Below are 65,599 nucleotides of genomic sequence, written 5' to 3' on the forward strand. Positions count from 1 at the left end.
AGTCTGAGAAACGGGCCTGGGATTGCCAATGGCAGTGGGAATGTGTTAGGTGTGGGCAGAGTCCCTGCCATAGAAGGCATGGTTTCCATTGGCTGAGCGCGTCCCAAGAGCCAGGAGTGCTTGGCTCCTCCTAATCCTGATGGAAGCCTGTGTTCTCGGTCACCCTGGAAGGGGGCTGTGGGTTCCTCCTTTACAGGTGAGAAACTGCACTGAGGTCCCTGGGGTCCTGCGGCCAGGGAGCAGGAAAGCCCGGATCTGCCTCGTGAGCTCCGCACCTCTCTGTGCCGCTGCCACCCAGCCCAGGGAGGGCTCTGGGAAGCTGGCAGCAAAAACCTTGGGCATTTGGGTTGTTGCCCTGCCACTTAGCTGTTGGCCTCAACTGATATTTTGGGCCTCAGTTTCCCTGTCAGTGAAAATGGGAGGATACGTGCAAGGAGGGCAGTGACAGAGCAGCGGCCTCGGCAAACCTCTGGAAACCAGGAGGGGCTGTGGAAGTGCCAGGGGCCCAGGGAGCCTGAGCTGGGAGTGGGAATGGGAGGGCGGAGGTGGGCTGGGGGTGAAGCCTGCCCGGGAGTAGTGTGGGAGTGGTGGGTTTGTCCACCCTTCCTGTCTCCCGCAGGTGGTCCCCTCAGCCTCCTCTCCTGCCCTGTCCTCTGGGCTTTCCTCTGGGCTGGCTGTTCACGCACCTCTCAAGAGTGTGAGGAATGAAATTGACCTGAGCCCGCCCTCTCCTGGCCTCCCAGGAAAGTGTGCATTTGAATGGAAGGGATTTGTCACCTGGATCCTGGGAGGTGCAGAGGAAGGAGTCCTGCTCTCAGCCTCAGGGAACCCAGGTGTGGGTGTTGAGCGGGCGCTGCCCGGGGACTCTGGCTCCAACCTGGCCTGGCTCTGCCAGGGAGGACACATGGGCAGCCTGGCTTCCGAGAGTTGGGCCAGGGTCCGGGCCGGGCCTCAGGCAGAACCCCATGGTTGCATCTCCACTCTCCCGGCCTCCTACGCAGGGTGGGGTTCCCTTCCTTCTGTGGATCCTGGATCCTCTCCAGCCCTGGCCTGGGAACTGGGCCACTCCCCTCCTGCCAGCTTGTGTCCCTACACTGCCTGACCCTGGCCCGGCGGTGAAGGATAGGAGAGCCGCGGGAGCAGCCGGCTGCATCCGGGAGGTGGAAACCAAGAGCTGGCCCAGCCCGTGCCGGGAGGAGCAAGCCACACAGCGGCCAGCCGCCTGCTGGGGGAATTTCTGAATTGCCTACTGGCTGAGACTGTCAAAAGCGTGTAAAGCAGAGCAACTCCATCTTAAACAGGAGCTGGGTAAGCTGAGGCTGAGACCTACTGGGCTGCATTCCCAGAGGTTAAGGCATTCTAAGTCACAGGAGAGACAGGAGATCAGCACAAAACACAGGTCATGAAGACCTGGCTGATAAAACAGGTCACAGTAAAGGAGCCGGCCAAAACCCACCAAAACCAAAATGGCGATGAGAGTGACCTCTGGTCGTCCTCCCTGCTACACTCCCACCAGCGCCACGACAGTGTACAAATGCCATGAATGTAAGGAAGTTACCCTATGTGGTCTAAACAGGAGAGGCATGAATAATTCACCCCTTGTTTAGAATGTCATCAAGAAATAACCATTAAAATGGGCAATCAGTAGCCCTCTATTTTTTTTTTTTTTTGAGATGGAGTCTCTGTCACCCAGGCTGGAGTGCAGTGGTGGGACCTCGGCTCACCGCAACCCCCACCTCCCAGCTTCAAGCTTTTTTTAAATATTTTTAAGGTTAAAAAGTGTTTAAAATTTGTAATTCTTAGATTCTTAGTAGGAAAATGTTATCTGAGTGAATACCCTAATGGCAAACCACTGTAAAATGCTTCAGCTGCACCTGGGGGAGAGGATTATGGATTATCTTCAAAGCACCCCAGCTGTTTTGATGAGAAGGTCAGAGGTACACTGGTTTGTATTATTGTGACATCCATAAGGTGATCCAGGTTGCTTTTCCTCCAGCAAGGGCTTTATTTATCAGAAGGGCATTACGCTTGATCTCCAAATTTGGCTGACAATTTGCTGATAAGATTAATAACTTTTGGGTTGCTCTGGAATTTTGACGTATTTGCTGGGTTCTGAGCCACATCCTGGAAGGCTACCATAACTTCTGGATCCTGCATGGCTGCAAGAACCTCTGGATCATTAAGAATTTCGGAGTCCAGGCATTCTGGCCATTCCAGGCATGCCCCCTCCCATTCCAGGCATTCCTCTGGCAATTCTCCTGCCTCAGCCTCCCAAGTAGCTGGGACTAACAGGCTCGCGCCACCATGCCCGGCTAATTTTTGTATTTTTTGGTAGAAACAGGTTTTCACTGTATTGGACAGATTGGTCTCGAACTCCTGACCTCGTGATCCACCCGCATCGGCCTCCCAAAGTGCTGGGATTACAAGCGTGAGCCACCACACCCCGCCTCCTTTACTTTCTTAATAATATTAACTTGCTTTCGCTTTGCACTGCGGACTTGACCTGAATTCTTTCTTGCGTGAGATCCAAAAAGCTGCTCTTGGGGTCTGGATCAGGACCCCCTCCCTCTAACAAGACCAGAGGCTAGAGTCGGGGGCTGGCCTTGCTGGCGGAGGCCCTGAAGAGCTTTCTCCTAGCTCCAGGCCTCACCACCACCGCCCTCCACACCACCCCAGACCTGCGGCCTCCTCCAATGGCGAGTTCCAGCTGAAGGGGCTCATCTGTCTGCCCACTACCCCTGGAGGGCCCTGGTAGGGAGGGGCCTGTCCTCCCCTGGCCCCTGCCCTTCTTTCTTCTCAACCCCACCTGCAGCCTGTGGAGGTCAGGGCTGTTTCCTCTCCTCTCTTCCGGACACCCACGTGCCACCTGGCCATCGTGGAAAGGAGGCCCTGCCGTGTTCTTCATCTTCCTCCTCATAGCTGTGGGGAGGTGTGGGGTTGGGACAGGGGAGAAGGATAGGTTGTCTCTTCCAACACCCTGCAATTCTGTATCCCAGACTGAAAGGCCCTTTGTGTATGAATGTCCTAGACGGGGCCTTCTAGTTACTGTGTGGGCCATTTGTTAAAAAACTGTTAAGAATTTCAAGATGGGCGGGGCATGGTGGCTCATGCCTGTAATCCCAGCACTTTGGGAGGCCTAGGTGGGTGGATCATGAGGTCAGGAGATCGAGACCATCCTGGCTAACAGGGTGAAACCCTGTCTCTACTAAAAATACAAAAAATTAGCTGAGCATGGTGGCGTGCACCTGCAGTCCCACATACTCTGGTGGCTGAGGCAGGAGGATCACTTGAACCCAGGAGGCGGAGGTTGCAGTGAGCTGAGATCACGCCACTGCACTCCAGGAGTGACAGAGTGAGACTCCGTCTCAAAAAATATTTCAAGACGGAGACCACAGAGCATGAAGCCCAAGCAGCTGATCCTTCCACGTGCAGAGCCTCGTGTGACGGCGCAGGTTGAACACCCACAAAACTGGCTCTGGTCCCAGAAAGCCCTAGGCCCTCCCTGGCCTCGCCATCTTTCTCCTGGACCAGAGGTACCATGGCAACCTTGACTGGAAGGCAAGTCTGTCTGAGTGGACATCTACCCCACCCCGCTCCTTTGCTTCCCACACTGTCCTCAGTGAAAATGTCTAATGCTCCATCTCGACCTTCCTCCCAGGGAAACTGAGGCAACGGGGAGGCCTGGGGCCTCCTGATCCCATGCAGTCCCACCATCCCAGTTGGCCAGGGCAGGGCTGGTGGTGGCAGCAGAGTCCAGGGGCTCCCCTGCACTGCCCATGGCATGCCAGTCTCAGTGTTCTTGGTGGTGGGGGCCAAGGAGAAGCCCCTGCCTTGGCCTTCTGTTACCCATTAGTACCAGGGTTCCTGAGGGGAAGGAGCCAGTGGATTCTGGGGGCACTTTGCCAGCTCCAGACCAGGCCTCCTCGCAGCCACAGCTGGGCACTTTGTTCTTTGCAGCCCATGCATAGCAGCCGGCTCCGTCGGCAACCAGGCAGGATGGCCGCCCTTGGGCTGTTCGGTCCCCTGAACCAGGGAGAGGACAGGGCCTTGGATTGGGGTCCAGGAGTGTTCTGATTTGCTTGACTCTGGCAGCCACAGCTGGACTGAAGTCAGGAAGAGCAGGCAGTCTGCCCACAGGGTCTGGAAATTATCTCTCCAATAGCAGAGAAAGGCCAGGCCCTGGGGAAGGTGGAATGACCGCTCTGCCCTGGCAGGCCCCGCAGGAGGCAGCCAATGCCGCAGGCTTCCAGGCCTGCCGCTGGCTTCAGGGACCATAGACACACAACCCCTCCCACACGGGAGCACTCGGTCAGGGCCTGGCAAGGGGGAAGGGGTCTCGGGGCGCCTCCTCTACCTATTCTCACAAAAGCCAAGGAGGGGGTCCTGTGATTACAGTAACAAGGTTCAGATTAATCGAGCAACTGCTTCCAGCCCGCACAGCTGCTGCGTCCTCCTGTGTGCTGTACCCTTCCTTTGTGGAGCTCATCACAATGGAAATGCCTGGGGGCTCCTGGTGTCACGTGCACCTCCCTGATTAAGGCTCTAAGCTCCATGTTGCTGAGCAGAGCTGCTGTGTGCTTTCATGTCTTGCTGATGCGATGCTCAAGGCTGTGACCCTGGTGCCACACACAGTGCTGGCACATAATACGACCTCCATAAGTAATATGAGAAGAAAGGAGACCATTGGGTCAGAATGGCAACATAGGTCAGCTTGATCGTGAGCCTGTGCCCTTAACCACTGCACACACTACCTCACTGTCTGTCACCCGAGGGCTCTCTTGACAAACTTCTGGGAGGCTGGTGAAGGTCCTGGGAACAGACCCAGATGGAGCCCTGCACCCAGTCTAGGCTGAAAAGCAGATAGCACTGGCCTTGACTTCATGGAAGGAGATTAGGGAAAGGGGGAAGGAGGCCCTGTCACCCCCTCTCTGTCCCCCTATCAGGAGTCTCCACTCCTGAGGCTTTGGGTAGGTCCCTCCTCCATGGGACATCTCACTGGGCCAGCTGGTTCCTGGGCGGCTTCTTACTTCCCCAGCCCCGTAAAGCAGGGGTCATGGGCAGCTGGAGGAGTTTGGCCCTGCATGGGCTGTAAGCAGGGAGGGCTTCAACAGGGAGGCCTTTTCTGGAAGAAATATCTACATTTGTAGTGTGCTTCCAATCTTACTCCATGGAGCAATTCAGTCCTCGGCTCTCATGGTGCAGTTGGATCCTCCGCTTTCACAGTTTTGCTGAAACCTCAGCCTCTGGGCCAACACTTCTGTTGTCTCAAGCATCTGAGGGCGTTCACCCCAGACGTGTTTACACCAGGCACTGCCAGCCTACTGGGGTGGTGTGTCTGCCAGAGAGGCACTCAGGAAACCCCACATCTGGGCTGCTGAGAGTGGACTCACTGTCCTTTAAATGCATTCATAGAATCTTCTCTGAGCTGCTCCTCTGTCCCAGACGAAGCAGGCAGGTCCACCAGGGGAAGCACAGCCCTGGACTCGAGGGGCTGCCAGGCTGGTAGGGGAGGAGGAAAGCATGCCTCCAGACAACAGGACACGCGAAGAGGGCCCATGTGTCCTAGGGTGCTTTTGGCTACAAGTAACAGAAATCAACTCACCCTAGACATAGGATGTGGTGGTGGGTTTGTTTGTTTGTTTGTTTGAGACTGGGTCTCACTCTGTGGCCCAGGCTGGAGTGCAGTGGCATGATCTCGGCTCACTGCAGCCTTGATCTCCTGGGCTCAAGCGATCCTCCCACCTCCGCCTCCCAAGCAGCTGGGACTACAGGTGCTCACCACCATGCCCAGCTAATTTGTGTACTTGGTGTAAAGATGGAGTTTTGTCCTGTTTCCCAGGCTGGTCTCGAACTCCTGGGCTCAAGCAATCCTCCTGCTTCAGCCTCCCAAAATGCTGGGATTACAGGCATGAGCCACCATGCCTGGTGACATAGGATGAGTGTTGGTTCACTCAACAGGGCAGGGACTGGGACAGTGTTGCTTAGTGAGACTGCCTCATCCCATCTTTCTGCTCAGCCCATCCTCAGTGCATTTGGCAATGCCACAATGCCAAGCATTATATCCTCTTACTGAAAATCAGAGTGGAAGGGCAGGTTCTCCTGTACCTGTTCCTTTTATGAAGAAGGAAAATCTTTCCCAGAAGCCCCCATCAGACCTCCCGTTACATCTAATTGGCTCAGCTAGGTCACATGGGCATAGCTAGCTGCAAGGGAGGCTGGGAAATAGAGTAGCTGGTATTCTCGGTTCTGTCTCAGCAGAAAACAGGACAGGGGCACTGGCATGGAGCTGGAAAGAGGTTATCTGCCTCTGCTTTGTCTAGAACAGGTGCTTTCAACCACAGAAGGATCAACATTCTTGCCTGGAAAATTCCTGTCAGAGCAGGAAGCTTTACAGCATCCTTGGCCTCTAGCCCCTGGATGTACCCCTACACCTCACCTCCAAGCTATGACAACTCAAAACACTTCCAGGCATTGCCAAACGTCCTGCCAGGGAGGGAAGTGAAATCACCCCCCCATCAGGTTGGTCTTGAACTCCTGGCCTCAAGCAATCCTCCCACCTTGACCTCCCAAAGTGCTAGGATTACAGGTGTGAGTCACCATGCCCAGCCCACCCACCACTGGGAAGCACTGATCTAAGAGTCTTCCCTAAGCCATACTGAGGAGTTACGGAAGGCTTCCCTGGAAGAGGTACTGACTGAGCTCAGATTGGAAGGATGCAGAGTTGTACAACTGGGGAAGGTGGAACGTGGGCTGGAACCAGGTCTTTAAGCCCAGTGTTTCTTCCACTATACCTGAGAACACAGTGGTTCACACCTGTAATCCTAGCACTTTGGGAGGCCAAGGTGGAAGGCAGCACTGATAATAGAATTGGTACTTGATGATGACAACTGCTATGGCTAGGGCCATTTTCCTGATGACATGGGGATACCAGTGGGTGGGAGGGGTTGCAGAAGAAATTGCCATAGTTTGGAGACCATGAGACTTATGATTTCTGCCCAGTGTCTCCTACCTCTGATTTCCTCCCAGCTAGACAGAGTCCTTGACAGTGACAGCCAGAGTGGCGTCCTGTTGGGACAGTCGGAGTTTAGTGCCTGCCCCACTCGTTTGCTGTCCATCAGATACTCAGGTCTCACCTGTGCTGTCCTCGAGCTGCCCCCACCCCCACTGTTTTTGGAAAAGGCTTTGGGGGGCGTCCTGTTTACTTGGTTACTTTCCAGAACCCCACACTCTGCTGTCTACTCACTGGGTTCTCCTTGTAGTCCCTCTGGTTCTTCCCCCCAGCAGGCGTCATCATGCTGGTGTTCTTCAGACCTTGGTCCCCTCTCTTCTCTGTTCACACTCAGACCCTTCAGGACCTCATCAGGCCTCATGGCATTAAATACCATCTACGTACGCAGCACTCCCAAATACACGCCCTAGTTCAGGCCCACAGCCAAAGCCTACTTTTGGAATTTTTTTTTTTTTTTTTTTTAGATGAAGTCTCACTCTGTCCCCCATGCTGTAGTGCAGTGGCACGATCTTGGCTCACTGCAACCTCCACCTTCTGGGTTCAAACGATTCTCCTGCCTCAGCCTCCTGAGTAGCTGAGACTACAGGCATGTGCCACCATACCCAGCCAATTTTGGGATTTTTAGTAGAGATAGGGTTTCACCATGTTGGCCAGGATGGTCTCGATCTCTTGACCTTGTGATTCGCCCACCTCAGCCTCCCAGAGTGCTGAGGCTACAGGCATGTGCCACCACCCCCGGCCTTTAAAAAAAAAAAAAATTTGAGACAGGGTCTTGTCCTGTCACCCAGGCTGGAGTGCAGTGGCACGATCTCAGCTCACTGCAGCCTTGATCTCCTGGGCTTAAGCGATCCTCCCACCTCAGCCTCCTGAGTAGCTGAGAACACAGGCACACAGCACCATGCCCAGCTAATTTTTTGTAGATACGGGATCTCATTTGTTGCCCAGGCTGGTCTTGAACTCCTGGGCTCAAGTGCTTATCCTCCCTCAGTCTCCCAAAGTGCTGGTATCATAGGCATGAGCCACCATACCTGGCCATGTTTGGATTTCTAATGCCCACGTGACTCCTCTCCATAATATCTAGTAGATTTCCCCAAAGTAATTCCTGATTTTCTTTCTCTCCACCTCCCAACACCCAAATCTGCTCCACCAGGGTCTCCTCCACCTCAGATGATGAAGACTTCATCCTCCCCATTGCTCAGGCCCCAAGCCTTGGGGGCATCCTTGACTCATCTTTCTCCAATAGTCCCTTTCCTGTGTGTGAGGAAATCTTGTCTTCACCTTTAAAATATATCCAGGGTCTGCCCACATTTTATCACCTCCACTGCCTCCACCTTTTCTTCTCTTGCCTGCATTATTGCAATTGCCTCTCAGCTGATTCTCCCTTGGATCCCTAATGTCAGTTGTCAACACATCAGCCGCAGTATTCTCTTAAACATACACACACACACACACACACACACACACACACACACACACAGAGAGAGAGAGACAGAGAGACAGAGAGAGACATGGCGTCTTGCTATGTGGCCAGGTTGGTCTTGGTCTTGGCCCATGCAATCCTCCCACCTTGGCCTCCCAAAGTGCTAGGATTACAGGCATGAGCCACTGTGTCCAGCCCACAGTAGCTTTTTCGTTTTTTTAAGGACAGAGTTTTGCTCTGTTGCCCAGTCTGGAGTGCAGTGGCATGATCTCAGCTCACTGCAACCTCTGCCTCCCGGGTTCAAACAATTCTCCTGCCTCAGCCTCCCGAGTTGCTGAGATTACATGTGCCTGCCACCACACCCAACTAATTTTTGTATTTTTTAGAGACGGGGTGTCACCATGTTGGCCAGGCTAGCCTCAAACTCCTGACCTCAAGTGACCCACGCACCTCGGCCTCCCAAAGAGCTGGGATTACAGGTATGAGCCACGGTGCCTGACCCACAGTATCCTTTTAAAAGGCCTTGGGGTATGCTATGACTGTGCCCTGACCCTGCAGAGCCATTTCCTTTAGACATCCAAGTTCCCCGATGGCCCTCAACACCCACCTGACCTGGCCTCTGAACTCGCTTTTGTTCCACGCTTACTCTCCTTCCCTCCATCTGCTCTCACCACAAAGGACACTCGGCTGGAGAGCTCCTGCCTGTGGCCTTTGCTTCAGCTGTGCCCTCTACCTGGAAAGCGCTTCCCCCAGATGCCACGTGGCTTCCCACACGGCCTGCAAGGCTGCCAGCTTCTGGCTTTATTTTTCCCACAGCACTTCTAACATACTGTATGATTCACTTATGTCTTACATTATTTGTCAGTCTTTTCTTGCTAGAATGCAAACTTCAAGCGATTCTCCTGCCCCAGCCTCCTGAGTAGCTGGGATTACAGGTGCCTGTCAGTATGCTGGCTAATTTTTGTATTTTTAGTAGAGACAGGGTTTCACCATGTTAGTCAGGCTGGTCTTGAACTCCTGACCTTGTGATCCACCTTGGCCTCCCAAAGTGCTGAGATTATAGGCGTGAGCCACCACGCCCAGACCCAACCCTTTTTCTTGGCAGGGTGGGCTTAAGAAGAAAATCAGTCTCAGGCCGGGCACGGTGGCTCACGCCTGTAATCCCAGCACTTTGGGAGGCCGAGGCGGGTGGATCACGAGGTCAAGAGATCAAGACCTTCCTGGTCAACATGGTGAAACCCCGTCTCTACTAAAAATACAAAAATTCAGCTGGGCATGGTGGCGTGTGCCTGTAATCCCAGCTACTCAGGAGGCTGAGGCAGGAGAATTGCCTGAACCCAGGAGGCGGAGGTTGCGGTGAGCCAAGATCACGCCATTGCACTCCAGCCTGGGTAACAAGAGCAAAACTCCGTCTCAAAAAAAAAATAAAATAAAATCAGTCTCTGCATCAGGAAGGTGCCTGGTTGCTTCCTGGACTTCCCTTCCCGCAGCTTCTGGATGCAGCAGGTGGGGCAGAGTTGCTGAGAAGCTGAGAAAATGCAAGCTGCAGGGACCCACACTGCAATGAGGGCCCTTCCAAGGCCCTGGTGGGATTGGATGCTTATGGTCTTGTCAGCTTTAAGAAAACGTGCCATTTGTTGTCATTCTTCCCTCTCATTCTAAATATCCACTTTCTATACTTAACGTTGTATTTGTGAATTTGTATTTTATTTTATTTTGAGACGGAGTCTCACTCTGTCACTGGAGTGCAGTGGCGAGATCTCGGCTCACTGTAAGCTCCACCTCCCGGGTTCAAGCACTTCTCTGCCTCAGCCTCCTGAGTAGCTGGGATTACAAGAGCCCGCGACCACGCCCACTAATTTTTGTATTTTTAGTAGAGATGGGGATTTCACTACCTTGGCCAGGCTGGTCTTGAACTCCTAACCTTGTGATCCAGCCGCCTCTGCCTCCCAAAGTGCTTGGATTCAGGCATGAGCCACCAGGCCAGGCTGTATTTTTTTTTCTTTTTTCTTTTTTTCTTTAGGGGATAAAAATATTCTGGGGGTTGTATGTATTTTTTTTTTCAAAGAGGGCCCCTAAGTTGTTTGAAATCTCCCACAGAATCTGGATATCGCAGGGAGGTTGAAGCCTCTGGCCCAGGCTCCCCTGGTGCAATCTGTCACTGAAGCCGGCTGCATTACTGCGTTTCTGAGGGCACCTAATGAGAATTTGATTTTCCTGAGCCGGGGCGGGGGTGGGTGGTGTTGGGGGGGGTCCTCTTTTCTTATGTGCATCTCACACTGATCCTTCCAGAGCTGGAAAAGGGTACAGAGATGGGGGACTTGTGAGGTTGGAGCACCCTCTGCTGGGAAAGTAGAGGTACAGCTGGGAGTGGCTGCACTGAACCTGGGTTATTAGACGTAGGTCAGAAAGCAGAAGGGACTTGGACTTAGCTCACAGGCAAGCCCCTGTTTGGGGACATGGCTACACTGGAGCACACACACCCCATCTCTGAAATTCACATGTGAACATGCTGCTGCATACGCTTGTTCCATTTCCATCCCACTGGGAGGAACACCAACGGGAGTAACGGTAATTCAGTTCTGACACCAATCCCCCCAGGGTTGGCAGCAGACTTTGGTTTCAGGGCTCAGTCCTCCACAGAACTGCCCCTATCTTAGTACCAGGGACACGTAGGGTCCCTAACCACCTGCAAATTTAAGCATCCCCACTGCTTCTCCAGTTTTGATAAATTGCTGGAATGATTCAAAGCTCACTGAAAGCACAATACTGTGCTTACAAAATCACAGCTTTATTATAAAGATACAGCTTGGGAACAGGCACATGAAGAGCAACAGAGAGCAAGGACTGGGAGGGAGCACATGGCTTCCATGTCCTCTCTCCATGGAATCAGGGATTGCCAGCCTGTGGCATCTCAGTGTGTTTACCAACCGGGAAGTTCCGCAGAGCCTCGGCGTGCAGAGTGTTTATTGGGGCTCCATTGCCTACACTTGACTACTGAACACTGGCCGCATGATAAACTCAATCTCCAGTCCCCTCCCTCATTCCTGGGAGTTAGTTGGCTGAAAGTCCCAACCTTTAATCCTGTGGGTGGTCTATCTGGTGACCAGCCCCTGCCTAAAGTGATGTAGGGGTCCACCCTGAGCCACCTCATTAGCATAACGAAGATTTTCATCTCTCAGGAAATTCCAAGGGTTTTTGAAGCTCTGTGCCAAGAACCGGGAAGAAGACCAATGACATTCTTTGTCATTAGAGAACACATCCACACAGGCACAAGAGTCGTGTCTCCAGTAGCTTGGACGCCACAGCATTTAGCCAGTCACTTTGTTTCATCCACAGACTCCCCAGGGTGCTGGCAGAACAAGCCGAAGCCCTCTGAGGGTTCCCCCACTGACCTTCCTTAAAAGGAGCCCCTGGCCCAGGGCAGCCTCAACCCAGCTGCCCTTGGGTTCCCTTCCCTCCATGATGCCTGCTTCCTGAAGAAAAGTTCAAGGCCACTGGGCAGGAACCCATGTTTAGGGCACAGGCTGGCCTTGACAATCATTGTGTTCCTTTGTTTAAAACAAAACAAAACAAATCCCAAGCCCCCACTTGACAAGGCAGGCCTGGTCCCCTGAGGACACCGCAGCTGTCACCACAGTCAGACACCAGAGGCTGCCGTTTGTATCATGAACCTGCAGGCTTGAGACCATAATGACCCCCTGCACCGTGACCACCGCTGCCCCGGTCACTCCACTGAGCTTCAGCGCTGCAGCGACCACAGGGAATTCTCTGTGGCCCTTGGTTCTTTGGCGCCAGCTCCTGTGTTTGGAGTGGATGTCTGGGTAGGCATGATCCAATGTCCCAGCTTGTCCCTGCGACTTGTAAGGTGGGGCATTTTCAGCTCAGGAGCGCAGCCAAAAAATAAGCGGGATGTCTCTATGTCTCCTGTTCTTTCAGGCCTGTGATTATGCACTGCCCACACCACCCCCCACAGTGCTGCTGGCCCCTGGCCTTCCCACCCCGCCCTCCAAGACCCTGAACAGATTCTTCTGTTTTTATTCGAGCCTGAAGCCATGGTCTGAGATTAGAACACCTCCTGTGGAATTGCCAACACCTATTAGTTGGGTGTTTCAAAGATGGCTGCTCAGTTTGGCCCCTCCTGGGCTCTGCTGCTCCCCCAGCCCCCCATAACTCTCTCTCTTAGGAGTGGAACACCGCTGTGAGGAGGGCATGCTTATATTAGGCACTTCTGGTATGCCAGGCCTTGGGTTTGGTGTTTCATGTGTGTGATTTCATTAAATCTTCACAGTCACGTTCTCCGATGGCCATCAAGGCCCCACCTGACCTGGCCACGTTCCTTCTGAACTCACTCCCACGCTCTTCCTCGCCATCTGTTCCAGCCACAGAGAACACACCCTATAGAGGAGGTGGTACCGCTATCATTCCCTTTTACAGATGAGCAAACTGAGATTCAGAGAGGACAAATGAATTGCTCAGTCACAGAGATGGTCATTGGTGAAGCCAAACAGAATTCAAACCCAGAAGTGTCAAATGCCAGAATTCACAGGCTTAACCCATTCACAGTTCTAGCGCATAGGTATCCACACTCCTCCCACTGGACCACACCCAGCACAGCTTCCAAGCCATGCAGAAGTGGGGAGAATGCATCAGCTTGCCCTTAGAATTTGGCACAACAGAGCATCATCTCAGCCTTTGTCCCCTTCCATTAGCCCGTCCAGCTTGGCAGAGAGGCAGGGAGGCAACGTGGCTAAGCCCTCAGGGAGCCATAGCCATATTGCCAGGGCCTGGATCTTGGCATTGCTACTTACTGGCTGGGCAAGATGCTTAACTTCTCCATGCCCCCCCCTTTCCCTGGCTACGAAATGGGTTTTATTTTTTTTTGAGACAAAGTCTTGCTCTGTGGCCAGGCTGGAGTGCAGTGGCGTGATCTTGGCTCACTGCAACCTCTGCCTCCTAGGTTCAAGCGATTCTCCTGCCTCAGCCTCCCGAGTAGCTGGGACTACAGACATGAGCCACCACACCCAGATAATTCTTGCATTTTTAGTAGAGACAGGCTTTCACCATGATGGCCAGGGTGGTCTCAATCTCTTGACCTCATGATCTACTCACCTCGGCCTTCCAAAGTGCTAGGATTACAGGCGTAAACCACCACACCTGGCCTCCAAAATGGGGATTATACAGTGCTCACTATGCAGAATCACCATGAGGATGTGTGGGAAATAGAAAAGTTCCTTTTTAAAGTTTCCTTTCTTGTTAAAGAATAAATCATAAGTGTGCTAATAACTCTTTGTTAAGCCCTATCCTATGTAGCTGTTAGACATGCCATGCTTACAGGCACGTAGTACATTCAATGTACTTTAACCAAGATATCTGTGCTGGACGTGCTCACAGGCATGTCCCAGCTCTCCATGGCTTTTACCTGATTAGAAAAGTTTTAAGTTGTTAGCCAATGGGGTTTTAGTTTAGATTGTGAGGTCTGGCTCCAGCCAACAGAGATCAGATACAGCAGTAAGGATGACCCCAAATGCCTAAGAGATAAATTTGTGTTTTCCTTTGTTCTTGTACTCTTGTGGCATGATGGCTAGTGAAGATACCCTTCCTGCAGTCCAGGAAGTAAAAATTGCATTGCTGAAAGATGCTTTGTGTCAGTGCTGATTTTTCTTTGCAGCACTGAGCATCTATTTCCAACAGGATGTAAGGCGTGAGTGATGAAGCCGCACTGAGTTGGGTGCCCTCTCCCTGGGCTGCAGGCTGACCGCCTTTGGAGGTTGGGCCAGTGCCTCTGAGCTGTCTTTGACCTTGACGCCCCTCTTGCTCCCGCAAGGCCACTCTACCCCCACGTCATCCTCCATGGGAGCGCTGCAGCCGCTGCGGGGGTCCTCCTGCCTGCCAGCCTCCTGACCTGCCAACCTGACAAGTGCTTGTGCAGTCTTGGCCTAGTGGAGCAGGACTCCTCTGAGCTCTGCCCAGCTCCATGGCGGGCTGCCTGGAGGAGGAGAATGAATATTCATGGAGCTTTTCCCAGGTGCCTGGTTTTCTTCCTCACAAGGGTGGAAGGTGGTCACAATGACACGGAGGCTTGGAGTGGTCGGCCCAGGGGTTGGGCTGCTGGGCCTTTCGAAAAGCAGATTCCAAGCTGGCGTTCCTCTGGAGCAGAAGTTTGGGAGGTCAGAGAAAGTGCATTGCAAAGACGTCCCAGGTTTAGAAGGCAAAGCACAATTCTCCCGAGGACTTTTGGAGCTGACCTGACACCTAGCGGCCATAAGTGGGAATTACTCTACCTCTGGAGGCTCCCAGGGCCGCAGAGGCAGCTGGGCTTATTTGAAAGTCAAGGGTGGCCTGGAGGGTTTGGGTGGCAGGTGGGGGAGATTTTAACTTCCCTGTAATCTCCATCATTTCCGCAAAGCCACCCAAACAAAAATAAGATTTGATAAGAACAATTACTGCCTTTTCCATTTTATTCAAAAGATGAGAACAAAATCATCTTGAAAAAATGTGTTTTTATTGATCCATAAACATTACACATTTGTAACTTGTTCATTACACATTTTGATATTTCATAGCCTCTCCTTGCCCACACATAACCCTCAGGGTTCCACCTGGGCACCAACATTGATGGGACACTCAGTTACAGGCAGGGAACTGGAGAATTATATGGATTATAACAGGTTTAAAAGACAGGATCCCATCCCATTACAGGTGGCTTACACCTGTAATCCCAGAACTTTGAGAGGCTGAGGCAGGCAGGTCACTTGAGGCAGGAGTTCAAGACCAACCTGGCCAACATAGGGAAATCCCATCTCCACTAAAAATATAAAAAATTAGCTGCGTATGGTGGCGCAAGCCTGTAATCCCAGTTTCTTGGGAGGATGAGGCACGAGAATCGCTTGAATCTGGAGGTTGCAATTAGGTGTGTTCGTGCCACTGCCCTCCAGCCTGGGTGACAGAGCGAGACTCTGTGTCAAAAAAAGGAGACATGATCCCAGACGTCAAGGACTTCACTTTATGTGGGGAGATAGAGCAGATATCTACAAGAGTACCCTTTATTTATTTACAGAGTTTCACTCTTCTCGCCCAGGCTGGAGTGCAATGGTGCAATCTCAGCTCACTGCAACCTCTGCCTCCCGGGTTCAAGTGAAAGTGATTCTCCTGCTTCAGCCTCTTGAGTAGATGGGATTACAGGTGCCTGCCACCATGCCCAGCTAATTTTTGCATTTTTAGTAGAGACAGGGTTTCACCATCTTGGCCAGGCTGGTCTCGAACTCCTGACCTCAGATAATCTGCCTGCCTCGGCTTCCCAAAGTGCTGAGATTACAGGCTTGAGCCACTGCACCCAGCCTTTGCGTTTCTTTATATTCCCTTCATCATCCTCATTTTGACTTTGAGCCCCTAATCCACCAAGTTGATGGAAATTCCATTTCAGGAACTTGCTCAGGGTGGTACCAGTGAGCCTCCGTGGTGTCCACTTGTCAGGAGAGGCCCTCTGCCTGTTGGCCACTAGTCCACACTGATTATTGCTGGGGGTCTTTTGTTCCAGCCCAGGGGGTCCCTGCAAGCTGCTGCTCTGCTACCCTCATGCTATGTTTGGGGCAAGGGAGCTCTGCCAGGCTGGGAGCCCAGACCAACAGTCAGCCTCCAGGGCACAGCTCAGCTACTTGCTCTGAGGCTCTGCCAGACTTGAAGGCCTCCCTCTCCTCCCAGCAGTGCTGGGGAAGCTCCTCTGAGGGATGCTGTGATCCACCCTTCTCACCCTTCTCTGTTCTGTTCTCCCCAGTAAGCTTAGGCTGGGGGACATGGGCATTAGGGAGGGATGAGTCTTGCTAGAAACTTCTACCCTGCACCTAAACCTCACAAAGGCTAAGATTTTTTTTTTTTTTCTTTGAGACAAAATCTTGCTCTGTCACCCAGCCTGGAGTGCAGTGGCGAAATCTTGGCTCACTGCAACCTCTGCCTCCTGGGGTCAAGCAGTTCTCTGCCTCAGCCTCCTGAGTAGCTGGGATTACAGACACCCGCCACCATTCCTGGTTAATTTTTGTATTTTACTAGAGACGGGGGGCTCATCATCTTGGTCAGGCTGGTCTTGAACTCCTGACCTCGTGATCCACCTGCCTCAGCCAACCAAACTGCTGGGATTATAGGCGTGAACCACCACTACCGGCAAGGCTAAGATTTTAATAAGGAAGCGAATGGGGGGAAATGTAGCACATGAATGGGGACATAAATTATTTCCAATATTCTGCTGCATGTGCAGAGGGGTCTTGGTGTTTACCTCCACCCTTGGTGAAGCCAAGTGAAACCCAGGGATGGTGACTTAGTTCTTAGACCCTTCTCTGGTACGCCAAAGCCCCTGCGAGTGCCTGTTCCACCCACCTAATCAGCAACTGCTGTTCTTGGCTGTTCCTTTTCTTCCTTCGCTAAGCTCTTTCTGTCTCCCCAGTTTCCCAAGGATTTTAAAGGTGAAATGCAGAATGATAGACTCCTAGAATGGACTGGGAAGGCTTTATTTCAGCTGCTCCATTTTCAAGGGAAGCCACCCAGGCTCCACGGTTATGTGGCCACGATGAGATGCCCGTTCTCTTGGTCTCCCGTCCTGGCTCCCTCCTTGTCACCCCACAGCATCTGTTTGCTTCCTAAAGGCCCTTGTGGCTGGGTGCGGTGGCTCATGCCTGTAATCCTGGCACTTTGGGAGGCTGATTAGAGTGGATCACCTGAGGTCAGGAGTTTGAGACCAGGCTGGCCAACCTGATGAAACCCCGTCTCTACCAAAAATACAAAATTTAGCTGGGTGTGATGGTGGGTGCCTGTAATCTCAGCTACTCAGGAGGCTGAGGTAGGAGAATTGCTTGAACCCCGGAGGCAGAGGTTGCAATGAGCTGAGATCGCACCATTGGACTCCAGCCTGGGCGACAGAGCGAGACTCGATTACACCTGTAATCCTAGCACTTTGGGAGGCCAAGATATGTGGATCACCTGAGGTCAGGAGTTCGAGACCAGCCTGATGAACATGGAGAAACCCCATCTGTACTAAAAAAAAAAAAAAGCCCCTGCCCTCGTTCCCTCGGCCACTGCCTCCCACCGAGGAGGTCTCCCCGGACTCTGTTTCTAATCGCTATGACGACTGCCCTCGGGCCCCGACCTGCTACCTGAGGCTCTTTCCCTGCTGCCTAGCAACCCCATCACACTCCCAATTGTCTGTGCAGCTCTTAGCCAGGCTGCACCAACATGTCCCCTGGTCATCACTAAAAGCAAAAGGTGGTCCCCCTGGTGAAGGGCACACCACCAGCAGCCCAGGATGCCCAGAACCAAGCCAGACTTTATTTGCTTGTGCCCAGCCCTGGCCACGGCATCTGTCCATCGAGATTTCGGCCACCTCTTGGTCTCCTCCCTGCCACCATCCGACTTGCCAGGACTTCTCTCGCCAAGACTTCTTTCCAGACCAGGCTTGTTGCTACAGCTTCACTGTGTTCAAGAAACTGGTATGAAAGGTAAGGAAAAGATGCTGAGCGCCCGTACAGCCTCGTGGCTGATGGGAGAGAATGTTAAGACAGACTCAAATTCAAAGGAGACCATTTGTAAAGCTATCTCTGGCCCTAGAGGTCATGTTGTTAACCATTATATCTCCCCCATTACATACGTGAGTGCACACACACACACACACACACACACACACGCTTATTAGAAGTATGTGGAAAAGGCATGCAAATGTGCACCTAAAATTGTTTGCAAGAGCCTTTGGGGAGGCAGAGTGAACTATGGAGGGAGATAAAAATAAACCTTCATTTTTTTTCCTTGCTATGGGTTTAGAATTTTTATGAGATATTATTTGTAACATTAAAAATGAAAATGATTCATGCAACAATAAAAATTAAAACTCTGGGCCAGGCATGGTGGCTTACATCTGTAATCCCAGCACTTTGAGAGGCTGAGGTGGGCAGATCACCTGAGGTCGGGAGTTCGAGATTTGCCTGACCAACATGGTGAAACCCCGTCTCTACTAAAAATACAAAAATTAGCCAGGAGTGGTGATGGGTGCCTGTAATCCCAGCTACCTGGGAGGCTGAAGCGGGAGAATCACTTGAACCGGGAGGCAGAGGTTGCAGTGAGCCAATATCTCGCCATTGCACTCCAGCCTGGGCGACAGAGTGAGGCTCCATCTCAAAAAAAAAAAAAAAATATTAAAACTCTGTTCTCTGCTCTTCAATCAGAGCTGATGAAGTGGCAGTGTGAATCAGGTGCGGTGGCTAACACCTGTAATCCTAGCACTTTGGGAGGCCAAGGTATGTGGATCACCTGAGGTCAGGAGTTCGAGACCAGCCTGATGAACATGGAGAAATCCCGTCTGTACTAAAAATACAAAATTAGCCGGGCGTGGTGACGCACGCCTGTGATCCCAGCTACTCAGGAGGCTGAGGCAGGAGACTCATTTGAACCCAGGAGGCGGCGGTTGCAGTGAGCCAAGATCGAGCCATTGCACTCCAGCCTGGGCAGCAAGAGCGAGACTGTCTCAAAAAAACAGATAATAAAATAAAAATAAAATTTAAAAAACAGTGGCAGTGTACGATCCGAGGGGCAATTTGCGGTGTCCCCAAGGGCCCCCTGCACAGATGCTGAGACTCAGGGACCTAGACCCCAGTTCTGTCTCTCAATGGTCACGTGACCTTGCCTGCAAACCTGGAGACTGCTGGGCATGGGACCTGATCTGGAGCCTCTGAAATGGGCACTTGGCATTAGCTTCCCCAGGAACAAGAGGTGCCACTTTAGGTAGAGGGGCAGGTGAGGAGGCATGGGACAGGCCACTGAGCAGCACAAGAGTGGGAGGCGCGATGGTAGCGGGCAGGCCTGAGCCACCCTTGGGGCGCCCTTGCTGGATGCCAGTGTCACCACTGAGTGACACCTCCATGCCAGCCCCTGTGTGCATTTCCCCCACTCACTCCTTACAACCTCCTCCCAGGGGCCACAGTTCAGGGGCCGCAGTTATTTCCCCATTTTAAAGGGAGAGGAGCCCTATGCACAGCTGCAGCCTTGTTCAGCAGAGTGGGGCTTGCAGCTGGGTCGGGCTGCCTTTCCTGTCTGCATCGTGGTTTCTTCACGTGGAGGGCGCTGAGTGAGGCAAAGAGGTCCTGGGAGAAGGCTTGTGGGGCAGGGCCAGAGGGGGCGGGGCCACGTCACGCAGAAGCTCCTAAGAACATAGGCCAGCCACAGAGCCACCGAGACGGAGGGGAGCCCAGCTGCAGACTCATGCTTGGCAGGGGCCTCTGTGCCCTGCGCCTGGGCTAAGAGGTCTAGCACAGTGAGAGACAGAACAGCTGTGGACTCCTCAGGCCTGGAGTCATGGCCAGAGCTGTGAGAACTTGGCTGCTTTCCCTCCTTCCCTCCCACTCTCCCTCCCTTCCTTCCTTCTCTCCCTCCCTCCCTCCTTCTTTCTTTTCTTTTCTTTCTTTCTTCTTTCTTTCGAGACAGGGTCTCACTTTGTCACCCAGGCTGGAGTGCAGTGGTGCAGTCTCGACTCAGTGCAGCCTCTACCTCCTGGGCCCAAGCGATCCCCCTACTTCAGCCTCCCAAGGAGCTGGGACTTCAGGCATGGACCGCCATGCTCGGCCAATGTGGTTTTGGTTTTTAGTAGAGACAGGGATCTCGCCATCTTGCCCAGGCTTGTCTCGAACTCCTGGGCTCAAGGGATCCTCCCGTTTTAGCCTTCCCAAGTGCAGAGATGATAGGCATGAACTACAGCTCTGGGGAACCTGGTTTCTTTGCTGCACTTACTAGAGCTCTGTTTCATCACTCGCTAAGTGGGTGATGGCAGCACTGCCGTGGGGCACCATGAGGCTGCAGAACGTGCTTGTCTGGCAAGTGGGAGAGGGTGGGCGTGTGGTGGGCTTGGTGTGGGATGCCTACTAGCATCACCACCATGACGGACCTTCCCTCTCTCTTCAAGGAGTTTGGCCTAAGATACAACATCCCTCACTTGCCAACTGATGGCAGAGCGGAGGGACCTGTAGTCCCTGACGCACCGTGTGCCTCCGCCCTCTGTCTAGGTCTCTGTCTTGCCAGGCTGGGCTGCAACATTGCTGCCTCCTCTTTGGGCTGCAGGGGCGCCTGGCACACACACCTATGGCTCCTCTCACCCCACTGGGGCCTAAAGATCCCTTGCGGACCCTCTTCCTGGGCTGCGAGTGTGGGCTCCGGCTCCTCCCGCCAGCTTCCCCCAGCCTCCAGCCCAGCAGCGCCAACTGGGCTCAAGTTTCGCTAAAGAAGTGAACTGGGAATGAGAAGGAGGGTAGGCAGCGTGGCCTGGCCTTGGCATGCAGGGAACAGGCGGGCAGGTGAGGCTCCAAGTAAGAAAGTATAGACAGGGCGGCCAAAGGAGCTCCCATCAACCCAGCCAGGGCTGTGCAGGGAACAGGGAGTGTCATGGGGCCTGGGCTGACCTGAAGTTCACCATGCCTGTCTTCTCATCCAGCCTCTTTATCACCTCCCTGACCTGGTACTGGTTCAGAGGGACCTTGTTTTGCTGAGGAGGAGGATAGAACATGTGCAGTTAATAAAACTCTGTTCACCCCCACCCTAGGTACCTCCCCACTGCCTCTCACACATGCACACACACTCCCCAAACAATGCCTCACTCCTCCTGGGACCGCGGATGGTGACTGATCGAGAGCTCAGGGGAAACTGATTCCGCAGCATGGAGGGGCTGGAGAAAGCTCCTCGTCCATGCGCCATTGTTCAGACTCCAAAGGGCCTCCCTTTTCTGGGGGCAATACGGGAGGAGGAGATCAGAGTCAGGTGGAGTGAGTGGCCGGGGGAGGGGACAGGACTCTCCTTTGCAGCCTGTGAAGTTCATTCTCACTCCCTGCCATTGGGTCCGGGCCAGCCTCTTCACCTCTGGCCTGGGCACCGGGCACCGACTGTCTTATCCATCCCTGCCCGGGCCCCCGGGAACTTCTCCTCTGGAGTCCTATTCCTACAGGGTACAGTTCTCTCCTGGGATGCTCCCTTCAGGTATGCATTACAGGGGGCTTTTGGCACCTTTATGACATGTGGAGTGAGAGGAATGTGGGATTTCAGGCAAAATGACAGGCCCAAGGTGGAACCTGGGATTTTGGGATGTGGTCTCCTCCCACTTCCTTTATTATCTGCCCAGTAGTGAAATGCAATGGGGAGAAAGACCTCCAGATAGAAGGTGCATCTCTGGGTGGTATCTCGGGTTATCGGTGGCATCAAGCCACAGCACAGGAATGACTTCAGCAGGGGTTGGGGGAGGTCTTGGGCTCCCTCTGGGCCTGGAGAAATGAGGGGAGTGTCCCACAGCCAGTCCCAGGAAGCTCTGGGAAGTGCTCACAAGCTCTTTGGCTCCTCCCCCCCCCCCCCACACACTCTCTCTCTCTCTCTCTCTCTCTCTCTCACACACACACACACACACACACGCTCACACGCAGCCTGAGGCCATAGGACCCAGCGCACCTCTATCATCACTTTCTGGAAGTCGCCTACTGACATCCTCATCGTCCCAGTAGGGTTCAGGCTCTTGAAGAAGTCCTCCACCGTGATTTTGTGCTGGTCTGCATAGCTCTGAGAGAAGCAGGAGAGACCAGGAGCAAACACTTGGCTTGCTTTCTTTATTTTTTATGATTGCACTTTAGGTTCTGGGGCACATGTGCAGATCATGCAGGACTGTTGCATAGGTACATACATGGCAAGGTGGTTTGCTGCCTCCATCCCTGTCACCTATGCCTGGCATTTCTCCCCATGTTATCCCTCCCCAACCTCCTCACCCCCTGCTGTCCCTCCCCTAGCCCCCCTCAACAGACCCCACTGTGTGATGCTCCCCTCCCTGTGCTTGTGTTCTCATTGTTCAACACCTGCCTATGAGCCAGAATATGCGGTGTTTGGTTTCTGTTCTTGAAACACTTGGCTTTCTAAAGTCGATCACAGATCCCCCTTCCCTCCCCCAAAGGCTGGCCCACGCTTCCAGGTGGCTGAGAAGGGCAGAAGGCCAAGGTGAGGAGCCTGTGTCTCCCAGGTGTTGGCCGTCCCCTAAGACCAAGAGCCGAGTGCAGGCCCACCAGGCCTGGCAAGGGTGCATGCTGGGATGGTTCTTGTGTGCTCGCTAGGCTTCTAGGAGCCCCTTGGCACCGCACAGATGCTCCCTCCATTCCAAAGGTGGAAGGATGGAGATCAAGGGTGTTCAGGCGCCGCAGTGTCAAGGGAATGGGGGCAGTGATCCTATCTACATACATGATCTGTTAACACTGGTATAGACGGTGTGCTGTGGATAGTAGGTGGATGGTCGGAGATCAGGAGGTTAAACCACAGCTGCATAATGTGATCATCGCTCTACGAATTCCTAGGATTCTCACAGTTTCACATCAATGCTCATATGGAAACGTACTTTGTCAGACTATTTTTAAAACAGTATTTTTTTTTTTTTTTTGAGACGGAGTCTCGCTCTATGGCAGGCTGGAGTGCAGTGGTGTGATCTCGGCTCACTGCAACCTCTGCCCCAGGTTCAAGTGATTCTCCTGTCTCAGCTTCCCGAGTAGCTGGGATTACAGGCATCTGCTACCACGCCTGGCTAATTTTTGTATTTTTAGTAGAGACAGGGTTTCACCATGTTGGCCAGGCTGGTCTTGAACTCCTGACTTCAAGTGATCTGCCCACCCAGCCTCCCAAAGTCCTGGGATTCTAGGTCTGAGCTACTGCACCCGGCCTTATAAATATTCTTTTGGATCCTTTTTAATTATCCTTTTGTTTCTCTTCCCCCTGCCACCCCCCAGCCCCCACTCTCAGAAGCCCCAGACGAGGTCCTGTTGTATCGATAGCTATTCCTGGCAACGTCCTGCTCACTGAGCGTTTCCTCAGGGCTCAGCCCTGGGACCTTTGCTCTTCGCTGCCCACACTTCTCCTTCTGGAGCACATGGCCTCTCACCCTTCCAGAGTGACCTCCGGAGCTACATTTCCAGTCCCTTATCCTCTACAGCTGCTGGACACCCCACGGGCACCTCAATCAACACAGGCAAAGTACATCTTGTCCCCCAATCCTGCACACTGCTGTTGAGTCCTACGGCAGATGCCGTGGGTGAGCCCTCGGCACCCGCTGCTGTTTCTTCAGAGCAGGCTTCTCTTCCATGCAGAGGCTGCAAAGCTGAAAGTGACATTCCCCAAGCCCCCTTGCAGCTGGGGGTCAGAATGGGATAGCCTTTGCCAAGCACCTGCCTGAGATGTTAAGTGTGAGGCTTGTGTCTGATTTGAGAGAGGCAGGTGGCGGGCAGCGGCGGTGGCTGCTTCCTGACTGAGCGGGGATCCCGCAATCATGCAGCTTCTTGTTTACAGCAGAAGCAGCACTCTCTTGGCAACCCAGTTGGGGTGTTTTGAGAGTCCTTTCTGGAATCTAACAAGAGTCTGTTTATTCAGCTGTCCTGACGTTTCTGTGGTCTCTCTCCTGTAATAAACCCCTGTGTGCTTAATGTAGCTGGAGTAAATTCTGTGGCCAGCAGCTAAGAACCTTGCCCAGCTACTTCAGTGGGTGCTGCGCTAAGACCCCACACAGCCCTGCCCTGGTGGAGTTCACAGGGTTGCGATCAAAGGGTGAAGGTGAAGCCGGGCCAGGTGCAGTGGCTCAAGCATATAATCTGCTTTGGGAGCACTTTGGGAGGCTGAGATGGACGGATCGCCTGAGGTCAAGAGGTCGAGACCATCCTGGTCAACATGGTGAAACCCCGTCTCTACTAAAAATACAAAAAATTAGCTGGGCATGGTGGTGCGTGCCTGTAATCCCAGCTACTCAGGAGGCTGAGGCAGGAGAATTGCCTGAACCCAGGAGGCGGAGGTTTCGGTGAGCCGAGATCGCGCCATTGCACTCCAGCCTGGGTAACATGAGTGAAACTCCGTCTCAAAAAAAAACAACAAACCAACAAAAAAAAAAAGAGTTCGAGACCAGCCTGTCCAACATGGCAAAACTCCGTCTCTACTGAAAATACAAAAGTTAGCCAGGCATGGTGGCACATGCCTATAGTCCCAGCTACTCGGGAGGCTGAGGCAGGAGAATCGCTTGAACCCAGGAGGTGGGGGTTGCAGTGAGCCGAGATCTCGCTATTGCACACTCCAGCCTGGGCAATACAGGGAGACTCTGTTCCAAAAAAATAAAAAAGAAACAGTGAAGCCAAGGGCTGCGGGAACGCACAGCAAGGGTGTTCACTCTTGACCACGGAATCCAAGAAGAGTTTCCCTAGGAAGTGACATTTGAGTAGAGACCTGAGAAGAATGGGTAGGAATGAGCGAGACAAAGAGGCAAGAGAAAACGTGTTCTAGGTGGAAGGGCCTGTCCTGCAGGCACACAGGCCTGCAGTGAAGAGAGAGCTGAGGCAAAGGGGGTCGGGGAGCAATCCAGCGGGGCTGAAGCGTGGAGAGGCAGGAAGGGCCAGGGGGCAGGCACCTTCCCTCTCTGCACTTCCCTGCCTCTGGCAATCTTTCTTTTAGTTCCTTGGGCTGGAAATCTTGGGTTATCTTTGGGTTTTTCTCATCATCACAGGCCTTTCTATCCCAACACACACACACACCCACATGCATGCGACACACACCCACATGTACTCAACCATTCGCCAAGTCCTGGAGATGTTTCCATAATGACACTCTTACATGTGCCCTTCAATTCCATTACTGTTCTCAGCCAAGCCATCATTCCACATCTAGAGTGCTGCAATTGTGTGCCTGTTGGCTTTCCTACTTTTTTTTTTTTTTTTTTTTTGAGACGGGGTTTCGCTCTTGTTACCAAGGCTGGAGTGCAATGGCGCGATCTCGGCTCACCGCAACCTCCGCCTCCTGGGTTCAGGCAATTCTCCTGCCTCAGCCTCCTGAGTAGCTGGGATTACAGGCACGCGCCACCATGCCCAGCTAATTTTTTTTTTGTAGTTTTAGTAGAGACGGGGTTTCATCATGTTGACCAGAATGGTCTCGATCTCTTGACCTCGTGATCCACCCGCCTCGGCCTCCCAAAGTGCTGGGATTACAGGTGTGAGCCACCGCGCCTGGCCTTTTTTTTTTTTAACTTCTTCAGTTCACTCCCCACTCCTGGAACCCCTCAATCCTGCTGGATTCACATCGCATCCACTGCCCAACAGTTGTCTCCGGCTCCCTGTTCCTGATAGAATCAAACCCAAACTCAAACCTAAAATCTGACGGCTGCACCTTGCAGCCCAGCCTCTGTTGCCATCTTTGCCTCTTGGGCCCCTCTGTGAACCTGGAGTCATGTGTTTGTGTCCCCTGAACATGATGCATGTGTTTCTAGCTCGGCACCTTTGCTGGCGGGAGTCTCTCCCCGGAACACACTCCCACCCTCGTGGCTCACCTGAATCTCTGATGTTCTTTTTTTTTTTTTTTGTAAGACGGGGTTTCACCATGTTGGTCAGGCTGGTCTTGAACTCCCGACCTCAGGTGATCCGCCCGCCTTGGCCTCCAAAGTGCTTGGATTACAGGTGTGAGCCACCACGCCTGGCCAAATCTCCGACATTCTTCAAGGCCCTTACCCAATCCCATCTCCGCCAGGAAGTCATCCTTTTCTGGTTGCCAAATCCTACATTGATCTCTTATTTGGATTCTGACTACAATTTCTGCCTCCGTCACTTATTTATTATTTATCATACGACACTTTTTTTTTTTTTTTTTTTGAGACAGAGTCTCACTCTGTTGCCCAGGCTGGAGTGCAGTGGCACAGTTTCAGCTCACTGCAGCCTCCGTCTCCAGGCTTCAAGTGATTCTTGCACTTCAGCCTCCCAAGTAGCTGGGATGATAGGCACCCACCACCACACCCAGCTAATTTTTGTACTTTCAGTAGAGATGGGATTTCATCATGTTGGCCAGGCTGGTCTTGAACTCCTGACCTCAAGTGATCTGCCCACCTCAGGTTCCCAAAGTGCTGGGATTACAGGTGTGAGCCACTGCGCCTGGCCACATGAAACTTTCTATGGTCTGTGGGTCATCCCTGTATGCATCTCATCTTTCCAGCCAGATTGTTGGTCCCCTGAGGGGAGGACTATGCTTGACTCTGAATGTCTTGTTTGGTCTCCAAGATTCATTTTCTGTGCATCTTTAAAACAAGAGGTGGGATCCCCACTTTGCCTCAGATAGCTCCGTTCCTGCTCCCTAGAGCACCCTCTCCCCTTGCAGAACAGGTGTGCTCTTGGTTCCATCTGAAGTCACCTTACTCATACAAATACTTTGCCTTTAGAATTTTTTACATAACGATTTTCATGTGGGAGCTCTTTTATTTAGTTCTGGAAACTGAGGCACAGAGCAGACCATCGAGGGCAGAAAGCAGCCAGGGACACCCTGCAAAACATGCACTGGCAGAATGCCATCCCATGCCCGGCCTCCAGATAGCAACCCCTCTTCGGCCAGCAGCAGGCTCCCGGCCCCCACCACAGGGTGAGAGGCCTGCAGTAGAAACACCAGAGCAGGGTCTGGGCACTGGTCTGTGAGGCAGTGGGACTAGAAGAGCAGTCGCATCCCTTTCAGCTCTAATAGTCTGTGATTTTGTATTTCCGCCGTTACATATGCCTCCTGTAATTGCCAGAGCTAAGCTAAGAAAAGATGAGTCAGAGGCAAGTTACCATTAGAAACAAAGGACTCGAATGTCTCTCTTTGGCTGAAGCTGCCAAATAGCTGTCCTGACCACAGAGATGTCTTGACATTCTCACCAGCTGTTGGAAAGAACAGCTTTACATCTGCCTCCTGTGACTGCCAGAGCTAATCTAAGAAAAGATGAGTTGGGGGCAAGTTACCATCAGAAACAAAGGACTGAAGTGCTGAAGCTGCCAAACAGCTGATCTGACCACAGGGATGTCTTGACATCCTTACCAGCTGTTGGAAAGAAACTGTGTCTATAATAAGCAGGTGCTTCTTCTTATTATTATCATTTTTGAGACAGAGTTTCAGTCTTGTTGCCCAGGCTGGAGTGCAATGGCATGATCTCGGCTCAGCGCAACCTTCGCCTCCTGGGTTCAAGCAATTCCCCTGCCTCAGCCTCCCAAGTAGCTGGGATTATAGGCATGCACCATCACACCCAGCTAATTTTGTGTTTTTAGTAGAGATGGGTTTCTCCATGTCGGTTAGGCTGTTCTTGAACTCCCGACCTCAGGTGATCTGCCCGCCTCAGCCTCCCAAAGTGCTGGGATTACAGGTGTGAGTCACCGCACCTGGCCAAGCGGGTGCTTATTCTAGACCAGGCATTCTTCTAAGCACTTCATGCATTTTACATAATTTGATCTTCCAAGCAACCCTACTGAGGTGGCTACTGTTGTGCCCATTCTGTAGGTGAAAAGAAGTGACCCAGAGAGCTTCAGTGACTTGCCCTTGGTTATACGTTAGCAGGTGGAGGAACCTGGGTGGGAGAATCCATCCTGTCCACCCACCCCCTTCAGCTGGATCTCAGCTCTTCCCTTTCTCTGGGGATCAGGAAGCACTGCTGAGGGATCCAGTAGCCACAGAGAATTCTGCAGTCCAAGGCACGGAGACATTCCTTATCAGAGAGGGTTGTACAGACACTTGGGGAGGGAAAGTCTGGAAGCTGATTTGGAGTCAAAGGCCAGCTTTCTCCAGGGCTCCCCAGAGGCCCTGAGAGGAAGCAGGAGCTCACCTGGATCAGTTTCATGGGGTTTGTCAACAAGGAGATGGTGTTCTTGGCAGAGGGGCCTTGTACTCCCTTGAACACCACGTCCAGCTGCGGGTGAACAGCGTACACTCCGTCCAACGTTTTCATGAACTGCTCCGACACCAGCACGTTCTGTGGCAGGGAGAGAGGGGATCCATGATGACGAAGACACTGCTATTGTGCCTGCCCAGCCAGTGCGCCCTCCCTCTTCCACCCAAGCTGAAGTCAGGAAGTTTTGTCTTTTCCAGTTTGTTCTCAGTGCTGCTTCTGGACTGGGATAGTTTGGGTGTTTTAGAGCTTGTGAATTGACTTGTAAGTTTCCTGTGTAATTTTGATGGGATGTTTTTGTCGAGTACTGGTGGCTTGTCACCTGCTGCCAGCTCAGCTCTGCTCTCAGATGGCATCTGCATATGACAGATGAGATACAGCTATGGAGTGGCAAGATGGTCCTTAAACAAAAGCCCTGAAGTGTCCATGTCTGCATGAGTGTTGGTCTTCAGAGAAAGTGCCTGGAAGAGGATCTCTGATTTCATTAAGTGACCCGGAACGAACAGGAAACTTGCCCTTCTGGAAGTGCACTCAGAGCTGGTTCGTAGGACATGGGAGAAAATGTGTCCTGTGAAATAGGGTTTCATGAAACCTGGGCTCCCCCAGTTTGGTCAACCTGCTTTATTCCTCAGACGTGGAGTACATTTTTTGCCCTTCCAAGGAATTAAACACCTGCTTAAGGGAAGAAGGCTTTGTAGCTATTCTAGAGAAAGTTCTAGGTGCATTTACAAAAGAGGAATTTCTATACTGTTCAGAGTTATGGTGGTATTGTTGACAAAAGGGAAGGAGAAGGCTAATTAAGGCCAAGCAAAATGGCTCACACCTGCAATCCAGCATTTTGGGAGGCTGAGCGGGGGCGATCACTTGAGGTCAGGAATTCAAGACTAGCCTGGCCAACATGGTGAAACCCCGTCTCTACTAAAAATACAAAATAAGTAGCCAGGTTTGGTGGGCACCTGCAATCCCAGCTACTCGGAAGACCGAGGCAGGAGAATCATTTGAACCCGGGAGGCAGAGGTTGCAGTGAGCCGAGATTATGCCACTGCACTCCAGCCTGGGTGACAGAGTGAGTCTACGTCTCAAAAAAACAAACAAACAAACAAACAAAAAAGGCTAATTCAGACCTATTTGTTCTGGTAGGTTTGTTAAGTGCCAATGTAGTCACAGCTTACAGATTCATGGGCCATCCCATAAACCTACATAGCATCATTTCTTATGTTCTCAAACACACCAAGGCAGTGCCTGGTTCCATGCTTTCCAACCTGTATTGCCAGGGAGAGGAAAATACAAATGCCAACAAAATCTGAATCTGCAGTAGAGACTCAGGGCGGTGAAGGCAGCATCCTGGCGTGCAGATTCAGAACTGGAGCATGAGGATGGGGAAAGGGTGGAAGGCCCAGGAGTATCAGGGGGGACGGGTGAAAGAACAAAATGAAAGGAAAAGCAGCTATGTGTGACAATGTCTCCAAATGTGTAGCAAGTAGAAACCCACATTGTATTAATTATTCAGTTCTAAGGAATTTGGGTTTAAATATTCAAAATGCCATCATTGGAGGCTGAATGTGGTGGCTCACACCTGTCATCCCAGCACTTTGGGAGGCTGAGGCGGCTGGATCACTTGAGGTCGGGATTTCGAGACCAGTCTGGCCAACATGGTGAAATACTGTCTCTACTAAAAATATAAAAAATTAGCCCGGCATGGCATATGCCTATAGTCCCAGCTACTTGGGAGGCTGAAGCACAAGAATTGCTTGAATCCAGGAGGCAGAGGTGAGCCGAGATTGTGCCACTGTACTCCAGCCTGGGCAACAGAGTGAGACTCTCTGTTTTAGTTTCCTTATATGTAAAATGGGAAAATGAGGACAAGTACTTGTTATGGGTTGATTCTGGCCCCCTTCCAAAAACAGATGTTGAAGTTCTAACCCCCAGGACCCATGAATGTGAATGTTTGGAAATAGGGTCTTTGCAGATGGTCAAGTTCAAGTGAGGTAATTAGGGTGGGTGCTAATCTAATATGACTGTGTTCTTATATAAAGGGGACAGGGAGAATGCCTTGGGAGGCAGAAGGCAGAGATGGGAGTGATGCTTCTACAAGCTAAGGAACACCAAATCATGCCAGCCCCATCCATACTTATGGGATTTAGGAAAAGCTATAGGGGGAGAATCAAGACAAGAGAAGGCTGAGATGGGAGGAGAGGCTGGCCCAGAGCACAGCTTCTCCAGTTCATCGAATCACAGAAGCCAGGGGAGAGGTCGGCAACAGATTCTCCCTCACAGCCCTAAGAAGGAATCAGTCCTGCTGACACTTTACACTTGGACTTCCAGCCTCCAGAACTCTGAGACAGTACATGTCTGTTGTCTAAGCCTTCCAGTTTGTGGTACTTCACAGCAGCCCTAGGAAATTAATATAGTACTCTACCTACCTTCTAGAGTAGAATAAAAATGAGCTGGCGGCTGGGCGCGGTGGCTCACGCCAGTAATCCCAGCACTTTGGGAGGCTGAGGTGGGAGGATCATGAGGTTAAGAGATCGAGACCATCCTGGCCAACATGGTGAAACTCTGTCTCTTCTGAAAATACAAAAATTAGCTGGACGTCGTGGCATGCGCCTGTAGTCCCAGCTACTTGGGAGGCTGAGGCAGAAGAATCACTTGAATCTGAGAGGTGGAGGTTGAAGTGAACTGAGATTGTGCCACCGCACTCCAACCTGGGTGACAGAGTGAGACTCCATCTCAAAAAAAAAAAAAAAAAAAAGAGCTGGCATATATAAAATCACTTTGGGAAAAAAACGAGTATAAAATGGTAGATAAGTATAGGCTATTATCGGATGCCACCTGTCTACTGATTCAGGCAAGAGTTTCCGGCAGGATCTGAAGTCACCTCCTGGGGCTTTCCTCCTTTATCAAGAAATTTGCACCTGCAAATAACTGCTCTGAGTATAACAGGCCAACTCATGAAATGAAAATAAATTTAGTATGTATTTTAATATCCAGATTCTACAAATTTTGTGATTCTGGAACCATTCTGGGACCCAGGGCCATTCATTCGCAAAGCTGATGTTAAAGAATTCTGGAGTCCTCCGGCTTTTCCTTTTGGCATTTTCTTCTCTCTACTCTCAGGTGTTCATGGCCTGGGTTTCCAGCATCTGGTAAATTATTTCTCACTATGATGTTACTGACTAAATAGTTACTCTTCCTAAAAGGATCCCTGGAGAGAGCAGAGTTATAACAAAAGAAGTGACTCTTTCATGGAGCACTTGTGTGAGGGCCTGTGAGGGATAAGGCTGTTGGCTCCGGCCAACAGAGAGTATAAAGTGCACAGGGTCACTGGCATGCACGCAGATGTAAGCAACTACCATTTGATCACTTACAGAAATATCAAGCACTTCCATCCTGGATTTGGGGTTCCTCTTGATAGACAGGATAAGTGAAAGAGCCCCATCCACACTTATGGGATTCAGGAAAAGCTATAGAGGGAGAATCAAGACAAGAGGAGGCTGAGATGGGAGGAGAGGCTGGCCCAGAGCACAGCTTCTCCAGCTCATCAAATCACAACCTCCGTCTCACACTTAAGACTTCTCTGTATTTATCTCCTTGTCCATCTGTTTGTTTATCCATCTGTCTGCCTATCTCACTGCTCATCCATCCATTCATCCATCCATTCACCCATCTATCTATCCATCCGATCCACTTGTCCATCTGCTGATCCATCCACCTGTCATCCATCCATCCATTCATCCATCCATCTACCCACCATTTATCCATCCCACTGCTTTCCCATCCATCTATCCATCCATCTGCCATCTGTTCATCTCACTGCTCATCCATCCAACCATCTATCCATCTATTCACCCACCTGTCTATTCATCCATCTCACTGCTTATCCATCCATCTATCCATCTGTCCATCCATCCATCCACCAACTTATCCATCTCACTGCTCTCCCCTCCATGAATACATCCACCCACCCACCCACCCATCTGTCCATGTCATTGCTCATCCACCCAACATCTGTCTATTCATCCACCTGTCCATCTACTCATCCATCCACCTCTCATCCATCCACCCACACATCTGTCCATCTAACTGCTCATTCAACCATCTATCTATCCATCCGTTCATCTACCTGTCCATCTACTCATCCATTCACCTGTCATCCATCCAGCCAGCACATATTAATTAGAAGCTTGCATATGCCAGCCTCTGGACTAAGCACTGAGGGATGCACAGGCAGACATGGCAAGGTTTCTGTCCTCAGGTAGCTTAACACTCTAACCGGGGGAGACAGGCAAACAAGCCAATAGCATCAGAAGTGTGTTGACAACAGAGACAGAGGTACACATGGGTACTGCAGGAGCAAGGAAAGGAGCATGCAGCATAGAGGAGGGGACCATGGAGCTAAGCCTTGCAGGACTAATGAGGATTAGTGAGGTCTGAGGAAGGGGAGCAAAACCAGAGGAGGAAATAAGATTCAAAGAAGAAAAGAGTAGGCAAGTGCAAAGGCATAGGAGTGTGAAACAGCATGAGATGTTGGCCAGCAGAAGCAGAGAGAATGAGGCCACAGAGCTGGGATGGGCCACATCATGGAGAACCTTATAGGCATGGAGAAGGAACAAGGACTTTATCCCAGGAGTGCTAGGAGCTGCTGAAGCATGGGTAGAAGTTAACAGAAGGGCCTCTGGGGCCTGGTGGCTCTGCTTACCAGCTGCTTGGCCTTGCATTAATTCCCTGAGCACTGTGTACTTAACACCTGTGGCTGCTCCGAGGACTTACCATATTAACTCAGGCAAAGCATTGAAATGAGTGCCCGGTAGGCAGTATGCAGTCAATGAACAATAGTTCTTATTATTGAAGGCTTTCAGCTAAGTGTCTTCAACATGAGACAGTCAAAACTCTTACTGAACAACTAGAATGTGTTAGCTGTTTCCCAGGCTCTGATGTAGTCTTTTGAGAAAATGCAGACTGGAGCCCTGACCTCATGGAGCTCAGCATCTAGAATCCTTTGCTGGACTCACTTCCCAATGGGAATTCCTCATTTTTCCAAGCTTAGGGGAAGGGGCACCAGGGCTGGATGTGGAGACCCGTAGACAATTCCTGTAACAGGCCTGTCTTGGTGGCTCACGCCTGTAATCCAAGCACTTTGGAGGCCAAGGTGGGAGGATCACCTGAGGTCGGGAGTTTGAGACCAGCCTGACCAACATGGTGAAACCCTGTCTTTATTAAATAAATAAATAAATATATAAAATAAAAGATAATTCCTTTAACAAAGTTGATGCGGTCTACATGGTGGCCAAACTAAGAGTTTTGTCTTAAATTCTTTCCTTTTACTTCTAAAACATTTTAGAAAACTGAAATGTATTCATTATATATGGTCATCGTGGAAAAATGAGAAAAGTGGTAAAAAAGGGTTTGAACCATGTTTAACCACAAAACAGTGAAGACCTCATTGCCATTTTGCTGAGGTGACTGCTTAGTCTTTTAAAATTCAGGTTCTCAGACTGTCCCTGGCTTCCTCAGCCACCGGGGCTGAGCCACCCACGGCCTGGGTCAGTCTCTGTCTGGGTAGGTCCCGCTCCACCCCAGCTGGGACTCCCAGATCTCCTGGTCCCTGGACGGCCAGTCTGTTTGGTCTGTTGTCACTGTGCTCCTTCTGCCTGTCGGGATCTGGCTTCCTCCTGTCTCTTTAGCAGCTGCTCATGTTGTCCTCTCAGAGGGCAGCCCCTTCCTCACTGGCTCCTCACTGCTTTCCTTCTTCAAGGGTCTTGCCTCACATCTGTGGTCCCTCCAACCACCCTTACCTCCTGTGGGAGTCTGAGTTGCCATGGAAAACCAGGTAGAGTGGGCTTCCCTCTGCCTCTTGCTACTTGTGTGGCTCAAGCAAGTCACACAGCCTCAGTTTTCTCATCTGACAAGTGGGGCTAACAGAGCCTGCACTACCAGGTTAGGCTGTGAGTAATGAGAGCGGGCTCTTGGCAGGAGCCCCAGAAAGGGGGGCGATTCATATAAGTCCTCATCTTTCATCTGTTTTCCAGCTGCTCAATAGCATCTATATTATAAATTAGCATTTATAAGTAAATTAATTTAAAATGAAATATGTATTCATTAATTCATTCATTTAATGAATATTCACTGGGCTACTACATGCTCAACACTATGCTAGGTATGAGGGACTACATATGAGGGGTTTAATGATGGGCAAAACCAAACACAGTATTTTTTATTTTTTATGAGATAGAGTCTTGCTCTGTTGCCCAGGCTGGAGTGCAATGGTGCGGTCTCGGCTCACTGCAACCTCTGCCTTCCGGGTTCAAGTGAGTCTCCTGCCTCAGCCTCCCAAGTAGCTGGGATTATAAGCATGTACCACCATGCCTGGCTAATTTTGTATTTTTAGTAGAGATGGGGTTTCACCATGTTGGCCAGGCTGGTCTTGAACTCCTGACCTCAAGCGATCCACCCACCTTGGCCTCCCAAAGTGCTGGGATTACAGGTGTTAGACACTGCACCCGGCCTAAACACAGTCTTCGTTCTGATGAAGCTTTCACATTCAAGGGGGTGATAGGCAAGCAAAGAGCCCTCAAATACATGGAATGAGAAAGGGCAGCAAATTCCATGGGAAGTAGGGAGCAGGGCTCTGAGAGCAGTTCCCCTAGATGGAGGATTCCAGAAGCAAGCAAGTGGAGGGGGAGTGGCCAAGCCCTGTGGTAGGAGGAAAGGAGCGGAGAGAAGACCTGGGGGCCTTGGGTGCAGAGCAAGGGAGAGCACGGGGTGGACTGAGGCTGGGGGGCACTTGGAGCTCAGCAAACGGGGTCTGAGCAACACAAACCCATGGGTGGGTCTAAGCCAAAAGAGAGAAGACTGAAGGGCTGGGGAAGGGAAATGCACATCAGATTTGTGTTCAAAAATATGCTCTGAGGGCTAGGCACAGTGGTTCATGCCTGTAATCCCAGCACTCTGGGAGGCTGATGTGGGAGGATGGTTTGAACCTGGGAGGAGGAGTTTGCAGTGAGCCGAGATTGCACCACTGCATTCCAGCCTGGGTGACAGAGCCAGACCCTGTTTCAAAAATAAAAAAAGCACACTCTGGTGGCAATGTTGTGAAGATTCTGAAGGAGACCCAGATGGGAGGAAGGAAGACCAGTTAGGAAGACCTGCAGGGCACCAGGGGGCACTGAGGGTGACACTGGCTTTAGAGCAGAGAATGGTCGCTGAGCTTACAGCCGAGAGATGGTAAAAAATACATACATATATGAAGTACAGATGTTCCAAATGATTCTCTCCAGTACTATGCAGCTCCCACCTCACCCCAACACACACACACACACACACACACACACACACACACACACACACACAAAATAGCCCCTTTCCAGCGGAAGACTACCTTCAGAACTTTGAGGCTTTCATTGGACTCCAGTCCTTTGCTGATTTTGGAGGCCCCTTCGTTGCTGATGTCATTGCTGCTGACATCCAGGTAGACCAGGCAGCTGTTGAGTCGGAGGACCTCCCCTAGGGCCAGGGCCCCCTCATTCCCGAGGCCATTCATGGAGAGGTCCAGTTTTGTCAGGGTCACATTACCCTCCAGGGAGAGGGGAGAAGCACCAGCATCAAGGTTGCATGTAACTCATCCAACCAAAAGGGCCCCGATTTCTACCCACTGCTGGCATCCTGACTGGGTGCTCAGTGGTCCCCAGGAGTGACAGATCTGCCAGATTGTTCCAGAGCTCACAGCAGGGCTCAGTTTCGAGTATTCATGAGACTCCTTCCCTTTGGCTTCTTGTCATTCACTACCCATTAATTAAACTGCCCTCTTGAAGTGTCACCAAAGATGCCACCCTAGCCTCAGCAGATATGATTATACTAAAGAATAACGTGCAGGCCGGGCACGATGTCTCACACCTGGAATCTCAGCACTTTGGGAGGCCAAGGCAGGCGGATCACAAGGTCAGGGGTTCAAGACCAGCCTGGCCAATATGGTGAAATCCCGTCTCTACTAAAAATGCAAAAATTAGCCAAGCGTGGTGGCGGGCACCTGTAGTCCCAGCTACTTGGGAGGCTGAGGCAGGAGAATCCCTTGAACCCAGGAGGCAGAGGTTATAGTGAGCTGAGATTGTGCCACTGCACTCTAGCCTGGGCCACAGAGTGAGACTCTTGTCTCGGAAAAAAAGAATAACGTGCATCCAGGGATTGTGGGAGGGAGACCAATAACTTGAAAAGCATTTGATGAGATCTCAGTATGCCCTCATTGTTGGTGATCATGAGGAAGAGGCTGAGGATGGCAGGAGGGAGGTCCTGGCTAGCCTCAGTCGGGCTCCACACACCATTCCTGGAGAGTGCCTTACCCGGAGACCATTGCACAAGGCTACAGCTCCTCGTGTGTGAAAGTGATTCCAGCTCAGATCCAGTGACGTGAGCCCCACATTGTTGGCTGAAACAGGGAGGGAATTGGCTTAGTGTCTCCCACAGCCCAAAAAGCCGATTCTCAGAGTTAACAGATGTCCATGACATTGGGGATAAAGACCACTCAGTGGTCATGCAAGGTAAAATTCTCAGATAATACTTTTTTTAGTTATTCATTTAAACACAAAATTGTAAGACAATTCCCAAAGCTGGCAAAGATGTGGTGAAATAATCCTCCTTGCATAGTTTAGGTGGGAAGGAAATTGCTATAGTCTATTTGGCAGATATTAGCTGATCACAGATATTTTCCCATTAAAAGGTGGTCACCCTGTCATCACCTCTGACACTCTCTCTACCTAAGATGACAGCACAGAATATGGGAAAAGCAATGTGCTTGTAGAGGTTTACCATGGCATCATTTATAAAAGTAAGAATTATTTGGCCGGGCATGGTGGCTCACACCTGTAATCCCAGCACTTTGGGAAGCTGAGGCAGGTGGATCACCTGAGGTCAGGAGTTTGAGACCAGCCTGGTCAATATGGTGGAACCCCGTCTTTACTAAAAATACAAAAATTAGCTGAGCGTGGTGGCACATGCCTGGAGTCCCAGCTACTCGGGAAGCTGAGGCAGGAGAATTGTTTGAACCCAGGAGGTGTAGGTTGCAGTGAGCCAAGATGGCACCACCAAACTCTAGCCTGGGTGACAGAGCTAGGCTCCATCTCAAAATTAAATAAATAGGCCGGGCATGGTAACTCACGCCTGTAATCCCAGCACTCTGGGAGGCCAAGGGGGGTGGATCACAAGGTCAAGAAATTGAGACCATCCTGCCCAACATGGTGAAACCCCGTCTCTACTAAAAATATAGAAATTAGCCAGCTGTGGTGGCAGGTGCCTGTAATCCCAGCTATTTGTGAGGCAGAGGCAGGAGAATCACTTGAACCCAGGAGGTGGAGGTTGCAGTGAGCCGAGATCGTGCCACTGCACTTCAGCCTAGCGACAGAGTGAGACACTGTCTCAAATAAATAAATAAACGAATGAATGAATGTAAGAATTATTTATCTGGTGGAATATTTTGCATTAAAATAGACAGAAGTAGCTGGAAAACATCTTCAGGGGCTGTATTTACACAGGAACACTGTGATGGATGTGGCATATTATGACACACTATATCTTTATCATGGCAGGCCATGGCTGCAGTGGTGACTCCAGAATTTCTCTTCAGCAAAGCCTTAGGAGCACAACCAGTTGGAAGTAGGGAGGCATCAGGTTTGTGGCGAAGCTGGGTCTGCACAGAAATCATACTTTGGTTTTGCCCCAAAGATGATTTTGCTTACATGTTCCACAGGGTTGGGACATTCTATTTCAACACATTATTATTGTTGCTTTTATTTGGGGAGGGCAGTTATGCCAAGGATGCCATCAATGGTAAGGCTAAAGTCCTCTTGAACCATGACTGAATGGGAGGAATTGCCTTTAGGCCTCTGGCCCAGGAATAATGTCTTATTTCTTATTTTATTTTATTATTTTTTTGAGACGGAGTTTCGCTCTTGTTGACCAGGCTGGAATGCAATGGCACGATCTTGGCTTACCGCAACCTCCACCTCCTGGGTTCAAGCGATTCTCCTGCCTCAGCCTCCTGAGTAGCTGGGATGACAGACACATGCCACCACGCCCAGCTAATTTTTGTATTTTTATTAGTAGAGGCGGGGTTTCACCATGTTGGCCAGGCTGGTCTTGAACTCCTGACCTCAGATGATCCGCCTGTCTCAGCCTCCCAAAGTGCTGGGATTACAGGTATGAACCACCGCGCCTGGCCTATTTTTTATTTTTTGTGGATAGTGCACTATGTTCAGATCCTGCTTCTATTTGTGTCAACCCTGGGTGTGTGTTTTTAGCAAAGCGCATAACACCTTATATAATTTTGGGAGCAAACTTTCTCTTGCCTTTGTTTTTTTTTTTTTGTTGAGACAGAGTCTCACTCTGTCACTAGGTGCCACGCTGGAGTGCAGTGGCATGATCTTGGCTCACTGCAACCTCCGCCTCCTGGGTTCAAGCAATTCTCCTGCCTCAGCCTCCCGAGTAGCTGGGACTACAGGCGCACACCACCACACCCAGCTAATTTTTGTATTTTTAGTAGAGACGGGGTTTCACCATGTTGGCCAGGATGGTCTTGATCTCTTGACCTTGTGATCTGCCTGCCTTGGCCTCCCAAAGTGCTGGGATTACAGGCTTGAGCCACCGCACCCGGCTCTCTTGCCTTTGTTACCCGTTCCCTTCTCTCTTTCACTCTCTTCTTAATCCAGATTTCCTCTTCTCTGCCAGTTCTCTCATTTAAGCTACACCCTGCACACCTGCGTCACTCAAATGGCCACACAATTTAGATGATAATTCTGATCTCACCACTTACTACCCGTGTAACAACTGGCAGGTTACTTAACCTTCCTTTATACCTGTTTCCTTATCTGTACGATGGAGATATAAACCTATATAGAGTGTTTTTTAATGAGGTTTGATGTAAAATGCCCAACATGATGCCTGTTGCATAGCAATCACTTCAAATAATAAGTTTTTTTAGTTTTGTTTTGTTTTGAGACAGAATATCAGTCTTGTCACCCAGGCTGGAGTGCAATGGCGCGATCTTTGCTCCCTGCAACCTCCGTCTCCCAGGTTCAAGCGATCTCCTGCCTCAGCCTCCCGAGTAGCTTGAAATTATTGGCCCAAGCCACCATGCCAAGCTAATTTTTTGTATTTTTAGTAGAGATAGGGTTTCACCATATGGCCAGACTGGTCTTGAACTCCTGACCTCAGGTGATTCACTCACCTTGGCCTCCCAAAGTGTTGTGATTACAGGCGTGAGCTACTATGCCTGGCAATAATAAGTGTTTTTAAAAGCTGCATTCGCAGTATGTTTATAACCATTTTGAAAGAGCACAGGCCAGGCGTGGTGACTCACGTCTATAATCCCAGCACTTTGGGAGGCCAAGGAGGGCAGATCACTTGACGTCAGGAGTTCAAGACCAGCCTGGCCAACATGGTGAAAACCATCTCTACCAAAAATACAAAACTTAGCCTCGCATGGTGGTGGGCTCCTGTAATCCCAGCTACTTGGGAGGCTGAGGCACAAGAATTTCTTGAACCCGGGAGGCGGAGGCTGCAGTGAGCCAAGATCTTGCCACTGCACTCCAGCCTGGGCAACAGAGCGAGACTCTGTCTCAAAAACAAAACAAAAAAGAGAGCACAGTCTGCCTCATGTTAAATTTATGACCTCGGTTTTCAGGCAGAGACTCAAACTGCCTCAAACTTTCCACCACCACGTGGAAAGGCGCTTCCTTTACATGTTGCTCCTCCCCGACACACGGTATTTTACGCCTTCTGCCCTCCCATCAGCCCTAGTGGTCTGAACTGCACTTTCAGCTGAAGATCTTGCCTCCTACTTCACTGAGAAAATAGCAGCAATGAGAGCCTTCAAACACCATCGTGAAATCTACCCACTTACCCGCACCTGTATCCACCCTTTCCTCATTTGTCTTTCAACGAATGAACTGTCTGTCCCTCCTGCTCTCTAAGGCGAGCTCTGCACTTTTGTTCTGGACTTCACAGCCTGCAGCCTTCTCATGGACTTTGCTCCTGTAATTACCTCCCCCTTTTTCTGTAGCATCAGCTTCTTCTGTTTTTCCTCTCAGCATTTTCCATCCTTAAAAACTCTCCCTGGGGCGGGGCGCGGTGGCTCACACCTGTAATCCCAGCACTTTGGGAGGCCGAGGCGGGCGGATCATGATGTCAAGAGATGGAGACCATCCTGGCCAACATGGAGAAACCCCATCTCTACTAAAAATTCAAAAATTAGCTGGACGTGGTGGTGAGTGCCTGTAGCCCCAGCTATTCAGGAGGCTGAGACAGGAGAATCACTTGAACCGGGGAGGCAGAGGTTGCATTTAAGCTGACAGCCACTGCATTTCAGCCTGGGCAACAGAGCTAGACTGTCTCAAAAAACAAACAAAGAAAAAACACCCTCTCTGGACTGCCTGTCTCCCTTGACTCCCGCCCCTTCTTTCTGTTCCAGCCTTCCCAGAGGAACTTCTGCAGTTGCCTATAGTGTTCTTTTAGCTTTGCATTCTATTATATAGGCATGTGCCACCATGCCCAGCTAATTTTCGATTTTTTTTTTTTGAGATGGAGTCTCACTCTGTCACCCAGGGTGGAGTGCAATGGCGGGATCTCGGCTCATTGCAACCTCCGCCTCCTGGGTTCAAGCAATTCTCCTGCCTCAGCCTCCCGAGTAGCTGGGACTACAGGTGCACACCACCACACCCGGCTAATTTTTGTATTTTTAGTAGAGACGGGGTTTCACCATGTTGGCCAGGATGGTCTTGATCTCTTGACCTTGTGATCTGCCTGCCTTGGCCTCCCAAAGCGCTGGGATTACAGGTGTGAGCCACTGTGCCCGGCCTAAATTTCGAATTTTTCGTAGAGAGAGGGTCTCACTATGTTGCCCAAGCTGGTCTTGAACTCCTGGCTTCCCACCTCAGCCTCCCAAAGCACTGGGATTACAGGCATGAGCCAGTGTGCCAGGCCCTCACTTTCAACTCAACCTCCTCCATTGGAGTTTCCATACTCACCTACTCCTCTAAAACAGCACTTTCTTTTTTTAAGTTCAGGGGTACATGTGCAGGTTTGTTATATTGGTAAACTTGTGTCACAGGGTTTGTTGTGCAGATTATTTCATCATCCAAGTACTAAGCCTGGTATTCATTAGTTATTTTTCCCATTCCTCTCCCTCCTCCTGCCCTGCACTCCCAGTTAGTCCCCAGTGAATGCTTCCCTTTATGTGTTCATGTGTTCTCATACTTTAGCTCCCACTTGTAAGTGAGAACATGGGGTATTTGGTTCTCTGTTCCTGCATTAGTGTACTAAGGATAACGGCCCCCAGCTCCATTCATTTTCCTGCAAAGAACAGGGTTTCACTGTTTTTTGTGACTGGATAGTATTCCAGGGTGTATATGTACCACATTTTTCCTTTATGCAGTCTATCATTGATGGGCATTTAGGTTGACTCCATGTCCTTGTTACTGTGAATAGTTAAAATAGCACTTTAGAGACAGGTGCGGTGGCTCATACCTGTAATCCCAGCACTTTGGGAGGCCGAGGCAGGTGGATCACGAGGTCAAGAGATTGAGAACATCCTGGCCAACATGGTGAAACCCCATCTCTACTAAAAATACAAAAATTGGCTGGGTGTTTGGCATGAGCCTGTAGTCCCAGCTACTCGAGGGGCTGAGGCAGAAGAATCGCTTGAACCTGGGAGGTGGAGGCTGCAGTGAGCCGAGACTGCGCCACTGAACTCCAGCCTGACGACACAGCAAGACTCCGTCTCAAAAAAAAAAAAAAAAAAAAAGCATCTTCGAGGCCACTAACTCTTTCCATGCTGCCAATTGCCATGGTCACTATTTTATCCTTGTCTTATTTGACGAGGATAGCAGCAGCATCCTCAGCAGCATTTGACGCAACTGCCAACCTTCTTCCTGAACCATTCCCTTCCTGGGCTCCTTGCCACCTTGCTTTTCTGGTTTTCCTCCTGTTTGACCACTCCTTCTCAGGCTCCTCTTCCTCCTCTGTGAAACCTTAAAGTGTTGGCGTGACTCAGAGGTCAGTTCCATGGTCACCTACTCAACTCTGTGTACACTCCTTGCCTAGATAACCTCATCTTGCCTCATGGTTTTAAATACGTCTATATACCTATGACCCCCAAATGTGTATCTTCAGCCCTGATCTCTTCACCAAGCTCTAAACTCATACAGCAAACCATCTGCCTGACTTCTCTATGTAGGCATCAAATGGCCATTGCAGATATTACGTGGCTGAAATGGAAAACTGGCCTCCTCTCTCCTGCCCCTACTGCTCCCTGAGTTTTCTCCAATCTTATAAACAACACCATCATCCAACCAATGGCTGAAGCAAAAAGACCATGAGTCTCTCTCTCTCTCTCCTCTTTCCCTCATTCTCCACATCAACAAGTCCTTTTGGCTTTACCCCCAAAGTATATTCTGAATTCATCCACTCTTCTCTATCCTACCTCCTCCCTGAGCTCAAGCTAGTTTCCCGTCTTGCCTAGACTCCGGCGACAACTTCCTTTTTTCTACTCATTTGCTCGGGGATGACCATTTAGTTTGTTACTTTTTTTTTCTCTCTTATGATAATGCTGTAATAACCTCCTCACACATCTCTGTGTATGTATGAGAGCTTCTCTGAGACAATTCCCCTTGATGGGAAGGAATTTCTGCATCATAGAATACACACATTTTCCAATTTACCAAGGACTGTCAATTTGTTCTCAAAAGTGCCTGGCAGCTTGGAATAATTCTTATTTCACTCTATTGTCCACAGCCTTTGACATTCACTGGCTTTAAACTTTCACAGCTTTAGTAGATGACAAGGAGAACCTTTCATTTCTCTAATTAGTGGAGAGATGTGAGCACTGCTTTCTTCTTTTGCTATGCATGAGCCTTAACGATTGCTCTATTGAGGCTACTTATCATTGTCTAATTGAGCCAAGGCTCTTTTATCAACATTCTGAATACTGATGTTTTACTCTACAAATGCTGCAAATATCTACTCCCTGTCGATTGTTTTTTAGGGTTGTTCACAGTTGTGTGGCTTTTTATCATATGCATGTTTCAAATGTATTGTTGTCAAGTACAGGAATTTTTAAAACTTTTAGATTCAGGCGTCCATGTGCTGGTTTGTTGTATAAGTAAGTTGCATGTCGCAGGGGTTTGGTGTACTGAGGATTTCATCACCCAGGTAATAAGCATAGTACCCAAAAGGTACTTTTCAATTGCTTTTGGATCGTTTGTGCTTACTGGGCCATACTTAACAGTCCTTAGCCTTCCTGAGATCAGCAAGTTGTTAGTTGTTTCACTCTGTGTTCTTCTAATCATCATAAAATTTTACTTCCCATGACCAGGTGTTTGCTGCTACTCCTTCTCTCTTCCTCCTCCTCCTCCTCTTCTTCTTTTTTTCTTTTTTGAGATGGAGTCTCTCTCTGTCGCCAGGCTGGAGTGCAGTGGTGCGATCGCGGCTCACTGCAACCTCCGCCTCCCAGGTTCAAGCGATTCTTCTGTCTCAGCCTCCAGAGTAGCTGGGACTACAGGCATGCACCACTGCACCAAACTAAGTTTTTTTTTGTATTCTTAGTAGAGATGGGGTTTCACCATGTTGGCCAGGATGGTCTTGATCTCTTGACCTTGCAATCCACCTGCAAGGGCTGGGATTACAGGTGTGAGCCACCGTGCCTGGCCCTCTTCTTCATCTGAGACAGAGTCACTCTCTGTTGTGGAGTGTAGGGACAAGATCATGTTTCACTGCAGCCTCAACTTCCTTTTTTTTTTGAGACGGAATCTCTCTCTGTTGCCAGGCTAGAGTGCAGTGGTGTGATCTCAGCTCACTGCAACCTCCGTTTCCCAGGTTCAAGTGATCCTCCTGCCTCAGCCCTCTGAGTAACTGGAACTACAGGTGCCCATCACCACACCTGGCTAATTGTTTGATATTTTATAGAGACAGGGGTCTCCCTATGTTGCTCAGGTTGGTCTTGAACTCCTGGTCTCAAGTGATCCTCCTGCCTCAGGTTCCCAAAGTTCTGGCATTACCAGTATGAGCCACTGCACCCAACTGATTCTGAATGTATTCTGGACATGGTTTACAACACTTTTATACTCACAACATTGAAAAATAATGTTAAAAAGGGAGATTCAGCTCTGCCAGTAATCCTCCCCCATCCCTCCCATTTGCTGTCCCTTCCCTCCAGGGAGACTTACCCAGCATCTGTCCCAGGTGCTCCCCTCCTACATCAGAGAATTGATTGTGGCTGAGATCCAGCTTCTTAATTCGGTAATTGCTCTACAGAAACAAACAGGGGAAAGAGAAGGATTTTTTGTCTTCTGATTGCAAATATCTTACTTATTGGAGGACAGTATGATGGGGGCGCCAATGTACAGAAAATTAGGTGAAGACAATGTCTTAGGCATTTTTCGTTTGGCTGTTGATGTTTGCTGGGAGAACTTAGTGCCATATAAACAACTCTACTGTTTGCTGTGGCTTTTGCTGGGGTTGGCAGGGTCTAAACACTCCCTTGTCCCTAACATGTGTGAGTAGCCTCACGTCACTGTGCCCATAGCAGCCCCAGATTGCCCAGATCTCCCAGGGACATCACCCACGTGGCTTGGCTGCACTCCCTGCCTCTTACCGACAGGACTTGGCAGAACAGTGCTGCAGATTCTTCCTCGAAGTCATTTCCTGTAGTGAGGGTGGTGTGTCAGCAGTGCACCGCTAGACCATGACTCCCCTCCTCTCCCACCCCCTACCCCTCCCAGTCCACTTCTGTTTAGAACAATCAGACATGGAAAAGGTGGCAGGGGCCAGACGCAATGGCTCATGCCTGTGATCACAGCACTTTGGGAGGCCGAGGTGGGAGGATCGCTTGAGCCCAGGAATTTACAACCAGCCTGGGCAACATAGGGAGCGCCTGTCTCTACAGAGCTGATTGTAAGATAATTATTTGTGAAATTTGATAAAATACAGATTCCCAGATTTCTCCTGCTAAAGAGTCTGATTTCAGCAGTCTGGGATAGGACTGGGGGATTTGTATTTTTACAAAGAGCTTTCTGTACTATGTTAACACATTATGTTAGGGGTCTTAGCCAATACAACCAGAAAAATAACTAGGAGCTATAAATATCGGAAAAGAAGAGATAAAACTTTCATTATTTGCAGATATGATCACCTATCTAAATAATTCTATAAAACTAACAAAATGTTAGAACTTATAAGATAATTTAATAAGGTAAGTGGATACAGACTCAATGGACAAAAATTAATAGCTTTCAGACATATCAGTAATAACCCATTAGAAAATATGATAGAAAAACATTCTGTTCACATAAGATAAAATAATGGAAGACCTAGAAATAAACCTAATATAAATAATGCAAGGCTTATAATAGAAGAAAATAAGACTTTACCCAAGAACATAAAAAGGCCTGGAGGAATAGAGATAAACCATGTTCATAAATGAGGAGACTCAATATTGTGACTATGTCGGTTCTTTCATAAATTAACCTAGAATAGTAAATGGAAAACCCCAACCAAAACCCCAACAGCTGTTTTATCTTTTCTTCTTTTTCTTAAATAGAACTTGAAAGAATGATTCTACAGTTCACCTGGGGGAGAAACTGTACAAGCATAGCCACGATTACTAACAACACTAATAGCCAAAATTGCAGAATCACTTTGCAAAAAAAGATTCAAGATTACTTTGGAAAAAAAGGGGTAGTCTTTGCCCATTCACATACAAAACATACTTATTGGCTGGGCGCAGTGGCTCATGCCTGTAATCCCAGCACTTTGGGAGGCCGAGGCAGGTGGATCACTTGAGGTCAGGAGGTCAAGACCAGCCTGGCTAACATGATGAAACCCTGTTTCTACTAAAAATACAAAAATTAGCTGGGCATGGCAGTGGGCACCTGCAATCCCAGCTATTTGGGAAGCTGAGGCAGGAGAATCGCTTGAACCCAGGAGGCAGAGATTGTAATGAGCTGAGATGGTGGCGCTGCATTCTACCCTGGGCAACAGAGGGAGATTCCATCTCAAAAACAAACAAACAAACAAAAATATTTATTATAAGATTTTATAACATATATTAACTTGTACATAATCAGTTTTTGTATTAGTCACAACATCTTATGTAGTAATAATTTTAATATTGTAAACAAATATTAAAACAATGCAATGTTGACATAGAAATATATAAATAGATTAATGAAAGAGAATCTGGAAGGAAACCTATATTTATAATGGGAGTTTAATACATGATAAAGATGACATTTCAAATTAGTCAGAAAAGGATGAATTATTCCATTGATGATGCTGAAGCACCTGGCTGTCAGTTTTGGAAATAAAACATTTGATGTCTACCTCATGCCAGGTACAAAAAAGTATTAGATATATTAGAGACCTAAGAGTTAAAAAAAAATGGAAGAAAATAAAGGAAAATATTTTGACCTAACTTTTTTTTTCTTTTTCTTTTTTACAGATGGGGTCTCACTATGTTGCCCAGGGGGCCAGTCCTGGGCTCAAGCAATTCTCCCACCCAGCCTCCTGAGTAGATGGGACTATCAGTGCATGCCGCCATTCCTGGTTCAGGAAAATATTTGTATAAACTTTAGGAAAGAGTTTTAAAGCAAGGCTGCAAAAATTAAATCCATAAAGTGAAAAGACTATAAAACTTGACATCAATAAAAGACACAAACTTTGACACAAGAAAGTACCATAAACAAAGCAAGGCCAGGCACAGTGGCTGACACCCATAATCCCAGCACTTTGGGAGGCTGAGGCAGGTGGATCACCTGAGGTTAGGAGTTTGTTACCAGCCTGACCAATATGGAGGAACCCCATATCTACTAAAAATACAAAAAAATTAGTTGGGCATGGTGGTGCGTGCCGGTAATCCCAGCTACTCGGGAGGCTGAGGCAGGAGAATCGCTTGAACCCGGGAGGCAGAGGTTGCAGTGAGCCGAGATTGCACAACTGCACTCCAGCCTGGGCTACAGAGCAATACTCCATCTCAAACAAAACAGAACAAAATAAAAACAAACAAAAAACATTACTTGAAAGCAAAATTGGAAATGAAATTAATCCTCCTTCCCCCAAATAGTGGGGTGTTAAATAAACTATATTATGTCCATGACTCAGAATACTAGCCAGCCGTTCAAGGGAACTAGATAAATCTATTTGTTCTGCCATAGAAAGAAATCCAAGATATATTTAGCAGGAAACAAGGGAAATTGGAGAATAATACCTGACATGTAACAATATTTATGTTAAAAATACATGAACTAAGGCCAGGCACCATGGCTTATGCCTATAATCCCAGCACTTTGGGAGGCTGAGGCGGGAGGATTGCTGGAGCCCAAGAGTGTGAGACTAGTCTGGGCAACATAGCAAGACCACATCTCTATAAAGAAAATACACAAACTTTATTTCTGTATTTTTTTCCTTTTTTTTTTTTTTTTTTTGAGACGGAGTTTCGCTCTTGTTACCCAGGCTGGAGTGCAATGGCGCGATCTCGGCTCACTGCAACCTCCGCCTCCTGGGTTCAGGCAATTCTCCTGCCTCAGCCTCCTGAGTAGCTGGGATTACAGGCACGCGCCACCATGCCCAGCTAATTTTTTGTATTTTTAGTAGAGACGGGGTTTCACCATGTTGACCAGGATGGTCTCGATTTCTTGACCTCGTGATTCACCCGCCTCGGCCTCCCAAAGTGCTGGGATTACAGGCGTGAGCCACCGCGCCCGGCTCTGTATTTTTTTCTAGACACTTTACAGATCTCTGTATCTTAAGTGTTTTTTAGAGATATGCTCAAGTATAGATTCCTTTTTATATACCTTTCTTAGGAGTTACTAGGATTCCTGTATCTGCAAATTTATCAATTCAGGGAACACGTTAGCTGTTATTTGTTCAAATATTGCTGCTCATTCATTTCTTTTCCTTCTGGAAACTACTCATTCTACTCATTCTTTTATATTCTTTTATCTTTTATATTCTCTATGTCTTTGTCTTTCTATGCTGTAAAGATAGATAAAATATGTTTTTCACTAATTCTATTCACCGTAATTAATGTGCCATTGAATTTATTTGTTGAGGCTTTAATATCAGTGACTATACATTTTTTGTTGTAAGAAACTCTTGGTGCCGGGCGCGGTGGCTCAAGCCTGTAATCCCAGCACTTCGGGAGGCCGAGGCGGGTGGATCACGAGGTCAAGAGATCGAGACCATCCTGGTCAACATGGTGAAACCCCGTCTCTACTAAAAATACAAAACATTACCTGGACATGGTGGCACGTGCCTGTAATCCCAGCTACTCAGGAGGTTGAGGCAGGAGAATTGCGTGAACCCAGGAGGTGGAGGTTGCGGTGAGCCGAGATCGCACCATTGCACTCCAGCCTGGGTAACAAGAGCAAAACTCCGTCTCAAAAAAAAAAAAAAAAAAAAAAAAAACTCTTGGTGAGGGAAGGAGGAGAGGTCTTTTTTTTTCTTTTAAAAAAGTGATTTGTTCTTTTATGATTTTATTTATTTTATGTTCTTAATCATATTAAACATAGTTTATAATTGGGTGCAAGGTATCTCAATTTGCTTGTGGTTCCAGTTAATTAATAGTGCCCCTATTCAGTTTGCATGGTAAAGTATATGATAAATTATTGTGTATATATCATCTGAATCATCAGATATGGTGGAGGGGGTTAGGGGAGTGTGACTGGGAGGGTTTAGCAGGCATAGATGCAGTCTTTGGTCTCCAAGACTAGAAAGACATGGTCTGGTTAGCCAGAAGTTGAATTCTCTGTTTTCCCCTCTTCCCTCCCTCTGAGTCCCAGTATCCTCTCCCTCCCTTTCCACGTGCTCACCTGAAAGCTCAAGGCTCCAGACGGAAGAAGTATTTGTCTCGAGGAAATCTGAGATGATTCTGGCCCCCTCCAAACCAAGCTGATTGTTGGAAATATTCTAAAAGGCAAGAAAACACTTCGGTATGTAAAAAACCTCACCAAAGGGCCCTCAGGAACAAATGATGTCTTTTGTGGTTTACTTGAGTCCTGTGTCGAGGGAGCAGCGTTGGGGTGGGAAAGGATTAGAAGGATTCGGGTGGTGCCAAGGACCAAGAGAAGGGCGACAGGAAACCAGGCTCTAGCCCCGGCTTTCCCAGTGCCTCACTGTGGGACCCGTGAGATGGCTGGTCTCAGCTTTTTGAAGCTGGCTTCAAGGACTCCCCACTTTCCCAGTTTAGCCCTGGTGCTTCAGATAAGCACATTATTATTTTTTCTTTGTATGGAAACCCCAAACAGCTTCATGTAGAGAGCTTGGCAGTGAAACAGTGAAAAATGCGTTTAGAGTGCATAATCATTGTAAATTCCACTCCTTGATTTGGGAAGTATGGCTTGTCCTTTAAGCTAGTGGGAGCGACTTTATATAGTGGCCATTATTGTCTTAATTGGTTGTTTCCCCCTTTCCTTTGGACATCCTTTTATGATGGTAAACTACACATAACATACAATTTACCATCATCGCCGTTTCTCAGTGTTCAGTGCTGCGGCATCAGCACGTTCACATCGTGCACTCATCACCATCAGCCATCGCAAGGCACATTGTCTTTATGAAATTATTTCATGTCTTTATTTTCTTTAAGGAAGTTCACTTTAAAGCAACTACGAAGAGGTACATTTATCTTTTTTTTTTTTTTTTTTTTGAGACAGAGCCTCACTCTGTCACCCAGGCTGGAGTACAGTGGTGTGATCTCAGCTCATGGCAACCTCCATCCTACAGGGTTCAAGTGTTTCTCCTGCCCCCGCCTCCCAAGTAGCTGGGATCACAGGTGCTCAACACCATGCATAGCTAATTTTTTATATTTTTAGTGAGCCATTACAGGCGTGAGCCACCATGCCTGGCCACATTTATCAATTTAAGGGCTTCTAAGGTCCAGACAGAAATACTTTTTTTTTTTTTTTGAATCTTGCTCTTGTTGTCCAGGCTGGAGTGCAGTGGTGCAATCTTGGCTCACTGCAGCCTCTGCCTCCTGTGTTCAAGCAATTCTCCTGCCTCAGTCTCCTGAGTAGCTGGGATTACAGTTGCACACCACCACGCCCGGCTAACTTTTGTACTTTTAGTAGTGACAGGGTTTGGCCATGTTGGCCAGGCTGATCGCAAACTCCTAACTTCAGGTGATCCACCCTCCTCGGCCTCCCAAAGTGCTAGGATTACAGGCGTGAGCTACCGTGCCCAGCCAGAAATAGTTTCTTAGGATTTTCTACAGCTGTAGGAAACACAGCCTCTCACATGTGGCCCTCCTCCAACAAGTCATGTAGGGAGGGCAGGGGCCTGGAGGCAGCCTGGGTCCTGGCAGGGCCTCTGGCTTGTCCCCAGTGGGTTGTGAGCCCCCAGGGGTGATGGCAGGAGCCAGCGCAGGGGGGCACGGTACCATCTCCTGGAGGTAGTAGTTCTCTTGTAGCATCTCCACCAGGCTCAAGATGCCCTCCTCCGTGATGCCGTTATCTTCCAGCTCCAGTTTGGTAACAGTCGTGTTGGACTTCAGCCAGCACAGAGGGAGGGGGAGAGACACAGAAGGGGTTGGTGACCAAGTCCGTTCCCTGCTCGCCTTGGGCCAGCCAGGTAAGTGGGTGCAGAGATGCAGACTAGGAATTCCGAGGGTGTGGCAAGGGCGAGGAGACCAGCACAGGGGCCGAGCCAGCCGGGGAGTTTTGCTAGGACAATACGCTTACTCTGGGAGAATTTAGAAAAGGATCCTGAAAGCAAATGAAAACCCTGACAAGTCAGAGGCACAAGGATGAGCTAAACAGATTTTAACTAAGCCCCAAGGAGAGATGACTGTGACCTACTCTAAGATTAAGGAAAACTTGATACATTGAATAAGGATATTTAAACATAAAGATTCTTGCCAGGAGGTCCTTTAAAGCATTGCTTTTGCTTTCTTAAGGCCTTTCTTCTAATTTAGGCTTAAGTCTTATCTGGTACACTCCTTTAAATTTTTCTTTATTTCTTTATTATTGTTTTTTGAGATGGGGTCTATGTTGCCCAGGCTGATCTCCAACTCCTGGGCTCAAGGGCTCTCCTGCCTTAGCCTCCCGGGTAGCTGGGATTACAGGTGTGAGCAACCGCACCTGGCTCTGGTACTGTCTTTAATAGGAGGTGGACTCAAGGCTGTTTGGAAGGAATTGGACACAAATTTTGGTGAATATCTAGAGCCAAGATAGTCTGCATTTTTTTTTTTTTTTTTTGAGATGGAGTCTTGCTCTGTCACCCAGGTTGGAGTGCAGTGGCACAATCTTGGCTCACGGCAACCTCTGCTTCCTGGGTTCAAGCAATCCTCCCTGCCTCAGCCTCCCAAGTAGCTGGGCTTAACAGGCACCCACGACCATGCCCTACTAATTTTTGTATTCTTTTTAGTAGAGACAGGATTTTGCCATGTTTGCCAGGCTGGTGATCCGCTCGCCTTGGCCCCCCAAAGTGCTGGGATTATAGGCGTGAGCCACCGTGCCCAGCCGCTAGTCTGCATTTCTACAGGGAACAAGAGGAGAGGAAAGGACTCGCATTGGAGCACGAAGGACTGGGGTTAAGCTCTAATCAGAACTTTGATCTTGCCTTCCCCACCTTGTTCCCAGTATACACAGGGACAGAGAACAGACACAGGTTTGGATTTGAGCATTTTCAAGGCCCAGTAAGGAGCAAGAGAAGTAGCAAGTGGAAGGAGTGTTAATGCTGGTCCTCCCCAACCCTCTCCTCCGATAAAGGAAAGTGTGATAGTCCCAGCTATGGCAATGCAGGATGATTCACCCCGGGGCTTCCTGGAATGTTTTCTGGTCTCAGCTCTCTGGGTTGGGCAAAATTCAATTGCCTTGAGTTGTACTCAAAGGTGAGAGAGATGGCTCAGGGGGCCTCCCAGTCTGAGTGCTATTTAGCAGTGTCTAGAAACATCAGTTGAATCATCACTGCCAAAGTCATATTGGGGACCAGCACATTCTAGAGTGAAACAGGAGGCCCAGTCCCCAATTCCATCCACATTTATTCCACACGGGCCGGTGTCTATTTGTCATTCTCTGTGTTCACTGCTGGGGAAACAAGAATTAACAGAGAACATTTCTACTCCCACCCCACCTGCTGCCCCCAAGTGCAAGGGCACAGTGCTAGGTGGTCGAGGGATGCAGGCAAGGATGAAACAAACACGAAACCTGCTATCAGAGTGCTCCTAATCTAAGCCAGGGAAACACAACCATGTGAAAAGCTAATCAGTACAGAGAGCAAATAGAAGTTCAGTCCCCCAGAATGTCACAATGATTAATTGTCAAATGAATGATGCAGAGAATGAAGGAAGAAGAAACTCTCCACAAACAGAAATTGCTGTTACTAAGAAACAAGTGGTCCAAGTCCTGAGAGGATTTCATTATCATCCCTGTTTTTCCCACGAAGCTCATGAGGTAATGGTGCGTTCCTAACACTTCATTAGTCAGCCTTTCCACTTTCAATAAATCTCAAGATGGCTTTGTTCTTTCCCCACTCCTTCCTTCCCATCCTCAGAAAACAGTGCAAGCTCACATTTCATGTAACTTCTTAAAGGGCATATGCCAAATGCAAATGTTGTTATATTTTTAAGAAAGAATGAGTGTGTTGGGGAAGGTGAGGAAAAATAAGACCATGTATTCTAGGAATACACTGTTCAATGCCAACAGGGGCTAGGCACTCAAAATGAACAGCATGCAAGCGTATCCCTCTTACATTCTAACAATGATTACAGTCGTCTACCCTTATCCTTGGGGGAAAACATCAAGACCATTGGTCAATGCCTAATACCAAAGATAGTACCAAACCCAAAATATACTAGGTTTTGGTCCTATACATACTTACCTATGATAATTTTGATTTATAAATTAGGCACAATAAGAGGTCAACAATAACTAATAATAAAATAGAACACCTATGATAATATGCTATCATAAAAGTTATGTTGCCCAGGCATAGTGGCTCATGCCTGTAATCCCAGCACTTCAGGAGGCCAAGGCGGGGGGATCACTTGAGGCCAGGAGTTCAAGACCAGCCTCACCAACATAGTAAAATCATGCCTCTACTAAAAAAACAAAAAATTAGCTGGATGTGGTGGCACGTGCCGGTAATCCCAGCTCCTTGGGAGGCTGAGGCAGGAGAATCGCTTGAACTGGGAGGCTCACACCTGTAATCCCAGCACTTTGAGAAGCCAAGGCGGGAGAATCTCTTGAGGCCAGGAGTTTGAGACCAGCCTAGCCAACATAGTGAAACCCCATCTCTACTAAAAATACAAACAATTAGCCAGGTGTGGTGGTGCATGCCTGTAATCCCAGCTACTTGGGAGGCTGAGGCAGGAGAATTTTTCCTCGCCTTCACCAACACACTCATTCTTTCTTAAAAATATAACAGCATTTGCGTTTAGCATATGCCCTTTAAGAAGTTACATGAAATGTGATATTGCACTGCTTTCTGGGGATGGGAAGGAAGGTACAGAATGGTAGAGACAGCCAAAGACAAACTGCAGGAAGACTGACTCGGCCATGCTCAATGATGCAGACATCCGAGAGAATGATGAATGAGGAAGGCAATTCTGTGCTTCCATATTTATTCGGTTATGAAATACATGGCGAGCTCCAAAAAGCCTTGAAATACACTGTCATTCTGTAGCTTCTCCTGTCTCTCAGTCACTCATTCTCTATTTAATTCATTGACTCCTTTTCTTCTTTCAGATCCTTTATAAATAATATTTTTAAAGAACTCTTTCTCAGCCTTAAAACTGTCCCCATAAACTTTATAAAATTGACCAGGGAAGAAGGTAGGGGAGAGATGGAAATAAGCCCAGCTTGCAGCATTGATCATGAGGTCAGCTGCTCTCTGGCCCCTTCCTCAGAGTTGTTTGCTGCTTGTTGTCCCAGAATCATAAGATCATAGTTCCTTTTCACTGTTCTACAGATAACATCACAAGCATTGTGAAGTGTTAAGTTTTCCATCTGAGAGGCTGGTAAAACTACTGACATCAGCTGGTCTGAAGGACCCCCAGAGGAGCCGACTCACCAAAGCATGCAGTTACTACGTCCTGATGATTTCATCAGGACCAATGTCCTGACCAATCAATGACCCCAATTTTTCAGCCCCTTGTCCTCTGAGATCCCCTTAAAGACTGTTGGCCAGGCCAGGTGCAGTGGCTCATGCCTGTAATCCCAGCTGTTTGGGATGCTGAGGTGGGTGGATCCCCTGAGCCCAGGAGTTTGAGGCTAGCCTGGGCAACATAGTGAGACTCCTTCTCTACTAAAAATGTAAAAACTAGCTGGGTGCAATGGTGAACAGCTGTGGTCCTAGACACCCAAGAGGCTGAGGCAGGAGGATCACTTAAATTCAGGAGATCAAAGCTGCAGTGAGCCATGATCATGCCACTTAGAATAGAGAGTATAAGAGCTAGGATGCCTCCTAGTTTGTTGGGGATAGATCATAAGATTGCCTATGCAAATAGAAAGTACCATTCTTCTTTGATGTGGGGTGGGGTATTGAGGGGGTTAGCTAACGTGTAATTGTCTGGGTCAGTTAAAAGGTCAGGTGTAAATAAGGTTAGGCTCATTAGGCATAGGAGAAGAAAAATTAGTCTGAGGATGTCTTTAGTTGTGTAGTAGGGGTGAAATGTAATTTTGTTGGGGTCAGATGTCACTCCTGATGGGTTACTTGATCCTGTCTCATGCAGAACAAACAAACAACTCTAGACCAGAACTCCTTAGGGAAATGGATGGAAGGGTTCCTTTCATGTGCTTGCTTGGCCACTCTGTGATCATTAAACTCTTTCTTTGTTGAAAACTCTGCTGTTTCGGTATATTGGTCCTTACTGCACAGCGGCCATATAAACCTGGTGGTCTTGTAAGTCCTCTTTATTTTTCTCTGTTCATTCTTTCCATGGATAATTTAAATATTACTAATTTTAAATGTCACCTCGAAAGACACATCTACCTCTCTACCTTACTAAGCTTTTTCATAATGGAATTTTCTGTTTACTTTTCTAAGTGAACAGTATTGTGCTGACATGCAGTTGTTAGGTCTTCTGTTTTTCTGTGATGGGAGTCGGTTTGTGTGCAAAGCAATTATAATTATAAAAAGTCATGATGAACTCAAGGTCAATTCCTTGTTTGGTTATGCCAAGCTAAGAGATAATACTATTTCTATGGGAAAACTTGATGTACTCTACAGTGTGGTCTTTACGAATCAGAATGTGGCAAAAGGCAGATGTTGAATGGAATGGGTCAGTAGTAAACCCATTTATAGCAAAGGTGAGCTTTACAATGAAGACCCAGGCTGGTATTTTATTGGTGCTCTTACACTGATAATTGGGCCCAGTCACTTTTCATGGGCCCAGCGGCTGGTGCCTTTGTTTCCTGAACAGTAAAGAGTATATAGACTTCTATTTTTTTCTCCCCAGAGTTTCTGAAGGGAGCATAGACTTCTAAGGCCTAGGTCGCTAGCAGCCTCCTACCAGGAGCTAAAGAGGAGTTCATGCCTGTTGGGGAAATCATCTGGCAGCCAAGCAGGGCCCAGGGCAGTGTGGGCATAAAGGTCACTATATAGGCTCCACAGGAGAGGCCCTCTGAATCTTGGGCCTACCGCTGTCCTGCCAACCCTCCACCTCCACCAGGCTTCATGAGCCGCCGCTAGCATGCTTACCACCAGGGCTATAGCAATCGCCTTGGTACCCCTGGGGCCCAGGCCGTGGTGGTTGAGGTTCACGTAGGACTCCTCCATGTTCCGGATGAAGTATGAGACGGGCACTACACCCACCAGTTTGCAGGCCTCCAGGTACAGCTCCTTTTGTCCAGTGGTGAAAAGCTTCTCATTATCTGCAGAGAAAGATGGGCTCTAGTAGGATTTCTCTTCCACCTTTGCCTTCTCTCCCCTCTAGCCCCAGGTGACATTCACTCATGTCTACACCCTCCTCTGCTGGAGGATCTGTCCCTGTGGGTATGTGCTAAGAAGCCAGCTCCAGTCTGAGAAGTCAGTCCATGGTGGGAGAGGGAGACTCTAACTCCAGGAAGCCCCAGATGAATGTCTCTCTTTGGGTAGATGAGGCCCATGGTTTTAGGCCAGAAGCTTTTCTAGAAGTGAGCAGTGTGTTTCACCCCACCTGCCCAGGTTGGCCACATCCAATGACAGGTCATCAAAGACTTAGAAAGGTCCAAACCCTCTTGCCCACCTTTGGACACGTCTGAAAGACCAAAAAGCAGATGACTTCTGATGGTTGATGGAGTCTCCATTTCACTTTTAATTTTGCTACAACTATTAAAAGTTGTGAGTCATGAATAAAGCTTTACCAAAGACTTAGAGAGGCACCAACATTTAAAATCCCAACAGCACTGAGTGAGACTCTGTCCAGTGAATATGGAAAAACCTCCAAATCAGCGAGAAACAAGCCTGCTTGCATGTGAGTGGTCTATCTTCTTTCAAAGGCTAGGATGCCATTTTCCTTATAAAAAGGACTGTCATCCTTGCTTTATGGATGATAAATCTAGCCTCAAACAACACACAGTTGGTGAGTGCTAAAACCAGCTAACAGAAGTAGGGACTGCACCTTTCCATTCTAATCCCTGGGGGCCCTTATTTCTTAGGCTTTAGGCCAGGCTGACCCCGGATTACTGGGCATTGGACCTCCCTGGATTCTGGGTGCCCCACAGCTGTGCCCTCATTAGGCAAGTGCAGCCTATGGCAGGGCTTCCTGGGGCCAGCTGGCGTCTATGTCTGCATCTGTTTTTCCTTCGGATCCCAGGGCCTTTGGCCAACCCCCCCAAACAAGTCTAGGGCTGACAATGGGAGCTTTGTTGGTGAAAGAACAACTGCTTTACTGGGAAGCTGATTTTGTAAGCACAGCTATAAATCAGACTTCTCTTTGGGATGCTTGTTCAGCAGCGTTCTCAACCTCAGCACTGTAGGTATTTCGGGTTGGATAATTCTGTTCTGAGTGCTGTCCTGTACGTTGTAAGGTGTTCAGTAGGATCCCCAGCGTGGGCCCACAAGATGCCAGTAGCAACGCCCCATGTCCTAGTTTGCCCAATGTCTCCTTGGTGCAAAATTGCTTCCAGGTGGGAACCACTGTTGTAGAGAAAAACAGCTCATGTCAAGTGAGCAAACCAGGCTCCTCTCTCCCTCTTTGATAGACTCACAGCCGACACTGCTCCCAGCTGGCCTATTTCCCATGCCCTCCCTGCCTATTCCCAGTGTCTCAGCACCCACTGCAGGGGCACCAGGAGCCAGAGCTGCAGAGCCCAGCATTTCTGTTCAGAACAGGGTTTTTGGTGCCAAATTTAGACATTAGAGGTTCCTGCTGGCCAAAGCAGGGGAGGTAACCCCCAGTTTCGTCCCTGGGACTAATTCCTCTGGGTTTGATGCTGACCCTTTCTAGCTGTGTTCCCTGTGGTTATATTTTATGGGCAGCTTGCAACAGCGTTAGCACTTGCTGTGGTTGGGGGGAAGAGGGAGGGGGAGTGAGACAGAATCGGGACCCTTGGGCCAAACGTCCAGTGTCGTCCTTTGCCACCTTCTCCAACCAGGTGAATGAAGTCGGGTGTTGGAAGCAACATTAGCGACAGGCTTGAAGTGGACAAGAAGCCAGTAAAACAGCAACAAGCTGCCTGGGGGACAGTGGGGAGGAGGTCTGCATAGAGGGGTGAAGTTGTATGTTGTATGTTGACCACGGTGGGGAGGCTTATAAGCTGACTCTATGCAGATGAACTTCACAGTTTAATTTGGCAGAAGGGGCCTTCCTCCTTCTCTTCGGCCTGCCAATCACTGCCCACCAGCCAAGTTGCAAGGCCACAGGAGAGGAAGGGCAACTGTGCTAGCCTTGGCCTGGGAAGCTTGAGGCTGGCCCCTCTGATGGAACCAGTGTCATTCTCCCCTTGCTTCACAAGTGTTCTCTTTTGGTGCTTCCCTTCTCGGGGAAACTGGGAGGAGAGAGAGGGTGGAGGTGATGTTTGCATTCACAGAGTCTTTGTTTCAGCTCTGCCAGTCCCGATACCCAGGCATGCTTCGATTTATCAAGAACAGTAGGGGAAACCAGAGCTCCAAGGTGAGTGTGGGAAAGTCACTGGGATGCAAGATGTGCCACAGAAGTACTGCAGGGGCCTGGAGTATGGAATAGGGCAGGACTCAGAGTGAGTCAGACGTGGGATTGGTCAGCCAACGTGCTGGGCAAACTCCCGCTGTCCCTGGGCCATGCCTATCATCTCTCTAAGGCCCAGTTCCTCTTCTGTTGAAAACGGGCAATGATGCCTACCTCCTAGGATTATTGAAAAAAAATCGCATAGGATGCCCCATGTGGAAATGTTTAGAGGACCAGAAAACCCTGTTTGTATATTGATTTTACCTTTAACAAGCCGACGTGAGGGCACTGCTCTTGAGGCAGGTGACAAGCGTGGGAAGCTGCAGCTGCTATCTCTGGCCAGCCTGGAGAGGGACTCCAGGCAAAATTGAGCACTAGCCTTTCTGCCACATGCCCTCCACAGGCTGTCCACAGGGAGACTCTGGAAAGGAGTGAGATGGCAGCTTCCGAAAACCCAACTTCAGCTTCTGAGGAGAGGCTGCCCTGACTGCCCCCGAATGCCCATGCTCACCTTCAATTTCCAGGTCTGTTTCTGAATTCTCCCGGTCTGGTTTCACTTTTCTGACAGTCTGCGGGACTTCGGCCTCACAGTAGAGCGCTTCATCGCTGCTCTGTGGTGCTGGCTCGGTTGGAGTCTCATCTGGAAGAAAAATGTATCTCCTCAATGCCTGGAATAAAGCCTTCCGCCGCCCTTCCGTCTCTACTCCCTTCCTCAGAGTCCCAGGTCCTCAAGGTGCCAAGCCCTGCCAGGGCAAGTCTGCTCTACAAACCTCCCTTCCCTAATAGCAGTGCCTCGGGCTGCAGGGTCTGCAGGGGCTTGTGAAATTAACTTCCTGCTGCTCCATGGAGACTGGCTGCCTCTGCCCGCTTCCCTTTCTGGGGCCTGCCTTCGAGATTGGCTCCTTGCTCACACTTTCCCCTTCTTAAATGTTTGGGTGGGTTTCAGGGTCTGCTGTTACTCTTTCAGGTGAAAGGGTGGGTCCGATACAGAGGCTTCCTTATTGTCAGGCACAAATGGTGCCAGGGAGTATAAGGGGCAGGGCAGGACAGGGAGGGGCAGGGAAGGGCAGGGCAGGGCAGGTAGCAACTTAGGCCAAATAGAAAATAAAATGGACCAATGGGCCAGGAGCAGTTCCAGAGAACGAGAGAGAGAGAGCTTGATTCCTAAGAATTTGGCTTAGCTTCTCTTCCTTCCAATCTAACACTGATTTTGTGATCAGGAAGAAGGAGGGGCTTGAAAATCTCCCTTGGGTCGAAATGATCTTCTATAATTAAATACATGAGTTCTGATCTGATGAGACATTGGTGAGAGGAGCAAAGCTACCTTCACTCCAGTCCTCTGCACTTGCTAGATGTGGTTTTTTTTCCCACCTCTGGGCCATTGACCTGTGATCAGCCATAGGCTCCTGAAAGCCAAGGGCTTCTGGAAGGCACACCTAAAATCCAGAGCCCAATCCTCGGGCATCAGCAGGACTCAACAGTTTCAAGAAGTCATGCCACGCCTCTGGATGACCTACCAGAACTTAGCCAACCTACTCACTGGGTGATTGGGTGGGCTGAGCATCTGTGGCAGGGATCCCAAGTTTTGACTACCCAGATTCTAGGATGGTGGGGTTCCTAATGAGTCCAGGTAGGCCTTTCTTAGTCCTTCTCCATAGACCCAGGTCCCAACATTAATCTCCCAGCCGGTCTGTGGGATATACAGTGCAGGTAGCAGTGGCCTGGTAGTTAGAAGACAGACAGCAGCTTGGCTGCCAGACTGCTGAGTGCCCTTAGAAAAGTGATGAATTTCTGAGTCTTAATTTCCTTGTCAAACAATTTAGAATTCCATTCAACCAGTAGAATGCTGGTAAATATTTAACAACTGATTCTCTGGGAAAAAAAAACAACAATAAACAACACCAAAAGCATCCTGATTCATAGTGTTAGCCAATTCATGTGGTGTAAATCTTCCCAATGTGGCTGATTTCAAACTATAAATACGATATCAACCAGCCCATTTAAAAATTAAAGCTGGCTAGAGCCAATGTAGCTAGTTCTAGCACAGCACTGCAGCCAACTCTTCCTGTTTGCTAAGCTCTGAACCTAAGTCAATGTCACACATCATCCCACTTCTAGAGGGTCCCAGGTGAGGAAAGAAGTGGGCTTCAGGGTCCTGTGATCTCTAGGTGTTGTACTGAGGCAGCGGGGATAGGCCTGAGTGGAGAGGTGGGATGCCCTTTCACCTTCTGTCTCAGGCTGAAGAGATTTGTCATCGTCCATAGTGCCAGGACCCTCTTGAGGGCAACTCAACTTCTTGCCACCTCTTGACTGCTTCCCCAAGAAGCACACCTGTCCATTCACCTCTGTCTCAAACTTTGTGTACTTCCCTCACGTGGGCACACCCTAGGGGAGCCTGCAGTTATTCTTCCCTCTCAGCAAGCCCTGGGAAGAGTGGGCTTTGGTGGGAATGGGATGCGCATGAATTTGACCCCAACTCTGTCTGGGAGAGGTGGCTCTTTCTCCAGCTCATCTGGGAGAGTGGGACTGCTCTATTGCTGGGAGCCCTGTGGAAAAGATGCCCACCCACCTGCGGCTTTGTGACTTAGGAGCCACTTTCATTTCATCTTCAACATTCCGTGAGCTCATGCAGTCATTGTGATTCACATGGTAGACCTGGCAACAGCAGGCCTCCCACCCTCTGGGTGGTTCTGGCAGGCACCTGTTCTCATATGTTCACTGGGGCCAAGCCCAGGCTTAGCTGTGAGTGCTCAGGTGCTGTGGAGGGGCCTCTGAGTGGTGGTGTATTTCCCTCTGAGTCAGGACCCAACCAAAGCCCCTTAATTAGGTGACTGTGAAGAGCTGCCACCATGTTCTTCTCACAAGATAGCTGTGCTTCAGGTACGAAGTATTTCAGTGATGGGTGAAGTCAGTTTTCTTCTGCCCAGCTCTTCTTCCTTTTTTCTTTTCCCTGTGGGACAGCATCTCAACCTTGGAGCCGAAGATCAAAAGCAAAGCACAACGAACATATGTCCTATCACTACAGTTTGTCGCAGCCAGAGCATCGTTCAATCCAAACTACGGGGCTGCTTACCTTGAGACCGTTCAACCAGCATTCCCACACTCGGCCGTTCTCACCTGTCTTGGAGTTGAAGTCCACTTGCAGTTTGGTGTCAGGAGAATCTGGAGGTGCATTTGTTCTTTCTTGGTAAGTTTTCAGGACATCAACAGTTAGGTCAGTGACTGGAGGGCTTGGGGATGTGAAAATGCCTTTTCTTTTTCTTGCTACTCAGAATGAGGAAGATCTAGAAATTTGTGCAAGGAAAACATGATTAGAACCATGAATCAAAAGAAATATGGATGCCTGAGATGTTACTTATTCCTTCAAGCATTCATGCTGAGAAATACTTATTGAGTCTCTATTATTTATGGACTCTAAAATAGGCACCGCTGTGGGGAGGAGATGCAGACATGATTAAGACAGGACCCTGTGGCTGGGCGTGGTGGCTCACGCCCATAATCCCAGCACTTTGGGAGGACAAGGCGGTCGGATCACAAGGTCAAGAGATTGAGACTATCCTGGCCAACATGGTGAAATCCCATCTCTACTAAAAATACAAAAATTAGCAGGGAGTGGTGGCACACACCTGTAGTCCCAGTTCCTCGGGAGGCTGAGGCAGGAGAATGGCTTGAACCTGGGAGGCATAACTTGCAGTGAGCCGAGGTCGTGCCACAGCATTCCAGCCTGGCAAGAGTGAGGCTCCATCTCAAATAAATAAATAAATAAATAAGACAGGACCCTTTCAAGGCATGTGCAATGCATGATAGAAATTGACAAGGTCACCCTAAGGTGAGGGTCCTTGGCAAATATTTTTGCAGAGTTCTTGCTCATATAAACAATTTCAATCACCCTAAATCAGCGTGGCAGCACCATTCTGGTGGCCCAACCTCATGTGGTCCTTCTAAAGAAATAGCAAACAGGCCAGGGAGAGTGATCGGCTCCTAGGATGATCAGGTAGACATGAGTCCTGGTGATCCAGAGGGCATGTGGCTGGCCCACACTATTGCAGAGGATAAGGAAGCATTAAGGGGAGAAAGAGGGATCAGAGAGTCTGTGTGACCTGGTTTAGGGTTCCGGGTGCCCTACTTGGACAGCACCATCTGGTCTCAGGTACTAATGGGTGAGTGAGAAAATCCAGAGGTAGATACTCAAACTAAGCCACTGGACAGAGGCACCACCAGCCTGCGTCTAACAGCAGCAGGGAAATGGGGAAGGGTCTTTGGGGAAAATGCGCTGAGAATTCAGGGGAGGGTAAGGTTTCTTCACACTGGGAACTTTCATGGGCTCTGGACAAATAGGGTCTGGGGAAAAGGCATTTCGAGGAGGTCAGGATGAAGGAAGCAGCAGATTCCTGGATGGGAGTACAGGCTGTGAAGAGAAGCAGCGAAAGGGGAGGCCACCAGGGCCAGGGCAGTTTCAGGGAGAGATCCAAATGCAATTAAAAGGCAAAAGGGAGACATTGAAGATATTTGAACAGGAGAGTGATATCATCAGAAATTTTCTTTAGAATGATGGACAGCAATATTTTTTGCATAATAGTCATTTCTGGAAAAAATAAAAATGTTTAAGAACCGTAATTTTAAAAGTATGTATCTTTTAAAATTCCTGAAATGTAATACCTGTAACTTCTTTTTATAAGTTATTTTTCAGAATTTCTGTATTATTAGAGGGTATCTTTTTTTTTTTAATTGAGATGGAGTCTTGTTCTGTTGCCCAGGCTGGAGTGCAGTGGAGCAATCTCGGTTTACTGTAACCTCCGCCCCCTGGTCCAGGTGATTCTCCTGCCTCAGCCTCCTGAGTAGCTAGGATTACAGGCATGAACCACCACACCCAGCTAATTTTTTGATTTTTAGTAGAGATGGGGGTTTCACCATGTTGGCCAGGCTGGTCTCAAACTCCTGACCACAAATCATCTGCCTACCCTGGCCTCCCAAATTGTTGGGATTACAGGCATGAGCCACTGTGCTGGCCAAGGGTATCTTTTCTTTTCTTTTTTTTTTTTTTAGACAGAGTCTTGCTCTGTCTGTTGCCCTGGCTGGAGTGCAGTGGCACTATCTTGGCTCACTGCAACCTTTGCCTCCCAGGTTCAAGCAATTCTTCTGCCTCAGCCACCTGAATAGCTGGGATTACAGGCACGTACCACCACACCCAGCTAATTTTTTGTATTTTTAGTAGAGACAGGGTTTCACCATATTGGCCAGGCTGGTCTCAAACTGTTGACCTCACGTGATCTGCCAGCCTCCGCCTTCCAAAGTGTTAGGATTATAGGCATGAGCCACTGTGCTCACATTTTAAAAATTAGCCTTTTAATTTTGCAATAATTTTAGATAACAGAAGTGACAAATACAACAGAGTTCACATTTACTCTTCACTCAGCTTCGCCTTATGTTAACATCTTATATAACCATAGAAAAATGATCAAAGCTAAATTAATATCAATACAATGCTATTAATTAAACTATAGCCTGTATTTGTATTTTCCTAGTTTTCCCATTAATGTCCTTGCCAGGATGCCATATTACATTAGTTATTGTTGTTCTGTTGATCTCTTCCAACCTGTGACATTTTCTGTCTTTCTTTTGTCTTTCATGACCTTGGCGCTTTCAAAGAGTATTGGTCAGATATTTAGAACATCCCCAGTTTTGGTTTGGCTGATGTTTTTGTCATGATTATTGGGAAGCGTGCCACATAGCTGATGTGCCCTTCTTGGTGTGTGTCAGCAGTACATGATGTCAAGATGTATTATATTGGTCACTTGGTCAAGGTGGTATCTGCCAGCTTTTGCTACAGTAAAGTTGCTATTTTTCTTTTTATACACAATACAGACTTAGATACTTTAAGACTCTGCAAATATCCTCTTTCTGCTTACATTTTTGCCCACTAATGTTAGCATCCATCAGTGGATCGTGTTGGGAGCAGGTCGTGACGTGTGTGTGACGGAGTATATGTTATTTGCTGAGAGGCAATGGCAAGAACACCATGCCATCCCCAGGCAGAAAACTGCTAGAATATTAGGCAATATGTACCAGGCATGCACTAGTTAAACCGGCTCCCAAAACACAGGATACATGACCTTGTCCCCATTGCTGACTCGCAAAGAGTGCTGTCTAGCTTATTTATACTTTAGTAGTGAACAGCCACTATCTGCCTGTTTAGTCTATCTTTATTCTATGAAGAAACACTGGGTACCTGCTAATTAGAAATAATCACTCATTCACAAAGAATAAATATGTGGGTCAGAGTCTGCTTTGGGCTTTCAGCTGGGTAATGCTGTCAGTCCCTTGATGGTTCCACTCTGATCCCACTTTTGCACTGTATGTGTTCCTGTTTCTTAATTCCTTCACCGCCGCCTCAGTTGGGGTCTCTACGACTGAGCTGGTCTTGGTAGAGTCATGCTCAACAATTAACTATGGTGTTCTCCCAGTGATTTTCTCTGTTCGCAATCCTTCTACATTTATGGACTGGAATTTTTCTACAGGAGTTGCCCCTCTCTGCCACTTATTTGTTTATTCAGTTGTTTATATCTATAGGGACTCAGGTTTATTTTATTCCTTGGCTTACAATACAATGCTATCATTTCTTTTACTGTTCAACTTCCAACTTTGGCCATTGGGACTTCATTCAGGTGGGCTCTTATGCCTTTTTGGCATCTCCCTGCCCCATTTTTTGAGTCCTTCCTTACTCTCTGGCTCCACAGAAATTACTTTTCTGGCTGGGCATGGTGGTGCACGCCTGTAATCCCACCACTTTGGGAGGCTAAGGTGGGCGGATCACCTGAGGTCAGGAGTTCGAGACCAGCTTGGCCAACATGGAGAACGCTTATTTTACTAAAAATACAAAAAATTAGCCGGGTGGCAGATACCACCTTGACCAAGTGACCAATATAATACATCTTGACATCATGTACTGCTGACACACACCAAGAAGGGTACATCAGCTATGTGGCACACTTCCCAATAATCATGACAAAAATATCAGCCAAACCAAAACTAGGGACATTCTAAATATCTGATCAATACTCTTTGAAAGTGTCAAGGTTATGAAAGACAAAAGAAAGATTCAGGAAATGTCACAGGTTGGAGGAGATTAACAGAGCCACAATAACTAATTAGCCAGGTACGGTGGCGTGTGCCTGTAGTCCCAGCTACTCGGGAGACTGAGGCACAAGAATCACTTGAAACCGGGAGGCAGAGGTTGCAATAAGCAGAGATTTCTCCACTGCACTCCAGCCTGGGCCAGAGTGAGACTTTGTCTCAAGAAAAAAAAAAAAAATTACTTTTCCAAGGAGAATTTTGGAAACCTAGATCTGAGAGCTATATGCTCATCACCAT

At 49.0% G+C, this 65,599-nt stretch overlaps 1 protein-coding gene across 1 annotated transcript; it reads right to left on the reverse strand.

Annotated features, from left to right (window-relative positions):
- Nucleotides 1-17,492: 17,492 nt before the first annotated feature.
- LRRC74A (leucine rich repeat containing 74A) lies at nt 17,493-60,690 on the reverse strand. The gene is given in 14 exon segments (XM_032287264.1): nt 17,493-17,905; nt 20,861-20,943; nt 21,894-22,001; nt 28,063-28,209; nt 31,494-31,589; nt 35,504-35,698; nt 36,462-36,547; nt 44,334-44,415; nt 44,762-44,811; nt 48,975-49,071; nt 50,540-50,647; nt 55,801-55,973; nt 58,740-58,868; nt 60,603-60,690. Coding segments are annotated over 14 exon segments (1,467 nt in total). The 3' UTR covers nt 17,493-17,880.
- Nucleotides 60,691-65,599: the final 4,909 nt, after the last annotated feature.

This window comes from Sapajus apella, unplaced genomic scaffold (assembly GCF_009761245.1).
Source record: "Sapajus apella isolate SASKATOON/1434 unplaced genomic scaffold, GSC_monkey_1.0 scaffold20, whole genome shotgun sequence".
NCBI classification, from domain to species: domain Eukaryota; kingdom Metazoa; phylum Chordata; class Mammalia; order Primates; family Cebidae; genus Sapajus; species Sapajus apella.